The 72,089-nt window shown below is 40.1% G+C and overlaps 2 protein-coding genes across 2 annotated transcripts; one reads left to right on the top strand and one right to left on the bottom strand.

The window, feature by feature from the left end:
- Positions 1-25,233: 25,233 nt before the first annotated feature.
- On the top strand, positions 25,234-26,620 carry LOC111911638 (acylsugar acyltransferase 3). The gene has a single exon (XM_023907392.3). The coding sequence runs from the start codon at positions 25,241-25,243 to the stop codon at positions 26,528-26,530; it is 1,290 nt and encodes a 429-aa protein (XP_023763160.1). The 5' UTR covers positions 25,234-25,240; the 3' UTR covers positions 26,531-26,620.
- An 11,275-nt stretch (positions 26,621-37,895) lies between these two features.
- Positions 37,896-43,084, bottom strand: LOC111911656 (PHD finger protein At1g33420). The gene is made up of 5 exons (XM_023907407.3): positions 42,546-43,084; positions 41,084-41,210; positions 40,665-40,880; positions 39,570-40,175; positions 37,896-38,846 (listed from the first exon to the last, which is right to left on the bottom strand). Exons 1-5 carry the CDS (start codon positions 42,865-42,867, stop codon positions 38,072-38,074), a joined length of 2,046 nt encoding a protein of 681 aa, XP_023763175.1. The 5' UTR covers positions 42,868-43,084; the 3' UTR covers positions 37,896-38,071.
- Positions 43,085-72,089: the final 29,005 nt, after the last annotated feature.

The raw sequence follows: 72,089 nt of genomic DNA, 5'->3' as shown, positions 1-72,089 counted from the left end.
ATCGGAGGATTTAGGGAGGTTGTTATGAAGGAAGCCCACAAGACGCGATACTCCATTCATCCTGGTTCAGACAAGATGTATTTGGATATTAAACAACACTATTGGTGGCCTAACATGAAGGCGGAAATCGCGACCTACGTTAGTAAGTGCCTTACGTGCGCCAAAGTAAAGGTGGAATACCAGAAGCCCTCAGGATTGTTGCAGCAACCGGCAATCCTTGAGTGGAAATGGGAGGGGATTTCTATGGATTTCGTGACCAAGCTACCCAAGACGTCGGACGGACGAGACACCATATGGGTAATAATCGACCGACTGACGAAATCTGCCCATTTCCTGCCAATCAAAGAATCCTACAAGATGGAGAGATTGACGTGTTTGTACCTACGAGAAATTGTGAGACTCCATGGAGTGCCAAAGTCTATTATCTCGGATAGGGACAGTAGGTTCACATCGCGCTTTTGGCAATCACTCCACAAGGCAATGGGAACTCATCTCGACATGAGCACCGCGTATCACCCACAAACGGACGGCCAAAGTGAGCGAACCATTCAAACGCTTGAATACATGCTTCGTGCATGTGTGATAGACTTTGGGAAGTCTTGGGATACCCACCTACCTTTGATCGAGTTTTCGTATAACAACAGTTATCATTCGAGCATCAAGGTGGCTCCTTTCGAAGCACTGTACGGGCGTAAATGTAGATCACCGTTATGTTGGGCTGAAATAGGTGATACCCAGCTAGCGAGAACACATATGTCGGACAAGGCACTAACGGGACCGGAGATCATTCGCGAAACCACAGAAAAGATCGTTCAAATCAGAGCTCGATTGCAAGCATCGCGTGACCGACAAAAGAGCTACGCCGACAAACAGCGAAAGCCCTTAGAATTTCAGGTCGGCGATCGAGTACTGTTGAAAGTCTCACCCTGGAAAGGGGTTATACGTTTCAGTAAACGGGGAAAGCTGAACCCGCGATACATTGGACCTTTCGAAATCATCGCCCGAATAGGTCCGGTAGCCTACAGACTACAACTACCCGCAGAGCTAAACAGTGTACACCCCGTGTTTCATGTCTCTAACCTGAAGAAGTGCCTATCAGATGAAACCCTTGTCATTCCTCTTGACGAAATCGAAATCAATGAGAATCTCCTATTCGTTGAAGAACCAATCGAAATCATGGACAGGGAGGTGAAGCGTACTAAGCAAAGTCGCATCCCGATCTTAAAGGTAAGGTGGAACGCAAAGCGTGGGCCAGAATTCACGTGGGAACGCGAAGACCAAATAAAGCAAAAGTACCCTCACCTATTCTAACATTCTCAAATCTAGCTTTCAAACAGAATTTCGGGACGAAATTCCCTCTAACGGGGGGATGATGTCACAACTGGAAATTTTGTGTCATGTAATCTATACACTCAAGTTAATGTGAATCAAAACTTAAGAGCATGTGTGATACCTACTATTAGGACATCAAAAACTTAAATCCAATACATCATACAAGTACTACAAATGGTCATCAAACAATTGGAAACCCTAGAAGTTCTTGTTTAGGTCCACTTTGGACTAGGACTTCCTTATTGGACCCAAATGGACCAATAAGCTTCCAATTTGACTATCATGGGCATAGAACCCTAATTGGGCTCTATTTGGACCCACATTAATTTATTTCAACATTTTGGGCCATATTGGGCCTAGAATGAAATGAATTAAAAGCTTTGATCCATGAATAACCTAAACTAGCCCAACAAAAATGTAAAAATCATACTATATTCTTTTATGTTAAAACTCACCCAAACTAACTCTAATATTGGGCTTAGGGGTAAAAAGCCCAAAAATCCTTTCTTCCCTCTCCATTCTCGGCCCAAGCCCAAGGAAAAAGGGAGAGTTGACTTTGGATTGCCACCTCACTTTTATTTGTTGGGTTTCCATGCACACAACTCATATTTCCAAGCAAGTATCACTTCAAAGATCACTTCTTCTTTTCCCTCCCTCACTCTCGGCCGAAACACACACACACATACACAAAAATCTCTCAAACTCCCTCTAGAACACTCAAGAACACTTCCTCCCTCTCCACTCAAAGATCTCGAAATTTAGGAAGCTTTCAAGAGGATCCTTCCACAAACTCTTCATCTAAGGTAAGATTATGCTTGGATCTATGACTTAGGTTCTTTGTGTTATCAAAATCTTTTCCTAATCCATGCAAAAATCGTGATCTTACCTCTTAGAAGCATACCAAACTCGAGATCTTCAAGAAAAGGGTGCTAAGGCCAAAAATCACCAAGTTTTCTTCCATCTTTTCTTCAAAAAACCGAAATCACACCCTAAGGTGAGCTTCAAACCCCCTATTTTCTGTTTTTATGAGTTTTGTGGGGGGGGGGGGGGGGGGGGAATACAAGTGAAAGTGTAGATCTATATGTGTTTTGTATGCCTTGTATGATTCTATGCTTATATGTGTGTTTTTGTGTGTTTATAATGTTGGATCTAGCCATAAAACCCCTAAAAATCGAGATATACTTTATGTTAAATGATACTAGCATCAAATATATTTCTACATATAAAGTGTTCCAAGAAAAGTAGCTAAATGGCTTAGTAACATTTTCTTTGGGCTAAAAACTCAATTTTTGGACATAAAATGCTAAAAATATAAAGTTAAAGGGCCCAAATTGAAATATTTCGAAATCTGATGGGGGAGATGAGTCAAAACAGTTTCAATAAAATATTTTCTGGAAATATACTCATTTGGAAGATTAAAAACATAAATTTCAAGCTTAATGGGCTAAAAATGACATTTTCGGCCCAATAAGGCCCATTATGCGAAATTTTCTATTTTGGAGGGCCAAAACTGTGTTTTTCTGTAAAACAGTGGACTACTAGTGTTCCAAGCACTTTTCAAAGGTTTAAAATGCTTTTTAAATTTAAAAAAGGACCAAAGTTGCAAAAAATTTCCAATTTGGGCCAAAATTGTCAAAACTGCGAAAAAGAGGGGTTATAACCGAGAAAACTGCATTTTCAGGGACTTAAACTGTTTTCAATGAAAAATATGCTGAAAAATATTAATTTCAATAATTTTTGGTGTTAAAATGTCAAGAAAAACGAATTAAGGACCAAACGGAAAGTTATTTAATTAGAGGGTTGAAAAAGTAAATTTTACAAACAATGAGGAGCTGAAAACAGAAAACTTTCAAGGCTAATTCAATACACGCAACTTGATCAAATATTGGCACCGCGACTACCGACGAAATACAATACACGACAATACCAAAAAAAAATCGTTGTTAAACGAATTGGTTCGGTCTCGAACCAATAAAAATCCAAAACTACTAACGCGACGATAACTCGATTCATACAAGTAACATTTGGGAATTCAATACACACGTGAGAGTGCACATACGTCTACGCACTATCTTTGGGCCCCAAAAGTGTAAAATCTTGTTTGTTGGGCCTAGCTAGCCCAATGACCTGATCTTAAGGCCCGAAGACTTCTCCCTTACGAGGTGTTGGGTCTTACATGACCTAGCACAGCGTAAAAGGACTTTCAATGGCTTGTATACTATCGGTCCCCAAGGGTCCTTTGGTATTGCTAGTAAAGTCGGTATTTCATGCGAGGTGGGTCAGGGACCCCTCGTACCTTTTTTTTTATCCCCAACCGGTTAATGGAGTCATCGGGGTCTTCGTGTCCCCTTTCTCTTCGGATGTGGGGAAGTCAGGGCGGTTGGATAACGTGATTAGTACGGACGACGCCTACGGGATCGTTAGCATAGTTATAAACTGGTCGTTTGTGTAACGCGTGTTTATAGCAATTAATCATGCTCAAAAATAATCCAACGTCGCCTGGAATTGATAACTTCACGCGTTACAATGGGTTCATTTTAACTTCATGGAATTCAAAGAATTAGGAAAACATCGGGTTTTCCTAGGGTTTTCAATACATTCGGTTTTCAAAACGTACACAATTTTGATGAACATTTTCTTTACAACTATAGAAACAAACAAGCATACTTATGGATCTTCACAAATGTTTTCAAAAGCTCTTTTTAGAAAATATCGGATTTTCTGGTAGTTTTCAGAATGATACAAAACATTGCTTTTCAAATACCGCTTATGAACTCACCAACATTTCGCATGTTGACGTTTTTCAAAATACTTGTATTCTCAGGGAACCAGTGAATCAAAGGAAAATGTACTCAGTGATGTCTTGCAGTTTACTTATTAACGAATCGAACAATTTATTTTTGGGAATGTAATGTTTAAACAATGTACTTCATGTAAACTTTATTGGTTGTACTACATTAATGCATGGTGACGAATGTTGTTACGTTTCATATATATTCAACGTTATGGTATTCAATTAAGTCACGACAGCCCTCGGACGTTTCCGCCGTCTGGTTCGGGGGTGTGACACCTTCCTTTCCAAAACAAAGATACCAGAAACCAAAAACAAAACTGTAAGCACGAAGCTTTGTGAGTTTCCTAGAGCATGCCCCACATAATCCAGGTAATCATATAAACCATATCAGCTGTAACACCTACATAAACCTTATCAATTACACAAGCCATGCATACAACATATAAGGACGCCCTGAAAACACTCCAGGGTCTTACTCCTGGTGCCATGGGAACCCCACATGGTCTTAGCTAACCGTCATACCAACCATACATATAAGGATGCCCTGGAAACCCTCCAAGGTCTTACACCCTAGTGCCTCGGGAACCCCCCGAGGTCTTCCATTCAAGCATCACAAAGACAACTAGCATATCACATACCACATAATCAACTAGTATACCACATAACATGAAATCAACTAGCATATCATATAATGCATAATAGGCCGGCCTTAGTACCTTAGATCCATTGGTATGGTGAGGAGACTCGCCTCGAATGCAAAATCTTCCCGAAAGAAATCCTTAGTTGTTGCCCTGTCCACTTACCGAGCTTCATCAAGCTGCAAATGAGTCACAAAAGTCAGATCCATAAGCTTCTTCTTGATCTCCATCTTTGCATCTAACTCCATCTTCTTTAAAATGGGCCAAACACTCCAAAAATGGACTCTATAAGCTCAAAATGCCACCATGGATGGTATAAGACGATTTGTAGGGTTTAGAGGGGTGGAGGCTGAAGATATTAGGGTTATCTGACTAGAGTATCCCCAACGTTCATAGGGTACACCCAACGTACTCTGAGGAACATTTGCGACCCTCCTCGTCAGTACGCCCAGCGTACTCCAAGGTACACCCAGCGTACTACCTTCTTTGCTAGTGTTCCATGCATACACTTTGTGTATGCCCCGTGTACTCGGCTAAGCCTAAGAACCACGAAACTTCCGAAGGCCATAACTTCTTCGTTATAAGCCCGATTCTGACGATCCTTATATCCACGGAAAAGTGACGAGAAGCCCTACACTTCTAAAAACTCAAACCTTTCTTAAGACCTTCCGAACAAAAATCCATTTTCCACAAAAGTCGGGACTTCCACTTTACCGAAATACCCCTAGTCTCTAAAACACGAACCGAACACCGGACCACTTCTAATACATCACCTGCACCCAAATGGGCCTAGATATTTGTTGGATTAATGTCTAAGTCCATATCTATAATTGGTAAGACTTGACCCGGCCTGGCATGGTCCATTTAGGTTGCATGGCATCATGCATTTGAATAGACTATAATGAGAGAAATAACACTTAAGTTTTGTTAATATATTATCAGTTCTAATATATATTAATAAGATTATTTAATTAGTATTGACCAAGAATAAATCTAGGATTAATTAAGTGATCAAAATAAGACTAATTAAATGTATGGGTTGATTGTGTAAATCATCCATACTTATATAGTGGGCTAATGCTCCATAGATTGTCAAGTTGGGCTAAAACCCATAAGATGCTCCATGGATGCTCCATGGTGTATTTGTACCCATAGATCATGGAAATGAAAGGCCATGACAATTAGGGTTCACATGGTGTAACCCTAACTATATAATGATCTTATTCTTGGAGAAAATTGGCCACTATGGATAATAGAAAGGGCTAACCAATTTTCATGAAGTGTGAAGTTCTCTCAAGTCATTCCATGTGTATTTGGTGTTGTGTGAACCATTTGAGGTGTCATACTTGGGGCACTAGGCACTCAAGCTTCATGTAGACAATCTACATCAAAGAGGTATGTAATTCTAACTTGATATATTCATTTGAATCAATGTTATTATGCTAGTTAGGATGAATACCTTGGAAAGTTCATATTTGCATGTATAATAGAGAAAACATAGATCCAAGGTATTTAGGGTTGCATGTACACTTAGGAGTGTTAGAATGCTCAAAACCCAACAGTGGTATCAGATCCTAGGCTTGCTTTCTCTTATACTTGATGCAAATGTGTTTTTTTTAAGTTGAATCTGTCCATACCATAAAACTCGACAAGTTTATGCAAAAAAACTCGACGAGTTCATCATTTTGGGCATGAACTCGACGAGTTTTGGGTGCTGACAGCTTGTTGTTTGCTGTTTTGGCTGGAACTGGACTAGGAACATTACCCTAAGCTGTTTTTGACCTTATAAACTTGTTTTTGATGTGTTAATGTTCATGCTAATCAAATTTCAAAGGTAATTTTCAATAGATTCATGTTTTGTATTAGTTTAAAAGTTATTCTAATTATATGAAAAAGTTTGATGTGGATTATCTTTATTCATATGACTTGCTTAGATTAATAGATAAGTTAATTGATTATGTGGTTTCAATCCATTTTAATCTAAAAGTTTATTCTAAAATGTGTTTTTGTAACTAGCGCTCAAGTTATATGAAAAGTCACATTTAATTTTCATAAAACTCATAAAAGATTGGCAATGTTTAAACAAATGAAGAGTTTTGTCCTCAAGTTATGGAAGTTCAAGAGTCACTTTATTATGTAACAAAATGTGTAGCCTTAATTAATTCCATAAGTTACAAAATAAAGAAAAATTACTTTCTTTTATTAGTTTAAAGTCTTCCTTAACTTTTCTTCAAGTTATGGAACTTGAAGAGTTTTTTTAATTAAAACTACTTTAAACACATAAGTTATGGAATTAATTAGTTTTGAATAGTTTCAAAACTTGCCCTCAAGTTTTGGAATTTTAAAAGTTTTCACTTATGAATACTTTAATTCCAAGTTAGCCCTTATAATTTTAAAAGTTAAAATTCAACCCTTATACTTTATAATATTATAAGTTAATAATATTTATATTTATGTATAAGAGTAAAGTCAGTCTTACCGTTAGTAGGCCTCATTCACGAAACCGGTCTATAAAAGGGGGGGGGGGGTATAAGGTTACTGCCTATAAAATGGCAATTTAATGGGTGTCCACTCTCACCCACCGCTTCCTTGACCGGTGGAGGGTCGTTAGCCGAACGGGTAGGACAAGGACTAGAATTCTCCCTTCATTAAAAGTATTAATGATAATTACTAAGTAACTAAACCTCTTATTAATACCAAATCTTAGTTACTTAGGAAAATGTGAATTTGGTGCTAACCCATGCAATTACACTTTGCACTTTGCTTAAGTCGTTAGTGGAGCTTGTGTGGTTAACCGGCACACTAACCTGGACTTAACAAGGTAGGCAAATGGTAACTTAATATTTATCATAGTATCGGTGGAGCGTGTGTGGTTAACCGGCACATCTATTAAGGGTACCCAATATATTTGCATGGTTACTTCACACCTTATTTTGTGATCCTCGGCATCCCAGTCACAAAACCTGAAGGGCACACTCAAGATTGAAACATGCCGTTGAACAGTTCAATGAATCTCAAAAGAATCTAGGAGTTCCAAAACCAATTAAAACCTAATAATACATTACGTTTATCTTGGTGGAAATTGGTGAATCGCCATTCACCTACCTTCAAATATTTTATAGCTTGGATTATGACTTCCCTCTTCCGAGTTATAAAATAGTTTGTAGGTTCCTAGCCTTAATATCTCATATTGGGTGTTATATTAAGGACTTTTAATCAACTATCTTGAATGTCTCCCAGAAGATGTCTAGTTCAGACATCTATGATACTCCCAAATCTCTTGGAACTTCACTTCCTCCACCTCCTCCAATTATTCCCCCTAACCCACAAGCTCTTGAAAAGTCTAAGGTCACTCAAGCCCTATTGGCAAGTAAAGGTCTATGTGTGGTCACATCTTGGAGATGTAGTCACATATTGACAAGTCGGGAGAGTTGGATGTCAAAGTCTTGAGACAGTTGGTGGGTCAATCACCTTCTAAGTCACATAGTGAGTTCCTTTAGGACTCCTATGAAACAGACTATGACAAGACCCTTAATGATGTTATCTATTTGCTAAGATCAACTTCCTAAAACTTTATGGACATTGACAATGATGACACTAGAAATCCAGAAAAAAACATTCTCTTCCCAATGGAAAGGGATCGGCCATAGTCAACTCGGTTGACCAAATGGTAAAGAGAAAAGCTAAGTCTGTGATAGTCCCGCGTACCATTACCAAAGGGTCCATATGTTTATATTGCCAAATGAAGGGGCTTAGTTGCGAAGCTGCCAATTTTACCTAAGGATGTTAAAGTCAATAAGTTTGACCCTACTTTTGGTAAAGTCCACTATCTAACTCTGTTAAGTTTCTATTCTGGGATTCTTGATACATGATGTGACTGGGTCACTAGTTGATGTTGTAAGAATCAAAGAAAAGTGAAGAAACTTAAAGAAAGAATATGTTGAATCTGATCGCGTACATGGATTTCTATCGCATAGCTTGAAGATCGGATTCTTGAGCTACTTCTTAGGAGTTATGATATATTGCTTAGGTATAGATAACAACAAAGTTGTCATGCGCTTTTTCATTGTAAGGATAGTTTTTCCGCAAAGTTTTAAAATAAAAAGGAAAATTTTTGATTTTATTTATTTTAAGTATCCTTACAATGGAATTTTTGAAAAAATTGTTGCTTATAAGATTCCATTAATAGCAAGAGTGGAAATATGAAATTGATTCTTTCATTTGTGGTAATGTCTAAATTTACCAAATAAGGAAAGATCCTCATCACCCAAGTTTCAATTGGACCGAAACTTGGAATCATGCAAGTTGTATAACATGATGAATGAGAATTTTTCATCTTTGGAAAATTAAGACTAGTTCCTTGTTCACATGTACATGTGAGTCAAGTGAAGGACTAAGGGATTGAGTACACATTCTTGTGCACTGGTCAAGTCCACCACAAAAGATCGATAAGATTATTCTTCATAATTTACTAAAGCTCAGTAAATATGGTTATACTTAAAAGCTTAAGTGTAATTCTGAGACATTGGAAAACGTTCCAATGTATGGCAGAGCGAATAAGAAGAATCAAATTAGGTAGAAGGATACTAGTTTCTCAAATCTGAAAAGATGGGAGAGTACTTTAGTATCATGTTATATGATCATCTTAATGATTTAGAGGCCTTATCACAATTCATCCTCTAAGTGCATTCTGATAGCTAAGAAGAGGAGCTATGAATTGTTGAAGTGGTCAAATCAAGAAGATGAGTCATACTTCGTTCCAAAACAAGTCTTAGAGTCATACTCCAACACTGTAAGTTGAGTGAAATATCTTAAAGAAAGGTTTAAAACACTAGTCAAATGTAAGAGTAAAAGTCTTCTACTTATGTACATTTGAAATCGGTGAGTTGTGATGTTTTGGATAAAACAAAGACCAACTAAGACCAATTGTGTGAAGTGTTTGTATTGATAAAGAATCCAAACAATCTCTTGAATATTTGGCAAGATAGTCTTATATGTCAAGAGGACAGTGGGAGTCTTAAAGATCCTGAAAAGAATTTCAAGATCTAATCAAGAATAAAAACCTATAGTTTAACACTAGCACACAACGTGAGGTTTATAACCTATCGTGTTGACATATTTCTATTTATGTGCCTATTCCAGTTAAAGTTGGCTTTGCAAATGAGTTCTTGGAGTTCTCAATTAGTTGCACAACAACTTGGAAGCAATAGCAGACCTTGAGCTGCCAGGTGGCAAGAAATTAAGATTGAGTTCAGTCCATATGATTTTGGATTTCTCATTATCCTTGTATTGTGACTATGGTTTTGACAATTCACGTGGATAAGAACACATACAACATTAAATCCAAGTGTCATAAGGTTTCTCTCCGATTCATGAAAATGATGGTGAGGAAACACTTTCACTAAGTAGATTTTAGCTAGATAGAAATTGTGATATTTGCATTCTCAAAGTCGTTAATGGAGCGTGTGTGGTTTACCGGCACACTAACATAGACTTGTGAGAAGTGGCAAAGGTCTAAACAATTAAGACTATGATTACGGCATCCCTTTTCATAGTTCTAAAATTGTTTAGACACGCCTGTGAGCTATCTAAGATAAGGTGTATGATATTGATAAATTTTTATCAAAGCAATCTAGTATCAGAAATCTGAACTTTGGGAAGAAAGTCAATAAAGTATTGATTTCTAGAAGTCCAACTAATTTCTGAGTACATGTCAAAGCTAGTGGGAGCATAAGTGTTATTCTAATAATCATCATGTTAGTGGGAACATGATAATTACGATAAAGGTTGCAAGTTAGCAATGTTAATTATAGAAAACAAAAGGTTTCAATTGGGAAAAAGTTGTTTTGCTATAATTAAGGGAGAGAAAATTATACTTCATCTCAAATCTATAAGCTTAGATCGTGAGATTTTAATCGTATTTAGTCAAGGATATATATATATATATATATATATATATATATATATATATATATATATATGAATTTCATGTTGGAATGGCTCAACATAAGGAAATTCTGTATATGGGTCCATTATTTGCGTTCTAAAATTCGATTATGATTACGGCATCCCTTTTCATAATCTGAATTATGAGAACTTGGCAAACAGAAATGGAAATGTTATAGAAAAATATTGGTTTAGTCTTTATGTGAGACATCATGAATCGTGTCCCATATGCTTCAGATATAGGATCGATTACATGTGTTATATTCATCCTTTCTAAAATTTTCCAAATGCCTAGGGCATTAAGAAAGGAAAAGGTCTAGAACTGGATATGACTAAAATTATTAAGCAATTGTCGAGGACAATCTAAGGTTTACCAAAGATTGGTTGCTCAAGGACAGTTGGAAGTATAGTGTTAATTCTGGAAGGACCATGTTGACATAATCTGTAAGGAGGAAACTCTTGTTCAGAAGTGATAGTCAAAATGGAATATGGAAAGGTTTCAAAGTTAGAAATTATTCAATATGTGTAAGATTAGGAAACTTAATGCAAGAAGGATGTTTCCAAGGAGCTGATCTCCTTTGGAATGCTTTGTAATGGTTGTTGTCAAGTCTTTCTGACTTTGTGCATATGTAGTAAGGAATTGGGACTGTGAAATGAGAATCATTGGAATTATGTTCAATCGATCTCTTTCACAAAGTAAAGATCATAAACAAACATAGTATGCATACTTGGTGTATGGCATGACTAGTGTCTAGAAAACATAGTGTACATGCTTGGAGCATGGGACAACTATTGTTTTAAATTCAAGAATAAAGATGATAGCTGAAACAGTATACAATGAATAATGTGTAATCATATAAATAAAAGGTGTTTTATTTATGTTCATAGGTTTTGATACCATATTAGATTCAATTATTCTTGTGTTTCATTTTGCATGTTTTGACTTCCAGAATAAACTAGGTTATTCTTCTGGGATGACTAAGTTGTTCAAACCATCCACAGTCGGTCATATGTTGGAAGTAGATATGAATCAAGACTGTCATGGGTTGGCTTGTAGAGGTCTAAGATGTTGGACAAAGGGCTACAACACTCATGAGTGCTCATAAGTTCTGACTATTGGATTCAACCCGCGCTCATTGGAATCACTTCATGGATTTTATCACGACTGATCATGAGACGATAATATCTTATATTCTTCAAACCTAGAGATATGAGTTGTTACTATGAGTTGGTTGTACATTGATTGCATGAAAACGCATTGGTAACTCGATGTATAAAACGTGCCTTTGTGTATGATTCAACACGTAGCAGAACAAGCCATATGATTCAAAGTTTATCCATTCCTTTTACCTTCGGGATAAATGCGATATCTGTGGGCCCCTCGATGATTTGGTGATGACAAACGTAAGTGCTCGGCCGGGCCTGGACTGGTTTGATTTGTTCAATTAATCTGTCGTCATAAATCGGAAATCGGGAAACAACAAATGGACAGAGAGAATGATTATAATCCATGTCTCAGTCCATATGATATCTAGAATGGAGGAATATATGATCCCTTATCTAATGGACAAGTTATTGACAAAGGTCAGACTTGATCCGACCCGGCATGGTCCATTTGGGAGACTGTTGGATTAATGTGCCAGTCGGTTCTTGAATTCATACTTGCAATAATAGTTTTAGACTTATCCAAGTGGGAGACTGTTGGATTAATGTCTAAGTCCATAACTATAATTGGTAAGCCTTGATCCGACCCGGCATGGTCCATTTGGGTTGCATGGCATCATGCATTTGAATAGACTATAATGAGAAAAATAACACTTAAGGTTTGTTAATATATTATAAGTTCTAATATATATTAATAAGATTATTTAATTAGTATTGATCAAGATTTAATCTAGGATTAATTAAGTGATCAAAAGCAGACTAATTAAATATATGGGTTGATTGTATAAATCATCCATACTTATATAGTGGGCTAATGCTCCATGGATTGTCAAGTTGGGCTAAAACCCATAAGATGCTCCATGGATGCTCGATGGTGTATTTGTACCCATGGATCATGGAATTGAAAGGCCATGACAATTAGGGTTTACATGGTGTAACCCTAACTATATAATGATCTTATTCTTGGAGAAAATTGGCCACTATGGATAATAGAAAGGGCTAGCCGATTTTCATGAAGTGTGAAGTTGTCTCAAGTCATTCCATGTGTATTTGGTGTTGTGTGAATCATTTGAGGTGTCACACTTGGGGCACTAGGCATTCAAGCTTCATGAAGACAATCTACATCAAAGAGGTATGTAATTCTAACTTGATATATTCATTTGAATCATTGTTATTATGCTAGTTAGGATGATGTAACATCCCGAAATATCAAGAGTAAAGTAGAAGGGCTAAAAGAGTAAATTGGGAAAGAGTGACTCGGCGAGTCCATGGGTGGACTCGGCGAGTAGAGTCGCGACTGGGCCGCGTGTTAAGTAGCCGACTCGACGAGTCAGTAAGATGGACTCGACGAGTAGGCGCTGAGTGGAGAAAACCCTAATTCTCGGGGTTGAGCCACATATAAAGAACATTATGTTTTCCTCCCAGCCTCTTTATCACCCCTTGAGTCCCAGAAACCCTAAAATCGTGGAGAAGCACCATTGTTGAGCAAATTAGAGCTTGGAGAGGTGGGTATTGAAGAGACCTTAGAGAAGGAGAGGCTTGGAGCAAGGGGCTTTGCTTGGATTCAAGTTTCATTGCAGTTAGGGCGTTCTTTTGAGGTAATATCTCGTCTTTGAGTTGTTATTTCCTTGATGCATCATTTTGGGGGTATTAGAGATTATATATTTGGATGTGTTGGAGTTTAGAGGTTAGATCTGAGGTTGCTACCTCAGATCTGGAATGGAGAAGAGTTGGAATGCATGAAAGTCCTTGTGTTGAGTGTTGGATGAAGCTATCATGTCCCAAACCTTAGCCCTAATGTGCAAAATGCATAGATCTCTTTGGATTCACGTAAAGTTTGCCACTTTACGTGATGGATGAGTTGTAGAAGGCTAGATCTATGTTTTGGAGCAATTGCATGGCCTGGAATGCTTCTGAATGGTTTCATACCGGTGGTACTCGGCGAGTCACATGGGCGTACTCGACGAGTGGCTTGAAGACGAGCTGGAACTCGACGAGTTGGAAGAACAACTCGGCGAGTTGAATGAAGATGGCCTGGAACTCGGCGATTTGTATGAACAACTCGGCGAGTAGGTTGAAGATAGCCTTAGACTCGGCGAGTCTGTTCTTGGGCTCGGCGAGTCTTGTCGAAGAGTCCCAATATATTTTCTGGTCGAGTCGAGAATCGGTGAGTCCAGGGATGACTCGGTGAGTTGTGTGCGAGTGGACTCAGAGTTGTTGAACTCAACGAGTCTCGGGGTGACTCGGCGAGTTAGGTCGCGGATTGAGGGAAGTTCTGAGTAAGGGGACTCGGCGAGTCATCGGGTTGACTCGGCGAGTAGGGTCAGTCAGGGGTTGACTTTGACCTTGTCTTTGACCAAGGGTTGACTAGTGGTTTCCAGGGGCATTTTGGTAATTGTTGATTATTGTTTTGAGTTCAGTGCATTGGTGGTTGTCCAGCAGTGGAGATCATATCAGTGATCGGAGCAGCTTGGGTTATCTGTTCAGTCGGCAGTTTTGAGGTGAGTTATCCTCACTATATCAACAGGGTCTAAGGCACCAAGGCCAGCCCTTATCGGATTGAGATCCGGGTATTTATTGTTATGTTGTTGCTATGTTATGTTTGCATCCCGAGAGCTAGGATGGCATATAGAGACTTGTTGAGACCGGTACCCTGAGAGATAGGGAGATGCTATGCTAGTGACCTGTTAGGTCGGTATCCTGGTTAGGATGATGATATGCTATGTGATCTGTTTGATCTGCTTGTTGACTGTGAATTTCTATATGATTGTATGTATATGTGCACATGGTTGTTTGGACTGGAGTTGGGTTGAGGCGGGTCCTGCTGCGTGCTGTAGGCCAAGATACCCAGGGCGGACCGGTTGTCCCGAAGGCCCCGCGAGCGGTCCGGATAGGCTGTAGGCCCCAAAAGGGCGGTCCAGACGTGCTGAAGGCTCGGAGAGTGGACCAGATAGACTGAAGGCCCGGTGCGGGCGGACCAGTCATACTGTAGACTCAGAGAGAGTGGACCAAGTGGATTGAAGGCCCGGGAGCAGGCGGACCAATCACACTGTAGACTCGATGTATGTGGATAGACTCAGAGGGTGGACCAGGTGGACTGTAGGCCGGTGCGGCGGACCAGTCACACAGTAGACCCGAAGTGCATGGCTGTTCTGTGATCGGATATGTATGGCATGTTATGTGTGTATGGTATTTATGGTTGGTATTTTGGAGATATCTCACTAAGCTTTCGGGCTTACAGTTGTGGTTTCATGTTTTTTCAGGTTCTTCAGGAGACTGTGGCAAGGCGAAGGCGTGATCGTATCGCTCCTCGTGATTTTGTAGTATTGTGATTCTGGGAACACGTTAAATGTTTTGTATTGAAAACCTTTTTGTAAAGATTTAACGGAATTGAGATGTTTTTGAAAAAGTTAAAAATCGGTTGTATTTATCGGTCGTTACAAGTTGGTATCAGAGCCTTGGTTTGAGTGAATTGGAGGAACATTCGTGCGACTCTAGTCTCAAATCGAGGAAAGTTTTCAAAAGAGTATTTAAAATGGTTTTCAAAATGAGTAAGGGAGGACGCGGAGGTACGATCAGCCGGAGCCAGTAAGTAACCCCAAAATACCATGCATGTTATTTGTTTTTGAGCTTTGATAGAACAACATGCTAGTGATAGGCTAGGGATCTTCAGGATTTCATGATATGTTGCCTGATTTGTGATGCCTGTAGCCTAGGGTTCCTTATGGGATATTTTCAGTGTTCCTCTAGTGGTGAGGGTTGAGCGTTGCTATGCATGTTTCTCTAGTGCGTTGTGGTAGTACTTCATACAAATATGGGTAGGTGTGGAAGGTAGTATGGGCCCGTACTACTGAAAGCACAGGACCCATACGCGTATCAGGGAAACCATGATCTCTAGGGTTGGGTTGAGAGAGTTGGATCCGAGGATGGTGGGAAGGGTCTGAGATTTTGTGTGGTGTTTTTCAGTATGGAGATTCTGAGGCATGATGAGAGTGGATCCGGGTCAGGATCAGGAGCTGGAGAGAGAGTTCCGGGCGGATCGGTGCCGCCCGAGGTTATCGGTCAGATGAGCACGAGCGAGTTGGATGCGAGGATTCGTGAGATCCTGCGTGATGAGATTGCTGAGTTGTTCCGGGCTGAGTTGCCAGAGCTGTTTGGATCGATTAAGACCACCATGGTTGAGTATTTTGATGAGCGCTATGCGGCTCTCACAGAGACGGCTGCTGCGGCGGCTACAACGGCTGTAGCAGCGGCAGGGGGAAGAGCTAGTCGGGGTTTTCAGTATCGGGACTTCGATAATACGAAGCCTCCCACATTCGATGGAGTTCAGGACCCGATTGTTGCTATGAGGTGGTTATCAGACGTCGAGGGGTGTTTCTTCACGTGTTCATGCCCTGCTGATCAGAGGGTGAGGTGTGCTCTGAACCTGTTGAGGCTCGGGGTGAAGGATTGATGGAGATTGACCACGGGGTCATATTCAGATGCGCAGAGGGCTGCAGTATCATGGGATCAGTTCCGAGAGATGTTCGTCACTCGTTATGTTCCGCAGGTTAAGAGGGAGAGATTGGCTCAGGAGTTCCTTGAGCTGAAGCAGGATTCGGAGTCGGTGACTGAGATCACCAGGATGTTCACTGAGAGGGCGATGTTTTGCCCAGAGTTTGCTTCGGAGCAGGCTCAGATGTCTCGATATCTGAGCATGCTCAAGAGGGACATCAGGCAGTTTGTGTATGCGCAGAGGTGCGGGACATTGTTGGAGTTGCAGGAGGCCGCTAGGCGGCGTGAGTTAGAGATAGAGTTGCAGTTGCGTGAGCTGAGGCAGGCTCCGGTGCAGTCGCAGCCGACGCCGAAACGGTCCAAGCCCGTTGATGATAGAGTGGGGGATCCGAGCAGTCACACTTGTGGGAAGTGTGGGAGGGGTCACACCGGGGTTTGTAGGTCTGGTGGTGCATGCCGTAAGTGCGGAAAGGAGGGGCACTATGCGAGGGATTGTCGGCAGTCAGCGCCAGTTCGGGATTTGAGGATTTGCTATCATTGTCATCAGGTTGGGCATTTGAGGGTCAACTGTCCACGGCTTGTTGCAAGACCGGTGCAGGCTCCAGCACCGGCCACTTTGAGGATCACAGGTGGAGGTCAGAGTGGAGCAGAGCCCCCAAGGGCTCAGGGTCGTGCTTTTCAGCTGGTAGCAGAGGAGGTCAGGGCAGTGCCAGATGCAGCTGCGGGTATGTTTCTTTCTTGATGTCTTGTTATCTTGTGATTATTGTGGTGTAATGTTTATGAGCTGGTATTTTTTTTGGTTTTCGATGTGGTATTCGTCATTTTGCGGGTTGTGGTTTTGGTTATGGGTCATTGTTTGGGAATTCCGTTGGTTATCATTCATGAGGGTTATTAGTGGCAACCCGACATTGGGTTTCAGGCCGGGTAGCATCTGCTTTCTATGGAGTGGTTAGATGCAGATTGAGTTTCCTTCGAGCAGGTTGATCGGTGTGGATGTGAGACCTCGTTGAGGTTGTTTATGCTTGTGGGAAGCAGTCCGCGTGTAAGTGTTTTCTTTGTGCAAGAGTTGTTCTGGGAGGTCGATAATGGCAACCGGTGATTGATAGTTAGTGCCCAAGTGGGGGAGAATGGGAGAATTCTCCGAGAGATCGATGAGCAATTGAAAGTGCTTAGCTGCTGGGATTCAGCGAGTGTTCTATCAGCCCAGAGTATAGGCTGATAGGAGTAAGTGTCAGACATGCGGGGCGGGATTCAGACCTAGGGCATTTGATTGTGGGTGGCCTGGGAGCAGGTCGGGATCAAGTATGTATGATGGAGTTAGAGTTCGGAACCCCTTGAGGGCTAGAACGGTATGCATGGGAGGACTTCCGGGGGAGGATAGCCCGGAATGTTGAATGCTAGTTGAGCGGTCCGGATAGACTGTAGGCCGGTAGGCGTACCAGTCAGGCCGAAGGCTCGGAGAACGATCCAGCCAAACTGAGGGCACTAAGAGCGGTCCAGATTGGCTGAAGGTTCTGAGAGAGTGGTCCAGATGGGCTGAAGGCCTGGTGAGGCAGTCCAGTCATGCTGAAGACTCTGCAGGTATTGTTGGATCAATTGGAGGATATGGTTTGTGTATGTTGCAGTGTGATTGCGTTAGAAGGCCTGGCCCCGGGTAGTGATCTTGATTAGTGGAGATAGTGCAGGGGCTTGAGAGTCCCTGCGATGAGGACCTGTGTATGTGTGTTGGATGGATAGAGGATACGCTAAAAAGGGTGGTGTAGCGTTGGGCGAGCACCGTGGCACTTGTTAGAGTGGCAATAAGGCCAAGTGGATTCCTTGGAAAAGGAAGTGAGAGAGGTGTGTAACTCCGAGAAGGAGTGCAAGTTCACGAAGTGAATGCGGCAGAGCAGAATTATGATTAGAGTAATTCGAGTATGGTTTTTGAGCAGCGCGTTTGCGGCAATGGAATAGAAGCTCATCTGGTTTGGGATGTCTGCTGAGGTTGCGGAGGAATTTCCGCAGATGTAGAGCCAAGAGACTCGGAAGGGATGCAGAGAGAGAGCCTTGGGCTCTCAGTGTGATTCTGATCAGGGTATTGGATATGTATTAGAGGTTCACCCTGGGGGATGTTGGAGGATATCATCAGTGTATCAGGTTTTCCCAACCTGAGGTGCTGGAGAAGTTCAACATGTGTATGCGATTGCAAGAGGAGAACTCGTGGGAGTTGCTCTGAGATTGAGTATGGGTCTTTCTGTCGTCGCGGAATGGATAGAGTGGGATTTGGATCAGGGATTCGATGGTTCATGGCTTTCTAAGCCTTTATGGGTCGAGTGATTGTTGAGATTTGGGGCAGTGATGCGTCATGGGTAATTCGCGGTTGTTGAGGGTGATTATCAGAGGGTACAGCCGGTGCCCGGTTCGAAACGGTGGTCAGGACACCGCAAGGTAAGAGAAGGTGTGTTTGAGTTTCGATGGGTATGCCTTGAGGGACTTGGCCCGGTTAAGGCCAGGTGGCGCGTTGTGGGAGCATTGTTGGGATTGAATTGCAGTAGGCTTCGAGGACGAAGCCTAATTTAAATGGGGGAGAATTGCAACATCCCGAAATATCAAGAGTAGAGTAGACGGGCTAAAAGAGTAAATTGGGAAAGAGTGACTCGGCGAGTCCATGGGTGGACTCGGCGAGTAGAGTCGCGACTGGGCCGCGTGTTAAGTAGCCGACTCGGCGAGTCAGTAAGATGGACTCGACGAGTAGGCGCTGAGTGGAGAAAACCCTAATTCTCGGGGTTGAGCCACATATAAAGAACATTATGTTTTCCTCCCAGCCTCTTTATCACCCCTTGAGTCCCAGAAACCCTAAAATCGTGGAGAAGCACCATTGTTGAGCAAATTAGAGCTTGGAGAGGTGGGTATTGAAGAGATCTTAGAGAAGGAGAGGCTTTGAGCAAGGAGCTTTGCTTGGATTCAAGTTTCATTGCAGTTAGGGCGTTCTTTTGAGGTAATATCCCGTCTTTGAGCTGCTATTTCCTTGATGCATCATTTTGGGGGTATTAGAGATTATATATTTGGATGTGTTGGAGTTTAGAGGTTAGATCTGAGGTTGCTACCTCAGATCTGGAATGGAGAAGAGTTGGAATGCATGAAAGTCCCTGTGTTGAGTGTTGGATGAAGCTATCATGTCCCAAACCTTAGCCCTAATGTGCAAAATGCATAGATCTCTTTGGATTCACGTAAAGTTTGCCACTTTACGTGATGGATGAGTTGTAGAAGGCTAGATCTATGTTTTGGAGCAATTGCATGGCCTGGAATGCTTCTGAATGGTTTCATACAGGTGGTACTCGGCGAGTCACATGGGTGTACTCGACGAGTGGCTTGAAGACGAGCTGGAACTCAACGAGTTGGAAGAACAACTCGGCGAGTTGAATGAAGATGGCCTGGAACTCGGCGAGTTGTATGAACAACTCGGCGAGTAGGTTGAAGATGTACTCGGCGAGTCTGTTCTTGGGCTCGGCGAGTCTTGTCGAAGAGTCCCAATATATTTTCTGGTCGAGTCGAGAATCGGTGAGTCAAGGGATGACTCGGTGAGTTGTGTGCGAGTGGACTCAGAGTTGTTGAACTCGACGAGTCTCGGGGTGACTCGGCGAGTTAGGTCGCGGATTGAGGGAAGTTCTGAGTAAGGGGACTCGGCGAGTCATCGGGTTGACTCGGTGAGTAGGGTCAGTCAGGGGTTGACTTTGACCTTGTCTTTGACCAAGGGTTGACCAGTGGTTTCCAGGGGCATTTTGGTAATTGTTGATTATTTTTTTGAGTTCAGTGCATTGGTGGTTGTCCAGCAGTGGAGATCATATCAGTGATCGGAGCAGCTTGGGTTATCTATTCAGCCGGCAGTTTCGAGGTGAGTTATCCTCACTATATCAATAGGGTCTAAGGCACCAAGGTCGGCCCTTATCGGATTGAGATCTGGGTAGTTATTGTTATGTTGTTGCTATGTTATGTTTGCATCCCGAGAGCTAGGATGGCATATAGAGACTTGTTGAGACCGGTACCCTGTGAGATAGGGAGATGCTATGCTAGTGACCTGTTAGGTCGGTATCCTGGTTAGGATGATGATATGCTAAGTGATCTATTTGATCTGCTTATTGACTGTGAATTTCTATATGATTGTATGTATATGTGCACATGGTTGTTTGGACTGGAGTTGGGTTGAGGCGGGTCCTGCTGCGTGTTGTAGGCCAAGATACCCAGGGCGGACCGGTTGTCCTGAAGGCCCCGCGAGCGGTCCGGATAGGCTGTAGGCCCCAAAAGGGCGGTCCAGACGTGCTGAAGGCTCGGAGAGTGGACCAGATAGACTGAAGGCCCGGTGCGGGCGGACCAGTCATACTATAGACTCAGAGAGAGTGGACCAGGTGGATTGAAGGCCCGGGAGCGGGCGGACCAATCACACTGTAGACTCGATGTATGTGGATAGACTCAGAGGGTGGACCAGGTGGACTGTAGGCCGGTGCGGCGGACCAGTCACACAGTAGACCCGAAGTGCATGGCTGTTCTGTGATCAAATATGTTATGGCATGTTATGCGTGTATGGTATTTATGGTTGGTATTTTGGGGATATCCCACTAAGCTTTCGGGCTTACAGTTATGGTTTCATGTTTTTCAGGTTCTTCAGGAGACTATGGCAAGGCGAAGGCGTGATCGTATCGCTCCTCGTGATTTTGTAGTATTGTGATTCTGGGAACACATTAAATGTTTTGTATTGAAAACCTTTTTGTAAAGATTTAATGGAATCGAGATGTTTTTGAAAAGGTTAAAAATCGGTTGTATTTATCAGTCGTTACAGATGAATACCTTGGAAAGTTCATATTTGCATGTATAATAGAGAAAACATAGATCCAAGGTATTTAGGGTTGCATGTATACTTAGGAGTGTTAGAATGCTCAAAACCCAACAATCTTACCTTACCAAGAGCCATAATCCTTATAATGACCGACCTTCGAGCCACAGCCTCAGACTAGGAGTCAATTCGGAACAGAGCGTTACAAAATCGTAACCCCAATAGGGTTTATATATGTGACTAAGGGATTCTATGGATAAGACAGTTTCCTAAGATAAGCGCTAAACCCTTAACTTCCTCCCTAAGGCATCCAAGGCTCCTTTAATGGCCACTGAAACCCTAGAACCCTTCAAGAATTCATCCACCCTCTATGGGAGGTTCTACAATTGGTTAATGCTCAACTTTTGGACATTTTCACTTTTAATCCTTTCATTTTTAGTTATTCCAAATAATCCCAAAATTAATTCTAATTAATTTATGATTAATTTTTAATTAAAAAAAATACTATTTCTAATTAACATATTATTCTCATAATACATTCATAAATTATTTATTTTGCTTTATAATTAATTTATTACGCATATTATAAATAAATAAATTAGTCTCTATCTCCAAATAACATTCCAATCTTTTACTAGGTTTGAGGACAACCCAAAAAGACTTTGCTAATAATTCAAGATTATACTAATTTATTTATTGGCTTAGACATTTAATCCAACAATTTTGACCTTAGCTATAACCGTTAACTTTTTGACCAGTTCGAATTTAGGACAAACTTGGGTAGAGTTGACTTTTTGACTAAGGTTTGGTCTTTACTTGGTTTTGATGGGTTTTATGCATAAGAACAATCATATGTGCTCATACAAACCCTAATGCTTGCATCTAGGTTTCTCTATTGTACATGTTTTGAATCCGAGACTTGCAACTATACATCTATCATATATAATTTGAAATTAACATCATGAAAATGGATCTAAGTGTTTTACCTCTTTCAAGTAGCTTGAAATCCTTGTAGTCTTCTTGATCTTGAGCATAGAGTCACAATTGTAACTCCTCTAATGGTTCACAAACCCTGCAAGAAAGAAGGCAATATGAGAGAGGGTGAGAGATGCTAAAATCAGCCCTAGGGTTCTCTTGGAATCAAGTGTAGCCGATTTTCATAGCCTTGGGGTCTCATTTATACTGCAGGCTGCTAGGGTTTTAGTCTAAACCCTGATGGACAGCTTAGCCACCAAGCAGCCGAAGGAACCTTCTGGAATAAGGCCTGGACGAAAATATGATTGATCTCCATCATAATTTCATTCCCCCTTTAGCCCATTAGGTTTCCCATCCAAAAACTCAACTATCATACATTTGACAGTTTATGCCCCTTTATTTAATTAATCTCTTTTAGTCACCAAATTAATTCCTAATTAATTTATGACCAATACTAATTAAATAAATATGATTTCTCCTTTAATATATTATTCTTATAATATATTAATAAACCATAATCTTCTCTCTCTCCTTAAATTACCTTGTCAAGTTGCTTTGGTGAAGGCAACCCAAAAGGACCATGCACAATCGGGTCAAGTACATACCAAATATAGTTACGAGCTTAGATACTAATCCAATAGGTTTTAGGAAGCTTGGGTTGGATGCATGTTATGATGTTGAGGTAGTTTTTGGGCTTCTGTTGAGTAGTTCAGGTGAGTCATCTCACTATAATTGTGGGTTAAAGGCACCAACGCCGACCCACTAGATTGTGTTACGTAGAATGTTATAGTTGTCTTTGTGACTTGCATGTATGATTGGGTTGAAATACACCCTAAGGCTAAGGCCACTATTGTATGCATGGGTTGAAATAACCCCCAGGGTTGGGACCACTATATTATGCTTGGGTTGACATAAACCCTAGGGTTGGGCCCTTTATTGTATATATGTTCGGGTTGAAATAAACCCCAAGGGTAGACCCATTATTGTATGTTCGGGTTGAAATAAACCATAGGGTTGGGCCCATTATTACATTTTTGGGTTGAAACATACCCTAGGGCTAGCCCATGATTGTATGATGGGTTGGAATATACCCTAGGGTTTGGCCCATGATTAGTATGCTATTTTGTATTTTGGGGAACTCGCTAAACTTTTGTGGTTATGGCTTTATATTTAAAATATTTTTAGGTACATTTGGTTTCAAAAGGAAGGGTCCGAATAGATTGCACTACATCCCGTGAAGATATATTTCGCTGATGTTTGAGAATACTTTTACTCTAATCGTCTTTTGGGATAATGAATGAATGATTTTTACTTATTTAAACCGAAAATTTTACACACTATTTTTGAGACGTTACATGACAAATGCCGTCGCTATAGAGCCCATCTATCCTAACAACGTGTCTTTGGCATAGAGTTGACCTATCCCGATGACAAGTCGTCGGTAAAAGTAATGAATAAGATTTTATTTTTTTCAAAAATCAATCCCGATAGAACCTGTATCGACAACAAGTTTTCAGTATAGGGAGTACCTATTCCAACGACAATTTCCACCTATGGCGACAAGACTATATCGACGACTATGAGCCGACGATATGTTGTCGGTATAGCCTATCTCGACGAAAAGTGTCCTCGGCACATGGAAAATCCTTGTAGTGACTCGGACCTCAATACATTTACACTCACGCTCAAACAACTAAACAATCAAACGAAACAAATTAATGTTAGAGACTGTATTGAAAAACAATGAACTGAAACCCTAAGTACAAACCGTAGAAGATGAACCAAACATAATAAGAGACTAACTGATCGACAAACCAAAATGATCTTAATACTAAAAATGTATAAATGATCTAGTAGATAAAATATGAAATACTAAAAAAACTAATGTATGAAGAGGATCTGATGAACGTTGAAAAAGACAATGGAAGAACCTTTAAACCCTAACTACTCAGACATCAATTTGTACTCCCAGTATGATATTATAACCCACCGATTATTAGACTCCATCAATTAACTCCTTCAAATAGTCAAGCAACTTCACATATTACTTCCAATAACCTCCATCTTTTGTACACTGTAGGACCATCCTCCAACTTTCGCTAAAATATTCAACATCAACTATTTCAATAATACTTTCTTTAAACATGCACTAACCATACCAAGTTAGATCAAGACTTCATGTTTTCCATTTTCAACTTAAGATTGAATAATATTAAGAAATAATCACATTTCTCAACAGTAATGTTTGGTGATTCTACTAGCATACCATTCGTAGTGTTGTAACTTGGCATGCAGTCTAACCGATTGTGTTGGTCGAGTGTGTACTTTTTGTTTATGTACTTGTCCAGCTCAGTGCTTGTCCTTTTTTATATGTTATCGCAATTCAAAAAAAAATGTTAGATTTTGGCACTGTCATTAGAGAAACGTAATGACAAAGGAATTGGTTATATGCAATGCAATGTAAGTATGTTGCTCTTATCAATTACATACTGCTATTATCAGTAAAAAAGAATTGAATTGTTTTTCTATTATATGTTGAACAAATATAAGTAATTAAAACTTCTTTGTTGGGTTATTTTAACACCAAATTTGGCATGTCTACAAAGAGTTTTGGTACGTATCGGTTGAGTACCATCAATCTACAAACATCATGTTCTTTAAGTTCAATTGGCCATGTAGCTATTCCAGTACACTTGAGTCAGCATCGACTGACATCAGCAATATTAAGTCAATATAGCATCGACCCAGTAGCAGCCTCCATAGCCCCACTTAACAGAAAAATCCATATTGTTTGATCACAAGTGATTAAAAAAATCCATGTGATTAGATTTATTATCACAGATGATTAGATAAAAAGATAAATCCACTTGTTTTTTAATCACAAGGGATTATATAAACCCATGCAATTGTTTCTTTTATCAAAAGTAATATTAATTAAATCTCTGTTCGCTTTTTCTTTTGTTATGAAGTTAAAAAAACAACAAAGAACCTGCCACAGTTAAATACATCAGTTCAACTACAATGTGGTATATATAAAGTTGCATACATGTTTACATGTACATAGTACGTGCAATCTTGAACATAATAATGAACATGATGAAGGCAAAGCTCCAAACATTTGGAAGAATTAGGCAACTTCATACAATCATATCTCAAGAAACCATTAGACCATCTTCCCCAACACCTCCACACCTGAAAACTCATAATCTTTCGTTGCTTGATCAGTTTGCTCCCAACATGCACACGCCATTGGTTTTCTTCTACCGAAACTACAAAAATGGTGACAACAACATCCTAAAGCAATCCTTATCAAAGTGCTTAACACAGTACTACCCCTTCGCAGGTAGGATTCCAACTCCTTTTTTACCTTACATCAACTGCAACGACGAAGGGGTTGAGTTCCTTGAAGCTTTTATTGATAGCCCAATGGATGATTTCATTCATAAGAATGAGCAAAACGAAACCCTAGACCAACTCTTTCCTTATGGCCTCAGCTGCACTCTTCGTGCTTCTTGCCCTAAGTTGCTCGATGTCCAGCTGAACCATTTTGCTGGTGGTGGAGCAGCAGTGGCTGTGTCCATGTCGCACAGGCTTGCTGATGGAGGGACCTTTTCCAACTTCATCAACCATTGGGCCACTGTTACACGTTGTCAGACACCAGTAAATCCATCTTTCATCTCATCCTCCACAAGTAATAACATTAGGTTGCCTAAGTTCATTGTTAGGGACTTGGATAAAGTAAAGTATGCTACGAGGATATTTGTGTTTCCCAATTCAAAACTAAACGAGCTGAAGAAGAAGGTTATTGCCACTGGCAAAGCTCCAATGAAACCTTCTCGAGTTGAAGTGTTGACGTCTTTACTGTTTAAACACGCATTGAGTGCAGCGGAAACAAATTCAGGTTCTTTAAAGCCATCAAACTTGTCTCTAGCTACAAACATGAGGAACAAGTTTGTTGAAAACTATTCTGAAACAGCAGCAGGCAACTTATTCACGTTGGCGATAGCAAAGATGGAGGAATTTGGTGAAATCAGGTTGAGTGAGGTGATTTCTGAGGTAAGGAAAGCCAAAATGGGTCTTGAAGGAATGAGAAACGAGCAAGAAGTAGTTGAAAAGTTGCTAAACACATTCTCAACCTTAAAGGGTGATATTTATTATATTTCAAGCTTGTGTAGGGTTCCGTTTTTTGAAGTGGATTTTGGGTGGGGGAAGCCGATAGAAATACTATTACGAATTCCAAATGTGGATGAGAATACTATCATTTTGATTGATACTCCATCCGGAGATGGTATTACAGCACATGTGCATCTTCCAGAAGAAGAAATGGCGATTCTTCAGAATGACAAAGAGTTTGTTACTTATCTTCAAGACGTCTAAAAATGTATATGCCGTTTGCCCATGATTGTTCACTTGATTATCATCATAAATTCATGCTTTCAGTACGTTTGAAAATGGAAACCCATCAATCTGTTGAAATCCATGGTAACCAGTAAATTAGGATCACATGTTAGAGTCGCAGCTGTACCTGCATCTTGTTCACCAAAAAAAAACAGAAGCAACAGGGGAGAAAGAAAGAAGGACGAAAACAGGAGAATAAGAACAAGGACGAAAATTACTTGCTACAAAAGTAAAATCTTATTAAAACTTTAACAAATAAAATAAGTATCCTATTCTAGTATCCTAGTCTAACTTTAAAACTGGGAAATAAACTAATTTAAAAAGAAACTTCGGGAAATAAACTAATCTAAAATTGGGAAATAAACTATTTTATTGAATTAAACCAACATTCTCCTCCTGAATTTCCTTCACTCCTAGCTTCATACGCATGTCTTCAAACTTTATTTTGCCTAAGGACTACATGAACATGTCTGACCACTATGCCACCTCTTTCAACACACTCCCTAATTAAGTGATAAAGGGTATCTATATGTTTACTTGTCCTGTGGAACACCGGGTTTTTCATCAATTCAAGGGCTGACTTGTTATCAACATGAAGAACAACTAGACTAGGTAGAACTCGAGTTAAATCATGGATCATACGAGGTAGCCATAAATTCAACCTCACACGAAGATAGCGCTATTTTTTGTTGCTTTTGTGAGCACCCGTGTCACCAGATTTGCATTGAGGTAATAGGCCGTTCCAGTTGTGCTCCTCGTGTCATTAACATCCTTAGCTAGATCGTTGTCAGTGTAGCGTGTGATCACTTTCTCATTATCTCCTTTGTTGTAAATCAAGTCAAAATCTAGTGTTCCTTTTACATACCTTAGTATTTGTTTCACGGCTTGTGTGTGCACACTTGTGGGTTTTTCTATGAACCTAGTTACCATTCCCACTGCAAAGGAAATATCGGGATGGGAATGTGTGAGATGCCTCAATGCACCCACAAGGCTTCTATAATCAGTTGGATTTACTAATTAACTCCAGTTTCCCGTCTTTCTTTTATTCCAGCTTTGCTTCCATGGGATATATTTGGATGAATTATAGTCACTCATCCTAAATTTTTCAAAAAGCCTTTTTTGCATACACCTTTTGTATTAAACTAATTTCTCCTTCCTTTTTAGTCACTTCCAAATCAACGTGGTAAGCAAGCATTCACATATCACTCATCTCAAATTTTTGGTTCATTTGCTCTTTAAAACTGTTGATGTCATCTTCACAACTACATGTAACAATTAAGTGGTGAACATATACACCAATTTTTAATAAAATCGAATTTTTATTTCTTGAATAAACCGCATGTTCTTGAGCACAACTGAGAAATCCAATATTCTTCAAGCACATGTCGAGTCGAGAGTTCCATGCTCTTGGCACTTGTCGGAGGCCATAGAGAGCCTTTGACAACTTATACACTTTCTGGGCTGTTTCTTATTCATGAAGCCTTTCGGTTGTGAAACAAAAACTTATTCATCAAAGTCTCCGTTCAAGAAAGACGATTTAACATCAAGATGGTGTATTTTCATGCCCTTTTAACTAGTGAAACAAAAACTTCTTCATCGTAGTCTACGCTGGGTTTTTGCACATACATTTTTGCTACAAGTCCCGCCTTGTGTTTCACTATATTACCTTCTAAATCTCTTTTTACTTTTGTAAACCCATTTTACACCTATAGGCTGCCTACTTGGTGGCAAGTCGACAAGCTTCCAAGTTTTATTTTTCTCAATTTCTTTAATTTCACTTTTCATTTCTTTTACCCAATTTTCATATTGTTGAGCCATGGTGTATAACTCGGGTTCACCGTCGATCATGAAATAATAAGATTGCTTCACAATGAGAATATATATCATTGAACGATCTGAGTCGCATAGGAGCTTCATCAATTGAACTTGAATCTTTTGGCGATGAGGTGTATGAAGAGTCACCCGATTCATGGTAACTTAGTTGTGCGGTATATGAGATGAAGTCTCCTGTTCATCATCATTAGGATGATCATCAATGAGTTCAAAAGTACATGTAGCGTCGAACTTACTTGACTCTTCCCACTTCAATGCTCGATCTTCCTCAAATAAAACATCTCTACTGGTATAAAATTTCTCAACTTCAGGATCAAGCAACCTATATGCTTTGATGCCTAATAGGATATAACCTAGCCTGAAGCTATGAATATCCTTCTTACCTCAAACAAAATATGTACCGGACCAATCATATACCGAACCAGGTATATGCCGGAACAGGCATATGCCAGGTTATCCATTAAACCAGTCATATGCCGAACCATATGAGATAACAAACAAAGTACAAGAATACGTCACAACAATATAATATTACAAAGGAACTCACAGAAAACAGCTTGTGCAAGGATGTTTGAGTGATGTATCCTTAAACCAACGAAGTGCATCTGTTAAACGGCTAACAAGTACATACAAGCGTACCTTCGGGGTTACGTCCATTAATGTGACATGATGGCATACTTGCTCGGTATAGGAAGATGTTATATGGCTCTTCAACATCAACTATAAATATGTAATGAAGAACACTCTATAAGGTACATACACTTAACCAATCATCCTGAATAGATCATAGTCTAAATACTTTCGTTCCCTCACTCGATATATCGTCGTTATCATTATACAACCTTCCCTGACTTTACCATCAGAGTGTTGGCCTAGGATGCCCTCCCGGTCCATCAGCTTATGAGTTTGTTGTTGTCTCTAGGTTATCCATATCAACAAGGAAACAATAGTCCTTAAACCACGGAAGGCGAACCCGGGGGCGTATCAAGTGGCACCATCTGTGGGACTCTGCAACAAATAGCCAACGACGAAAACACAGTTGTTGATGTGAGTCATATCAGAAGAATGCAGACTCTCGAAGGAAACGAAAAAAAAAACACCGTAAATCACGACGGTAGTAAAAACACAAGAATATAATGCTTAAAGAGCTAGAAGAAGAAGGAGAGGAAATAAGCCAAAGACAGTTAGAAGAAGAAGAAGAAAAAAGAAATGGAGGAATTTGAGGCTTTTAAAAACTTCACAATCATGAAAAACCAACCGGAAAAAAGAAACAATTAAAAAACTCAAAAAGAAAAGGAATGGTATTTAGTGTCAATGCACACCAGTCAAACAAAAGACTCAGACGAGACAGAAACAAGAGTCAAAAGCAGCAAGCAAGGAGCAGTAAGAAAGAAAATAAGGAAAAAAAAAAGGGGGGGAAAACTCAGACCTTTCCCGTCATAAGAAAACAACAAAGAGCCACCCGAAAGAGCGAGAAGTGTCACCAGAAATGGTAGAAGCAAAACGATACAATCATCTGAAAATGGCTGAAAGGACCTAGAACACTGATGTATGACGAAACTGGAGATCCGAATGATCATGCATCCAACTTCTAGTGGGATATTAAAATGATTTTGATGGATCCAAAGTTATGGAGTCTATACTTCGGAAGAACCTTATACGGATCTGTCTGATACTATTCGATACTGGTTGGCAAGTTTACCCCCCAAAAGCATAGGATGCTTTGAAGAGTTATGTCTGAAATTTTGCAATAGCTTCATACAAAAAAAAAAGATTCTAACAACAAGAGTGTAACATCCCGGAATATCAAGAGTAAAGTTGAAGGGCTAAAAGAGTAAATTGGGAAGGGGAACTCGGCGAGTCAATGGGGGGAATCGGCGAGTAGGGTCGCGACTTTGGTCGCGTGTTAAGTGGCCGACTCGGCGAGTCAGCGGATGGACTCGGCGAGTAGGCGCTGAGTGGAGAAAACCCTAAATCCGGAGGATGAGCCCTATTTAAAGGACATTATACCCTCTCCCCAGCCTCTTTACCCCCTGTAGAAGTCTAGAAAGCCCTGAGGCGTGATTTTGAGGGATTAGAGTGCAATTGGAGCTTGGAGAAGTGTTTGTTGAAGAAATCTTGAAGGAGAAGAGACTTGAATCAAAGGGCTTTGCAAGGATCCGGATTAATCTTCTCTTGGAGCTTCCTTTTGAGGTATTATTTCATTGTTTGAGCTACTATTATCTAGATTCATCATTTTTGGAGGTGTTAGAGATCATATCCTTTGGTGTATTGGAGTTTAGAGGTTAGATCTGAGGTTGCTACCTCAGATCTGGAATGGAAAAGGGTTAAAATGCATAAAAGTCCCTGCTTTTGAGTTGTTGGTGGAGCTATCTTGTCCCAAGCCCAAACCCTAGAGTGAAAATGCCTAGATCTCCTTGGATTCACGTAAAGTTTGCCACTTTACATGATGGATGGCCTTAGGAAGGGTAAATCTATGGTTTGGATCATCTACATGGGTTGGAAAGCCTCGGTATGGATTCAGACCCGGTGATACTCGGCGAGTCACATGGGTAGACTCGGCGAGTTGCTTGAAGATAGGCTGGAACTCGGCGAGTTGGAAGAACAACTCGGCGAGTTGGATGAAGATGGCCTGGAACTCGATGAGTTGGAAGAACAACTCGGCGAGTAGGTTGAAGATAGCCTTAGACTCGACGAGTCTGTTCTTGGACTCGGCGAGTCTTGTCGAGGAGTCCTAATCTTTTCTGGTTGAGCCGAGAATCGGTGAGTCAAGGGATGACTCGTTGAGTTGTGTGCGAGTGGACTCAGAGTTGTTGGACTCGGCGAGTCTCGGGGTGACTCGGCGAGTTGGGTCGCGGATTGAAGGAAATTCTGAGCATGGGGACTCGGCGAGTCATCAGGTTGACTCGGCGAGTAGAGTCAGTCAGGGGTTGACTTTGACTTTGACCAAGGGTTGACTAGTTGTCTTCCAGGGGTATTTTGGTAATTATTGAGTTCAGTGCCTTGGTGTTGTTCAGTGGAGGAGTTCGCGTCGGAGTTGGAGCGGCGGGATCTTATCTTTTCAGCCGGCAGTTTCGAGGTGATTTATCCTCACTATATCAACAGGGTCTAAGGCACCAAGGCTGGCCCTTTATCGGATTGAGATCCGGGTATTTGTTGTTATGTTATTACCTTGATATGTTTGCATCCTGGTAGCTAGGATGGTATATGTTAGAGACCCGGTTAAGGTCGGTTCCCTGATATGTAGGGTGATGCTATGCTAGTGACTGGTTAGGTCGGTATCCTGGTTAGGATGATGGTATGTTATGCGATTTGTTTGATCGGTTTGTTGACTGTGAATTGTTATATGATTGTATGTTTATGTGCACATGGTTGTTTGGATTGGAGTTGGGTTGAGGCAGATCCTGCTTTGTGCTGTAGGCCAAGATACCCAGGGCGGACCGGTTGTCCCGAAGGCCCAGCGAGCGGTCCGGATAGGCTGTAGGCCCCAGGAGGACGGACTAGACATACCGAGGCTCGGAGAGTGGACCAGGCCGACTGAAGGCCCGGCACGGGCGGACCAGTCATACTGTAGACTCAGAGAGTGGACCGGGTGGATTGAAGGCCCGGTGCGGGCGGACAAATCACACTGTAGACTCGATGTATATGGCTAGACTTGGAGGGTGGACCAGGTGGACTGTTGGCCAGTGCGGCGGACCAGTCACACAGTAGACCCGAAGTGCATGGCTGTTCTGTGATCGGATATGTTATGGCATGTTATGCGTGTATGGTATATGTGGTTGGTATTTTGGGGATATCTCACTAAGCTTTCAGGCTTACAGTTGTGGTTTAATGTTTTTCAGGTTCTTCAGGAGACCGTGGCAAGGCAAAGGCGTGATCGTACCGCTCCTCGTGTTTTTGTCGTGATGTGATTCTGGGAATACTTTAAATAAATTGTGTTGAAAACCTTTTTGTGATAACTTTAATGGAATCGGATTGTTTTTGAAAAATTTAAATTGGTTGGAATTTTTCGGTCGTTACAAAGAGCATGCAATATTCGCTTGTCGACAAAGGGAATGGGAGTTCAATAGAGCTTACTTCAAATGATTCAACAAAATCAGTCGAAAAATGCAAACAAGAGACGATCCCATGATCATAGTCACTTTCACTTACGGGTTTCTAGAGGGGGATTTGTTTTGTAAATTGGTAGGTAGGGATTGGGTAAATGCAAAAGAAATGATAGGTAAACTCAATAGTTTCCTTAGACAAAAAACAGAAAATGCCAAAAAAAAAGGAAGAATGGAGGGAAAAGCAGCCATGAGGGGAGGAATAAGAGAAGAATGGACCAAACAACACCATGTGCTGTTCATTAATAACAACACTCATTTCTAGTCAAAATCGAAAGTACACATAGAGAGGAAGAAGCAAGTAATACGATGGATACCAGTCGTATAGATAAGAAACATATGAAGTATACACCCCCCACGGGATCAAAAAGAGAAGACAACAATGATAAAAGAGGAAGTACATCCAGGATCCAAACAAGTTTTTCAATTTCCATAAAAAGCTAGGCCACGCGACCGAAGATTATAAGAGCCTAAAAAGATAGAAAGGGAAAAGTCAAACATCTAGAAGATAAGAGGATCGAGCCCCAAGAAAGGAAGAAGGAAGAGAAGCCAACAATAAGTTAACCAAGAAGCGCAAGGCAGTTAACAATATTGAGTTTAACCTTCATGACCCGATACTGTTCGACCACCATGGTACCAAGCCATTGGTTATTGTGGAAATAGTAAGAAGGACGTTAATACATAGAATCAATGTAGATAATGGGAGCTCAGTCAACATTATCTACGAACACTATTTAAAATACCTTCCAATAGACGTCCATAACTACATACAACTGCCACGTCGGCGGTAGTGGGTTTTGCAAGTCAATATGTATGGCCAGTGGGATGAGTATCATTACCATTCACATTGAAGGATTATATGGGATCAATGCAGCAAACCATTATGTCAAAGTTCATCGTAACAACGGCACCAACAGTACATGGTCTGCTCAAATTCCCTTCCGATGAGGGAATCATAATAGTCCATACTACAATAATGGGACCCCCAAAATGCAGCCATTTCGTGCAACCCAACGTAGCCAAACCAATCATAGAAGAAGGAAGTGCATATGAGAACACCAAAGGAGTGGTCATTAATGAGAAGTACAAAGAACAAAAGATCAAAATAGGTGCAGAACTACCTAAAGGTTTACAAGAAGGTTTAACCGCTTTGTTAAAATAATATAAATACACGTTTGGATGGAAACATGAAGATATAGTGGGGATCCCCAGGTCATTGATAAAACATTGACTCAATATCAACCCCACTCATACCTCATTGTGCAAAAGAAATGCATAATGGAAAAAGAAAGAAATGAGATAGTGAACAAAGAGGTAAAAGACATGGTAGTAGCAGGAGTTATGAGGGCTACACAGTTTCCCAAAGGGATAGAAAACTTGGTGTTAGTGAAGAAACATGACGGCACCATGAAAATGTGTGTCAATTTCACAGACCTCAATATGGAATGCCCAAAGGATAGCTATCCCCTTCCATAGATAGAACAAAAGATTAAGTTGTTAGGCGGATTTAGGTGGAAATCTCTTTTAGACGCTTACAAAGGATACCACCAGGTGAAAATGGCAATAACATATGAAGATAAAACAACCTTCCACAAGGAGAAAGGAACTTTATGTTACACAAAGATGTCGTTCGGACTGAGAAACGCAGGGGCCACATACCATAGATTAGTAAATAAGGTATGTAAACAACAAACAGAAAGGAACATCAAGGTGTATGTTCATACATGGTAATCAAAAGCAAAGGTCGGGACGATTTCTAGAAAGAAAAAGAGGAGACTCTAAAACAGTTAAGACAAACCAATATGAAACTCAATCCTAAGAAATGTATGTTCCGGATGCAAAAGGGAACATTCATCGGTCATGTCATAACCACAACAGGAATAGAAGCAAATTTGGAGAAGGTAAAAGCATTATGTCAAAACCACAACAGGAATACAAGCAAATTTGGAGAAGGTAAAAGCATTACTGAAGGAACAGACATCGAAGACGGTGAAAGACATATAGAGCTTGAATGAAAAGCTAGCAGCACTAGGAAGGTTCTTGTCAAAGTCATCAAAACATACCTTGCCTTTCTTTCAAGCACTAAAGGCGCATACAGGGAAGAACAATATGGAATGGTTGGAAGAAGTCGAAGAAGCACTCCAGAAGTTAAGGCAACATCTCTTAAGTTTTCCAACGTTGGCAAGTCTGGTCGCCAATGAACTACGCATCCATACTTATCGACAAGTTAGGAAGCAATCACTACATTTCTAGTGGCCGAAAAAGATAAGAAACAGATGCTAGTCTATTTCATAAGTTAGGTGTTGCAAGGGGCTGAGTGAAATTACTCTATAATCAAATAGTTAGTATTGTCTTTAATCTTTGCAGGTAGACAACTACGCTAATACTTTCAAGCCCACTCGATTCGAGTACCGACTAACCAACCAATCAAACAAATCCTAACACAACCGGAAATGTTAGGAGGAATGACTAAATCGGCGATCGAGCTAGGAGAGCATGACATCGACTACAAACCAAGAGTTAGTATAGGTCAAACTTTGGCAGATTTCCGGAAAGAAATACTTGAAGATCAAGCTCAGACAGTGACGCATGTGAACGAAGCCCAACTGTTATCACCGAGCCAAACCCCTATAACAGACAAGGAGTCAAAGTAATGGCCACAACATACCGACGGATCCTCGATTAATGATGGTTCATGTAACGCTAGTTTCCAGGTATTTACATTGTTGGCCTTGCTTTGTATTAACTTTTCCATTTTGGTCCCAAACGCCATGTGTTGGGAATGGAAACCTAGGTGTTGGAACGTCAAGAGTAAGTTTGTGGACGCTAGGCATTCGTACGCAACAAACCCTAATTTTTAGGTTTTGCACCCTATTTAAAGGCCATTATAGCCTCAAAACGTTTCTTATCTCCATATTTCGTCCCTTATAACCCTCCTTTCAAAACCCTAAGTGAGTATGAGTGTTTTGAAGCCTTGGAGTAGTATTTTGGTATCATTTTAGTGTTCTTGGTGGAGAAGGAAGATCTTTAAAGTGTTGGTCTTGCTCTCTAGCCTTTGGATCCGGACGCTTGGCATCTTGGATCGCCTTTTGGAGGCATAAAGTTTAGATTTTGATCACTTTTTTTAGATCTTTCTTAAGCGTAGTTTTATGTTCTTTTTGTCCCAAGAAGTTGACTTTTGTGAGCTTAGAATGCTCCAAAGGTTTGTGCTATCCTTTCAAGCATTTTGGAGGGTTTAAAATCATAAAAATGCAAGCTTGGACCTTGATACTCTTCTATCCAAGAGTTTTGGAACTTTTGAGTGTGATTTAAGTTAGATTTTGGTGTTAGGCTCTTTGTAGTCATGCAAAGTCATAAAGATTGCAAATTTATGACTTTAGACGTTCTTTTAACATTGTTCTGAAGTTTGAACGTTAGGTATTAAGCCTTTAAGACATTGGTTAAGGATTTGGGATTATGTGGTTACGTCAGGCGTTTGATTTAAAACATTGGGCATTCGGACGCCATGCGTCATTTAGTGGACACCAGGCGTTCTCTTAGAAGCCCATTGGATCAATTTATGGCCTTGGGTCAGTTAGGGTTTGGGGCTTAGACTAGTTGGGTCTTGTAGGGAAACGGGAAATTGGTCTTTTGACCTTAATAAGATGAAGGATGAGTAGACCATTGGTATGGGATAAAACCTTTAGTTATTGGTTGGAGTCGTTTCTGGATTATGTTTAGTGTGAGAAGCAGTGTTCGTAGCAGATCGAGTGTTGATTCAGCTATCTTCAGTTAGAGGTAAGTTTTCCTCACTATACTTGTGGGTCGAAGGCACCAATGTCAGCCCACTGGATTATGTATTCTGGTATAGCGGGTGTTGTTACGCAGTAGGTGAGTTGTTAGATCTGCCTGTTTGTCTGACTGGTTGTTTGATTATTTGTTTGTTGAATACGTGTTATTTGTCATGTATGTGTCGGCATAGTATGGTTGGGGTTGAGGTTGTACTGCTATGTGCGGTAGCCAACAAACCCGGGAGTAAACCAGACATAAGTGTGGCCCCAAGGGCAAGCCAGACTAATGTTGTGGGCTCGGGAGCAAGTCGTACATAAGTTGTGGGCCTCGAGAGCAAGCTAAACTTATGTTGTGGGCTCGGGAGCAAGTCAGATATGAGATGTGGATCCCGAGGGCAATCCTGACTCATAGTGTGGGCTTAGGGGTAATCCACTATGTTAGTTGTGGACCCAGTATATGATACTATATGTTGTATGTTGGTATTTTGGGGGAACTCACTAAGTTTTGTGCTTACAGTTTTCAGTTTATGTTTTAGGAACTTCTAGCTCGAAAGGGAAAGGCCGGTCAGATCGCACAACATCTACCTATGATTTTCTGCGTCACGTGATTTTGGAATTTTGTACTATGATGATTTGTTACTATGATATACTCTCGTCTATTTTGATATGATTATCATATGAATGAAATGAATTTAAAAATGAAAATTTTATCTGAATTTTAGCTGAATTTTTATGATGTTACAAGTTGGTATCAGAGCCTTGGTGTGATGGTACGGGTATTCTTAGGCATGTCTGAACTCAAACTGAAGGTTTGGTAAGTTTTTCATAAAATAAATGTTTTAATAAATGATTTTCTAATAAAAAAAATGGGTGGTGCATGCAATCATCCGAACTCAAGTAATTGATTCCCAGAATACTCAAACATGTGCCTATTGTTTATGCTTTTGAGCTTCTAAATCTTTACTGATAGTGAGACATAATTTCATTGCAAGTTCAGTTTTCGTTGCATAATTTCGTATTTCTCCTTTTCATCACTTTCATGCACCCTCTAGTTGATGCTAAATTTGGCGTTTTATAATATTCATGTTATTCATTCTATTATTTTTTTTATATTGAATATTATTATTTGATCTTAATTACATTAATTAAGTCCTTCAATATTTTTGAGTAAACATATGGTATCAACGACATGATTTTTAAGGGTTTGATAAATAAAAACGTAAAACTACTTATTTTCAAATAAGATAAAAGAAAAAAAAACGTTTGACCATTTAATTGTTAAAAAGATTGAAGAAATAATTGATAAAGCAATTTTTTTTTTTTTTTGTATTTTTCTATTTCCGAGATTGAAAGTTTATTTGGTTTTATACAGCATACACATAGAGCTTAAAATTTATGTATTGAAAGGAAATTGATGCAGATGAAAATCATGAAATTAAAGAACAAATTGTGAGATAAATTAGCAATCGATTTAGAATAAAGACGTATGGTAAATATTTTAAGAAGATGAAACTTCGTTATCTTCCACAATTATCCACCCCTTAACTTAAAGTCTTAAACCCTACGAGATCTTTATCTTATTGCCTAAAAAACCATTATTTCCCATAAAAACATAAAAAAACCAAAAGAAAAGAATTAAGATCAAGGACGAGTGTTTTTATTGCAGAGGCTATAACCCAAAAGTCCCAAAATATTTACACCTTTTCAAAGCCTCCCAACACCAAAATCCCATCCAAAACTAAAACATTATTTAAAACAAAAAAAAAAAAAAATATACAAAAAAACCCCCCAAACCCCCCAAAAAAAATATATCAACCACCACCACGATTCACCGCCCTACCACCACCACCATCGCCGCCACATTTACAACAAACAAACTTCACCGGAACCGAACACATGTCATCAATCCCCACACACCTCGTGTGTTGCCACACCCCACACCCATCACACGCCAACATCCTCTCTCCATCATCATCCTTCGCCCCACACCGACAATCCAACGTCCACGTCTCCACCCCTCTCTCCATTCGGTACCGAGTCAACCCGCTCTTCCCGTTCCCAACACACTTCCCGCTAACTGTAATTGTATTAATATTATTATTATTATTGGACCCGATTAAGAGCTTGATTTGGGTGGACTCATCGACACCTCCATATCCAACAAGCTCATCGGCTTCAAACCTTCTAAGAACTAAATAAACATCTTGGAAAGCTTTCGAGGATTCGGTTTTTAAGTCATGGATTGTTGCGTTAGAGGAAAGGATTAAATGTTCGGGAGGTGGGTTAATTGTGGTTGGTTCTTCCGTGAGTTGGAGTTTGCAGTTTAGGATTAGGGAATGCGGGTTTGAGTTTGGGAATTGGTGTTCGGGGTGGTAGTTTTTTACAAATTGTTTGCAGTCGAGGATTTTTTGAGCGGAGGAGGTTTGGTTTTGGTTTGTTATGTGATTTGGGGTTGTTTGTTGAGGAGGACGGAGTAATGATTCGTATAAGAATCTTAGATCTCGTAATAAATGATCTTCCGAAGGGCAATTTGGGAATTTTGGATTGTTGGTCATCGAGATTGAATTCACGCTTCCCGGTTCCAACCTACATTGATTACTTTCTTGTTTTAGTATTGTACTTTCGAAATCAACAAAAATTATAACATAAATAAACGAAGGAATAATGACAGAAAAGCCCTTATGTTTGACAGATATATACGAATTTGTCCTTTTGAGGATTTTAGGTTTATTAAAACCGAATGCTTGCAACTTTTTTTCAGTTTTACCCTTTTGTGTATTTTTGGTATATTAAAAACCTTAGGGTGCGTTTGGTTGTGGAAAGCTGTTTTAATTTTCCAAGAAAATGTTCAGAAGATAAAGTTTAGTTTTCATTTCAGTTTTCAATAAAAAATTTAGAAAACATGTTTGGTTGGAATTGGTGGAATTTTCATTTTCTATCTTAGAAATTTTAGAAAATTTTGGAAAACTGTAAAAATCACTTTTCTAATTTACATACAATTTGGAAAACAGAAAATGTTCATTTTCTTGGAAAATTTTTGAAAATGTTCGGTTTTACCTTTTTTTAAAAGCCCTTAAGTTTGGTTTTTCAATTCATTAGAGCCCTTATGTTAGACACAAATGTTCGCTTTTACCATGTAAATTTACAAAAAAGGTAATTTAAAAAAAAAAAAAAAAAGTTGCAAGTATCCGGTTTTAGTAACCTAAAATCCGCATAATTCTTCGTAACTTAAGGGCTTTTATGTCATTATCCCATAAACGAAAGTAGGATACTATAATAAACAAACTTAAAACAAAATTTAGAACTAACCGATATTCGATAGAACCGGAATCCGGATTCAAACGCGCGTTAACCACCATCCCATCCGCCGCTTGTTTCCCTTTCAACTCCTTAAGACAATAATCCAAAAGCTCAGGCCGACCCACCCGACAGACCGCACCACGTAGGGACCGCCAACTAACCCAGGCGGACCCACTAACCGCGCGTAAAACCCTAAACATTGCCTCCTCAACACGCAATATATCACCCATACTCCACGCACACAACACCCTCGAATCACTCAATTTAGCCTTCTTTGAAGAGCAAAAATCATCCTTGTTAGCATCGTGTATTAGGGTTGTTAGGTATTGGAAAAGGTCTCGAAAAGTTAGGAGTTTGTGATCGGATAAGGATTGGTAGAAGGAAATCGAATCTTGGAGATGTGTTCTTGGTTTACGGGGTTGGTGTGATAAGGTGGATAAGGGTGTGTTTGCTAGGGTTTCGATAGCAGTGTTGTAGGCTTCGAGGGTAATTCCGTAACTTCCCGCACCGAATTTGTAACCCCAGTCTCCGTACCATGGATGACCCTTGATTATTGAGTGGAGTAGTCGGAAGTCTAAACCGTATTTTTTTGATACGTCCATGACACTCACTTGTCTGTGTCATTGAAATACAAAGTAATTTTGTTAGAATTGGGTTAAAAAACAGAAAAGTAAAATGTATTTCACCATTTAATAAACTTAACAGCTTAACCATTTTCTTATGATTAAACAAACCATTATACCTATTTAAACTGTTTAAAAGTATCATTTTTCAGTCACTTTGTTTTCTAAAAGTTTAAAACTAGGAAAAAGAAAACAAGAGTGATTAAGCAAACCACTATACCAAATAACGACTGTTTAAAAGTACCATTTTTCAGTCACTGTGTGTTCAAAAAAACTTTACAATTAAAAAAAAGAGCTTTACAGCATTTTCCCTACTAAACAATTGCAAAATTCAATAAACTTGTTATTCATTCTATTATTGATTTTGACTTTGAAAAATCCTTGTATTCAACTTCAATTCTTATTGCTTTATGCAACTGAAAAACCCAAAAATGGAAGAAAAAAATAACAAAAACACAACTAAAATGGAGAGATTCCTAACCTGACTCCAAGAACTTTACAAAGTCGATCCCAAAAGTCCATGATATGAGTGCCTGAAAGGACCCTTGACCCACCTTCTCTCCCATTGACTCTAAGAAGATGCCCATAACCATTTACATGAACTACACCATGTAAAAGATGATTGGTATCATCCAATTGGTTATACATCCAATCCTCTATATCTTCGGTAGTCATCACATGGTTGCATGTCTTACACCTACAAAACCTCAAAATCAATACACATACACTTTGATGAATGATACATACACAAGTATTTTAAACTATGGATTACATATAGCACTAATTGGATACTTGGGATACATGGTTTTTATTTATGATTTCGGTTTCTTTGTGTAGAATTCTCATGAGATAACAAGAAAAACAAACAGAGACACATACACACACACACAGAGATCAGACCTTGAGTCAGATAAATGTAGGGAAGCACCACAACCAGCACATGACTTGTTGTAACCACCAATGGAAGCCCCATCACCCTTTATTATGAAATGGTATCTCTTTCCACATACAGGGTTCCCGCTCCACCCTTCATATACATATAACAATCCAGTTATACCAAGTCTTTGTATATATTAAGTGAATTATTCTTTATAACACAATATCTCTTTCAAGCCTAATCGCCAAAATACAACATAAATGAAATAAACACAATGAATAAAACACAGATTCATCTTATCTGAGAGAAGGTGTCATGTGTCATGAAAGGAGTGATCTGATATTTAGTAGTAATAGTTTAAAGTAGATAAAAAAAAATTAATCGGATTCATGTAATGTTTGAGCATGTAAAACCTAATAAAACAAGAATGAGCTAACAAATTTCGTATTGAAACCGGATCAAAGCAAAATGACTTGGAGTTATCGACAAACCGTTGCCTAAACACTACGAATAAACAAAAATCAAACGAGATCGGAGAGAATTTGGAACAAATAAGCACAGATACAGAAAAATTTGCCGCCGGAAAATCGATGATGCCTAAACGAAACGCCGGTGATTCTCGAACAGATACCATGTCGATGATCGGAAAAGCAATCACCAATCAATCAGTATCGATCTTCAGACCCTTGACTAGATCTAGTACTTAAATTTAATTAATCATTCAAGGAGGGAGATGGAAATACGATCTGGGAATTTCAAGGAGAATACGCTAATGGAAACGTAAAGATGGAGATAGATAGAAAATGGAAAAAGAGGTAAAGACAAGGTGAAAGTACGACTCTCAAGCACATCAAGAAACACTCAATACGACGTCGGTATGACATAAATATAATATATTAAATATTTATGAATAAAACAAAATAAACACAATAATATAATACCAAGTTTATTAAATAAAAATAAAAATATATCTTATCTAAAAAAATCAAGTGATTTGAAATAAAATTTGTTTCAACTTTTTTAGCTAAAAGTACGTGACTAAAAAGACACGTACCAAACAAGAAGACCCACGAATGTCGTTAATGTCACCAAGTAATGTGTCAGCATCAATCATATCTACCCGGATGACAAACCCCCCACATGACCATGACTTTTAAATTATTATTATAATAATACAACTGTTTATTTTATTATTTTATTAATAAAATAATTATTTTTATTATTAGTTTATCTTTGACAAAATTGATGATTAGCACTAATTAAGCTTTCAGCAGCCATACAATCGAAATTATCATCATTAATTAATCACCAATTTTCCCGCCAAGCCAGCTGGCAATATTAAAGACGCATTGAGAATACGAGAAATTTGAGATCTAATTTGATTTTGGATATTTCGAGAACGCAACAACCAACCAAAAGCAAGAAAACATGCAAAAGATGACCGAGTCAAACTGAATCGGATTCGGTCGAGTTGAGTTAACTCACCAACAACTCGGCACTGATCGCAATAAACCGACCTAGATCTGATCACGTCTTCCTCCACCACATCGAGGCAAACAGACGCATCGCCACCGCCCACGGCGGAGCTCGTCTGTTCCCCAACCCGGAACAGGATCTGCCACGTCAGCAGATGCGGTAGGAGAGACGACGGCGGGGGTAGGAGCGCGTGCCGTAGCAAAAACTCACGGACGCTGGTACGGAAAGGGGCCGTCGGCGTCAAATCGCCGGAGGGGAAAGTTAGAAAATCGTTGAGGTCGGCGGTTACTCTTCTTTTCATCCTCTTTAATGGACGGCCGTTGACGACCATTATTTGAAACGTCAGATCCCGGCGAGTGAAAAAGGAATCAAAAACGTCGTACACTGGAATGAAGAAGAAATTGTTGGAAAGAGAAAAGGGAATTTGTGAAAAGGAAAAGAGGCGTAAATTAGGGCTTGAAGTATTGGTTGATTTAATGGAGTCGTGCGAGAGGGGGAATAAAATCGAAGGAGTAGAGTCGGTTTCGGAGGTGGAGAGAGTCAAGTGCTATGAAAACGATTCTTTAAAGGGATTTTGAATTTATCCGTTTGACGATTTATGGCAACTTCATTAATCTAATCAATTAGATTTAAATCAAATTTCAACTTACACCTTAATCATTAAGTTTCAATACTATTTAAAATATTCATTTTTATGGGAAATTGAGTGATCTAACTATTAATTATTGTGATTTACTTTTTTAAATTACATGTTTGAAATTTTTTTAAAATTAATCATCTTCTTCTCTAGAATTAGATCATTCCGGGATTAATGTATTTGGTATGACCCATGCCGATTGGGATTAGGTTGTGGATATATATCATTACAAAAGTTATTATGGAATGCATACATGAATATCATCATATTTCAAACTAAGTGGGCAAATAAGATATCGGATTTGATTCTGATGGGTTTGAGCTTTTGTGGTTTTTAACTAATCTGAAACAAGAAGAATAGGTCCGAAAGATTAATGTGCCCAAATTATATAGTTTTTAGTGTTAGTAAGGACCAAAGTATTAGATAATTAGTTTTTTTACTGTCTTGTGTTATTCTACAATGAAAATTAGTAGTTCGAACACACAGAACAGAACACACTGAACATGTTGGAAATGCAACAAACTACATCGGAATCCGAAGAACAAGTCTAGAATGTTCAACACAGTGTGTTCCAGATAACCAGTTACATACCATAATTATTTTGAAATTAAATTTTCTTTGTTTTTTTCCAGCATGACGATGTATTTATACTTCTCTCAATATTTTGCAAACCCACAATTGTTGTGAATATTCTTACTAAACCAAGAGCCTAACTGCCATACGAGGCTATGTTCCGAAAGAAGTGTTTTTGTAGGTAGTTTGATATTTTTTGTCACGGTACAAAAAATCATTTGCTTTTACATTACGTATTTTGAAGAATTTATAACAAACCCTCCAAGCCCAATACAGGAAATGGTTTTTAAGATTGATGAGTACGAGTTGATGTTTGGGAAGAGGGAATTATGCATTATCACGAGCTTTTGGTTTGGTGAATATTTTGCAACCTCAAATTCCGGTCACGCCTTCGGATTACGTGTGTTTCCTAGGGATCTATTTGCACATAGTATTATTATTTAAAACATATTTAAATTTATGTAATTATTAGTTTTTATAGTAGATTTAAGAGTTTCAAACATTGTGCCATTATTTTCGAAATAAATACAATTTATTTTTCAAATACCATGATCAATAAATCATAACTAAACACAAAAATGAATGCACTATAAATAACCAACCTTTAATCTATTTATTTAAAGAAAAAAAACCAAAAAAGTTACTCTGAAATTAGAGTCTGGAATTTCTCCTGTATTTTGAACTTCTTTGAACTTCACTCTGAAACACATTGTTTCGAACAAAGCGGTCATTTCACCAAAAAAAAAAAAGTTTTTTTATCAAAAGAAAATTATTTATATTGGTTAGGTTACTCAATTTCCTCATTCTATTATAAGGATAAATTAGTAAAAATGTATTTAAATAAAAACCTTAAAAAGAAAGTAAACTATAGAAAGTAATATCAATAAAGGTTTTTCTAGCCCAACGGTATCAGGTGTTATTTGTCTTCTTGAGATTGAGAGTCTAAAATACCTAATGGGACATAAGTGGAATTAGAAGTAATTTATAATTAGATTAGATTTTTCGTTACAAAATAAAATAGAAACTAATATCATCTTTTAATTTTTTATATAAATTGCCAAAAAAATAAGCGGTTACATGATCGTCAATGTAGAGAAATTAGTGCTTTGCCCCTCCTCCCTCTCTCGTTGGTGCCTCCTAGCACGGATAAAACGAATGCCTCTTCATATCCTTATTTGTTGCATCCTTCCACCGCAAAACCTACCACAATCCCCCATCCATCCTTCATTAATGCCTCCTACCACCACCGGCGAGAACCATCATCCTCATGAAAATATCTTTATGCCTAAGAGTCATTATAGAATGATATTTTGTTAATGACATATGATCTTATAGTGACAAACTTTATAGAAATCTAATATTAATTGATTAATTATTAGATGAATATGATTATTAATAAATATAATCAACACTTGTAGTTAATTCAAAAATTATTATTTTATGAAAATAATATTTTACCAACATATAGGGAATTATTGGTTTTAGGTAATAATAATAAAATGGAACATTTAACTATTTATATTCATATATTATGAATATATAATTCATGTACAGATGGACACTTTGAGTAATCCTCTAATTGACATATGGAACTAGTTAGTTAGTATTTTAAGTGAAGTCAAAACCAACTTTGACTAGTTTGTAGTCAAATTCGTAGGTCCATCTTTATTGGAAGAAGGTTGATTGTCGGTTCATCTCTTTCGCCCATACTTGTCCTTAGAGGCCATGCTTTGACTTGTTAGATGGTATGGTCCCTTCCTACACATGTCATGGTATATAAAGAAGAGTATGTGACAAAAACTAGCTAATTGTTTCACACTCTTGTCTTTTCTCTCCAATTTTCGATAACAAACGTTCCCTCCCTCTCCACTTTGTCTTGCAATTTGGTGTAAGATTTAAAGTTTCATAAAGTGCTTCTATTTAATGCTAATTTAGTATAAGTCTTAATAGCTTAAGAACAACTTATATACAAGTGAAGACTAGCATGTTTTAGTGGTTGATCCTTTCTTGGTGGATACATTATATATAGCCTCTTTTTTGGAGCTTCATGTCATCTTCATTAACTTTCAATCTCCCATGAGAATCAAAGACTTCAAATGCTGTAATATTTTGCTTTCTATGTTTAATTTAATATTTTCATGATTGCAAATGATCGTTGGTGGGTTAAAATGGTTTTAAGTTTATTATAATTTTAAAGCTTTTGTTGTCGTTATTAGCGTTTGTGAGAAAACAATTTTGAATAAAACCCAACATGTCATCATACTTAGATTTGTCAAGTAAGTCTTCATCATATTTATGTATTTTTAATTTGTAATTTCACTTCTTTTGCACTCATATTGGGATGTATCCTTATAAATAGAGATAATTAAATTAATTTTTCTGTTATGCTTCTAATTGGTTCCTTGGTGATGTTTCTGATATGTTATCTAGTTTGTGGTGGGCAAAGAAAGTAAGTTCTGGAAACACAATGGAATGCACATATGATGCTTGATTATTTGTCTCAATATAATAAGTAAGTTTTAAGTTGTGAATGTATAACTTTTTGTGTATATTTTTTGTATTAAACTATGAAAATTATATTAATGTGTGATTTTTATTTATTGAATGTGAATTATGAATGTATGAATTTTTGTGAATGTTTACATTTTTTGTATAGTATAAATGTTACGAATATTTACTAATTTCATACTTGGTTTGCCTTAAACTGTAAAGAAGGTATGAATGGTTTATTTTTTAAACTATGGATGGTTTATTAAGTTGTGAACATTGTTTAAACTTAAACATAAAAATGATGATTTTGACCTTCCTTTCCAAAAAACAAGACTTTTACCTCATTGTATCATATATGTTACTATGAAAGTTTAAGATTAGTTACTGATAACGTGCCTCCTAGCCACGTTAGAAGATCTAATGATGCCAATGCCAAATCTCCTAGAACATGTAACAACCCAATTTTCGAAAAAAAAAAATAAACTTTTGTTTTCATAACATCAACCATAGTAAATATAAAAATCCCAATACATATCCATGTTATTTTGAAAATTCAATGTACAATGGACCAAATGGAAAACACCAAAGAATGCAAGTCTCGTCATCAAGTCGGACCCTTGACCTTATCAATGGAAGTACCTGAATGCCTCGTCATCAAGTCGGGCCCATGCACAAGCTTAGTGATTTCCCAATCACACAAAACATATAATCACATATTGTCATGCTCATACATATACATACAATTTGCCATGGACTCCCTCCATGGTCTTCAACGGAATGCCATGGCTACCCCATGATCTTATATCCTAATGTCATGGGCTCCCCCCATGGTCTTGACAAGTGTCATGAGCTCACCCCCATGGTCTTCACATAAGTCTCTACGTAAATCAAATAACATACCATTTCCCATAATATACAACCATATCATGTCAAATAATGGGTCGGCCTTGGTGCCTTTGACCCATGAGTGTGGAGAGAATACTCACCTCAAATACTAACAGTAGCTGAATAGGTCCCCGTCTCCGAGTATCAGCTCCACTCAATCCCTAAACATAAGCAACTCCTTAGATTTAACACAAAACTTCAAACCCTGAAACATCCCAAAAATATGATCCAAAAATTTTAATTCATAAATCAAACCATAGTGACCCAATCATCTCATAAAATCATACGTGAAAATATCAAACATCATATCAAAACACTGTATCAAAAATCACATGTCCAAATATCAGATTAAATCATCCCATGCTAAACATTGTGGTGTGTGCGATGCAGTCATCCCGAGCTCTTCCCCTTACTATCGGACGTACCTGAAACCAAAACTGAAAACTGTAAGCATGAAGCTTAGTGAGTCTCGCTAAACTACCACATACCATACACATGTCATACAACTAGGAGATATGGGCCCCGCCCACACTTAAGGAGATACGGGCCTCGCCCACACTCCACTATCTAGGAGATACGAGCCTCGCCCACACTCTATGAGATATAGGCCCCACCCATACTCAGCTAACTAGGAGATACGGGCCCCGCCTACACTCCGCTGACTATGAGATACATGTTGGGTTTTAAGCATTATAACACTCCTATGATGCACATGCAACCCTAGATGCTTTGGATCTATTTTTTTCTCTAATTATATATGTATTTTCAATTGTCCAAAGCATACATCCTAACTAGCATACAATATAGAATATACAACATAAAACTCAAGTTAGATGAATACCTCTTGATGTAGTTTATAGTTCTTGGCATTAGAAAGCTTTAGCACCTCAAGTGTGATGCCTCTAATGTGTCACAAACACCAAATGCAAGAGGATGCTTCAGAGAATAGGCTAGTTAGCTCGAAATCGATTATCACTCTCTTAGAATGAATGAGCAACCGATTTTAGCTCTAGGGGTTGCTTTTATAATGTTACAAAGGCTAGGGTTTTATCCATGCAAACCCTAATGCACTATGACCCGTCATATTACTTAGGCTCCATAGGTTAAACCTCCATGGACTATCATATTGGTTTAGCCCATCCTAAACAACCATGGATCATTGGCCCACACTATAAGAATCATTGATTTACTTAATCAGTCCCCGTATATTTAATCAGTCTCTTTTTATCACTAAATTAATTCCAAATTAATTCTTGATCAATACTAATTAAATAATATGATTTCTCAATTAACATATTATACTTATAATATATTAATAAATCATAAATAACCTTATTCTCAAAAGTCTATCCTATCAAACTGCACTGGTGAAGGCAACCCAAAAGGACCATGCTACTATCGGGTCAAGTACATCCCAATTATAGTTATGGGCTTAGACACCTAATCCAACAGTCTCCCACTTGGATAAGTCTAATAATTATAGCTACCAATGCATCTTCGAAATTCGATTAGAAATCGTAGCTTTCAAAAGCCGTTGTCGAACTCTGACCTAGTCAGTGACGCGTCCTTTAGATAAAGGATCGTATAATCGTCTGTTCTTCAAGATATCATGCACACAAATACATGGAACATAGTCATACTTATTGTCCTGCAGTTTGTTTCCCGATTTCCAATTTGTCTGACATAGAACATAATTAAACACATCAATTTAGTTATGACCAAGCCCGACACATAAGTCAAAACAAATCATCGAGGGGCCCAAGATATCGCTTTTAATCCTCTTAGGAAAAAAGGAACAGATAAACTTTGACATTGTATGCTTGTACTGACTACTCGTTAAATCATGCACAAAGATACTTTTCATAACATCAAGTTACAGATGCGTTTTCAAATCATCAATGCACAACCAACTCGTAGCCAACAACTCAGATATCTTGGTTTGAAGATTATATGATATTATCGTCTCACAATCTCTTGTGATGAATTCCATGAAGTGATTCAGGTGAGTGTGGGTTTAATCCAATACTCAAATCTTATTTCAGGAGTACTCATGAACGTTGTAGCATACTTTTGCAATGTCTAACACCTTATCCATTTTACAAGCCAATTCATAACAGTCTAGCCTCATAACCTACTTCCAAAGTATGATCGACTGTGGATATTTTGAATAATCTTATTATTCTGGAAGTTAAAACATGCAAAAGTGAAACAATAGTAAATAATTGACACAAGACAATAACTTTACTTATAAATAAAACTCCTTTTATTCAATCATCAAATGTCCATTATAGTTTAGCTATTACAAGTTTCCATATATTTATCTAATCACTAAAACTAATATCGCCCGTTATCCCAATTCCCCTTGCATGCTGCAAGTGCCTAACCCTACTTAGTCCCTTCGTGAGGAGATCTGTTGGGTTTTCCTATGATGATACCCTCTTCACAACGGGGTGTCCTTCTTCTACTTGATGTCTTATGAAGTGGTACTTTCTGTCGATATGCCTAGATCTACCATGATCTATTGGTTCCTTGGTTAAGGCAACCGCCCCTTCATTATCGCAGAAAATCTCCACAGGCTCCTTTATGGATGGCACAACTCCAAGGTCTCCGGTGAAGTTCTTCAACCACATCGCCTCTTTCAATGCTTCTCTCGCTGCAATGTACTCTGATTCACATGTTGAATCAGCTACAGTCTCATATCGGAGCTTTTCCATGTTACTGCTCCTCCATTAAGGGTAAACACCCAACCCGACTGAGAGTATAAATTATCTCTGTCAGTCTGAAAACCGGCGTCACAATACCCTGTCACTCTCAAGTCATCACTCCCACCGAGAGTAAGAACGCAGTCCTCCACAGGTACTTAAGAATGTTCTTTACTACAGTCCAGTGAGCTTTACCAGGATTCCCTTGATATCTACTGACCATGCTCAAAGCAAAGGTCACATCAGGGCGAGTACAAGTCATAGCATACATGATCGAGCCAACTGTGGAAGCATATGGTACTCGACTCATTTCTACTATCTTAGCCTCTATACTCGGACTCTGAGTCTTACTTAGTTTGGTATTGTTTTGGATAGGTAAGTCGCCTGTCTTGGAGTTCTCCATGCTGAAATGCTTCAACACCTTGTCCAAGTAGGTACTTTGACTAAGTCCTATTAGTATTTTACTATTGTTTCTCAATATCCTTATCCCTAGAATATAGGCAGCTTCTCCAAGGTCCTTCATAGCGAAACACTTCCCAAGCCAAGACTTAATTTCCTACAAGGTTGGAATGTCATTTCCTATGAGAAGTATGTCAACTACATACAATACCAAAAAGCTAACTATACTCCCACTAGCTTTGACATATACACAAGACTCATCCTCGCTTCTCGAAAATCCAAACTCTTTGACTTTCTCATCGAAACAAAGATTTTGTTTGCAAGATGCTTGTTTCAACCCATAGATGGATTTCTCAAGCTTACACACTCTATTAGGGTACTTTGCATCGACAAAACCCTCTAGCTGACTCATGTAAACATCTTCAGCCAACTTTCCATTAAGGAAAGTGGTTTTGACATCGATTTTCCATATTTCATAGTCATGAAATGCAGCTATGGCAAGCATAACCCTTATAGATTTAAGATTTAATCTTTGCTACTAGTGAGAAGGTCTTATCATAGTCAACTCCCTGAGTTTGAATAAAGCCCTTCGCAAACCAGTAGCGGCCTTATATGTGTGCACTTTCCTATCCATACCGGTCTTCTTCTTGAAGATCCATTGGCACCCGACTGTCTTACGATCCGGTACATTGTCAACCAAGTTCCAAACTTGATTGTCATACATGGGCTGAATCTCACTGTCATTGCCTCTTTCTGATTAGCAGTCTCGAGGCCTGCTATAGCCTCCTTGTAGTTGTTAGGTTCGTCCAGATTTATCAATGTACTATCACTAATAAATGTATCACCTTCAGCTGCTATATAAAAACCATATAACATAGGTGGAACACCAACTCTACTGGAACGTCTCAGAGGTACGGACTGGTCAATCGGTTCAACAGGAGTTTCCTCCTCGGGTTGAGTGCTAGTGTTTGAGGTTCCTTCATCACTTAACTCTTGAAGCTCTTCAAGGTCAATTTGCCTCCCACTATCCTCTTGGCATATGAGTTCTCTCTCTCGGAAAACCCCTCTCCTCACAACGAAGACAACATTGTCACTCGGTCTATAAAAGAGATATCCAAAGGACTTTTGCGGGTAGCCGATGAAAATACATCGCTCACTACGAGGTTCGAGCTTGTCGTGAGTCTCGCGTCTCACGAAAGCCTCATAACCACAAACTTTGATGTGATCCAACGAGGGAACCTTCCCTGTCCACACCTCGTGAAGCATTTTGGCAACCTTCTTAGTATGTGTCACACCCCCGAACCAAACGGCGGAAACGTTCGGGGGTTGTTGTGACTCAATTGAATACCATCACAATGAATATACATGAAACATAACATCATACAATACCAAGCATTGGAATATTACAACTGGTAGTGTTTACATTCATCACATTGCTCCATAATATTACATGCCCAAAAGTAAATTGTTCGATACTAATTAAACAACAGCAAAACGTCATAGAGTACAATTCTTCCTTCACTTTATCGGTTACCTGAGAATACAAGTATTTTGAAAAACGTCAACATATGAAATGTTGGTGAGCTCATAAGTAATGTTTGAAATCCAATGTTTTGTATTGTTTTGAAAACCACCAGAAAATCCGATATTTTTTGAAAATAGTATAGTATAAAAGGTGTGAAGATCCGTAAGTATGCTTGTTTGTTTCTATAAATGTAAGAGTACGATTTGTAAAACTCGGTATGTAGTTCGTGGGTGTATTAATTGAAAACCCTAGGAAAACCCGACGTTTTCCTAATACTTTGCATTAAATAATTTATGTGTTGTTATTTCGTTACGACAGGTGTATTCGTTGAGCTCCGGAGTCATTAGATTAATTGTGGATTGTGAATTGTTGTAAACGTACATTAATGAAAATGACCAGTTGACAACCGTACAAACGATTCCCTTAGGCGTTGCTCGCACTATTCACTTAACCCAACCACCCGGACTCATGTAGCCCCACAACCGAGGGGAAAAAGGGGTGCAAAACCCCTATATTTCCCTACGTCGTTCAAGGCTATCGTGAATGCGAAGGGCCCTTAGCCCGACTCGCATTGGTGAATTCTCGACTTTGCTAGCAGTACCGAAGGACCCTTGGGGACCAGCAGCACGTTTGCCATTGAAAGTCCTTTTACACGGAATTCAGTCGTATTTGACCCAACTACATGTAAGCAAATTTCCTTCGGGCCTAAAGATCATGTCATTGGGCTAGCTAGGCCCAACAAGCATGATTTGAAACTTTTGGGCCCAAGGACGGTGTATCGACGTCTGGTGTATTCCCGCGTGTGTATTGAGTTTCCGAGATTTCCATGTGTGTATTGAAGTATCGTCGCGTTAGTAGTTTCAGGTTTGTTATTGATTCGAGACCGAATCAATTCGTTTGATAACGATTTTTGGTGTTGAAGGTGAATTGTGTTTCGCCGATAGTCGAGGTACTAGTATTTCATCGTGTCGGGTTCATTGTTTAAGACATTAGTCTTTTACATTTTTCAGACCCTTCTTTTTGGATGAATTTACACTTTTGGACCCCTTATATATAATAATTTATATTTTAGTCCTTAAGCCATTTTTCTTGACACTTTAGTATCAAAACTTGTAGAAAAGTATTTTTCAGCTCAAAGCTTATTGAAAAAAAGTTTTAGTCTCTCAAAATGAAACTTTTTCGGCTGGAACCCTCAATTTCGCAAATTTTACACTTTTGGTCCAAAATAGAGAATCTTTGCATCTTTGGTCCCTTTTAAATATGAAAAGCATTTTTAACCTTTGAAATGGACTTGGGGCACTAGTAGTCCCCTGTTTTACAGAAAAATGCATTTTCAGCCCCTCAACTTTGAAATTTTTGCATATTGGGCCTTATTGGGCCGAAAAGTTCATTTTTAGCCAATTAAGCTTAAAAATTTACATTTTGATCATTCCAAAGTGTAAATTTCTGGAAAATATAAATCTGTTTTGACACATATCAACCTTCAGAATCTGTATTTTTACATTTTGAGCCCTTAAATTTCATATTTTTAGCATTTTGAGTCCAAAAATGTGATTTTTAGCCCAAGATGTTCATCTAAACCAACTTGGTTATTTTTATAGTGATGACTTATGTATAATGATATGTTTTAGCACTTGTTTCATGCATCATAATGCAAATCTCTATTTTTAGGTCCTTTTGACTAGTTTCAACACCATAAACACATAAAAGTATGTAAATAAACATAGAAATCATACAAGGCATACACATAATGATAGATCTACACATTTGCTTGCATTCTCCCCCCACAAAACTTATAAAAACCGAAAATAAGGGGGTATGAAGCTCACCTTGGGTGTGGTTTCGGTTTTGGAGAAAAGATGGAAGAAAAATGAGGTGATTTTCGGCCCTATCACACTTTGATGAAGATCTCGGCCTTGAGGTCGTTCTAGGATGCAAGATCGTGATTTCTTATGAGTTAAGAGGAGATGTTTGATAGATCAAAGAACCTAGGTCATAGTTTAAGTATAACGTTACCTTGGATGGTGATTTTTGTGGAAAACCTCCTTGAATGCCCTTGAATCTTCGAAATTTAGTGAAGAGGGTGAAGGTGTTTTTGGAGAGTGTTTGATATGTGAAAGGTGATGAAAGTGTGTGTGTGTGTGTGTGTTGGAATCGGCCGAGACAAGAAGAAAGAGGAGAGAAAGGGTTGAGTTGACATACATAGATGCATGTTGGTCCATGCATGGAAATATGTGGGACATAAGTAAGGTGGCATGAAGAAGTCAACCCCTTTCTTCTTGGATTTGGGCCTTGGGCCGAGAATTTGGAAAGGAAAAAGGTTTTTGGGCTTTATTGCCCCTAAGCCCATATAGAGGTTAAGTTGGATGATTTTTGAACCCAAAATAAATATAATATGATTTTTACACTTTGTTGGGCTAGTTTAGGTTAATCATGGTTCATAATTTTTAATTTATTTCATTCTAGGCCCAATATGGCCCAAAATGTTGAAATAAATGGATGTGGGTCCAATTAGATCCCATTTAAAGGTTCTAATCCCATGATAGTCAAATTGGAGGCTTATTGGCCCAATGAGTCCAATAAGGAAGTCCTAGTCCAAAATGGACCTAACAAGAACTTCTAGGGTTTCCAATTGCTTGTTGACCATTTGTATCACTTGTATGGTGTATTTGTTTGAAAATTAGATGTCATAGAGTAAGCATCATACATGCTCTTTAAGTTTTTGATTCTTCATTATACTTGAGTGTAGAGATTACATGACACAAAATTTCTAGTTGTGACAGTATGGACTCGATTAAGGATATAGGCAAAAATCTCTAAGGCATACCCCCAGAATGAGATAGGTAATGAAGCTCGACTCATCATGGGATGAACCATATCCAACAAGGTTCGATTGTGCCTCTCAGCCACACCATTCAGCTGTGGTGTCCTAGGTGACGTCAATTGTGAAACAATTCCACATTCCTTAAGATAGTCTAGGAACTCGATACTAAGATACTAACCACCTAGATTGGATTGGAGCATCTTTATCTTCCTGCCCAATTGATTCTACACTTCTTACTTAAACTCTTTGAACTTTTCAAAGGTTTCTGACTTATGCTTGATTAAGTAGATATAGCCATATTTGTTGTAATCATGGGTAAAAGTCACATAGAAGCAGTTAGCATCCCTTGTGGCGGTTCTGAAGGGTCCACACACATCAATGTGTATGAAATCCAACAAACCTTCACCCCTTTCACAAGTACCAGTGAAGGGTGACTTGGTCATCTTTCCAAGAAAACAAGATTCACAAGTGTCATCCGACTTCAAGTCGAATGAATCCAAAAGTCCATCCTTTTGGAGTTGGGCTATGCGCTTCTTGTTGACATGTCCAAGACGACAATGCCACAAGCATGCCTTGTCCAAAATATTGGACGAATCAATATTCAACACATTATTTCCTATGTTATCTACAACCATCACAGTTTCATATATATACCATTACAAGGTAACGCTTCAAAATAAAATGTACCATTAAGCATTAATACTACCAATTTTATTATTAAAAGAAAAGGTAAAACCTTGTTTATACAAACTGTGAAAAGAAATAATATTTCTCGCCATTTCCGACGAGTAACAACAATTATTCAATTCTAAATTTAACCCACTACTAATCAATAAAGAATAAACTCCAATCTTGGTGACATGCGACATTTTCCTATTTCCCATAATTAAGTTTATCTTCTCGTGCTCCACATCTCTACTTCCTTTTAGTCCCTGCAAATCAGAACAAATGTGAAATCCACAACCTATATCAAGGAACCAAGATTTAGCATGTGATGAGTTATTAGAAAGAATAGTGTAAAAACCTGCGAAGGTGGGCTTTATTTGCCCATCCTTAATGTCCTGCAAGTATTTGGGGCAGCTTCGTTTCTAGTGCCTTTTTTCATGACAATGGAAGCACTCTGCTTCCTTTGGATTGGTAAAGGGATTACAAGAACCAGCTTTGGTCCCACTGGAAGAGGATCCATCAAGAGACTTTCCCTTGTGGCTCTTAGAAGGATCCTTCCTCTTCTTCCCTTTCCCATGTCCAATTGCCAGAACAGGGGCAACAGCAGTAGGAGTATTTACAACCGACTTGCCTTTCAAGTTGCTTTCTGTAGTTCTTAGAAGGCCTTGAAGCTTGCTAAGAGTGACCTCCTCCTTGTTCATATGATAGGCCATATGAAACTGATCATAACAAGAAGGCAATGAATGTAGGATGATGTCAATAGCCAACTCTTCATCGAAGTTCACATTTAACTTCAGCAAGCGGTCCACATATCTCTACATCTTTTGCAAGTGGGTCATGAAGGACTCTCCATCCTTCATTTTGGTTGTGATCATGGAGGCAATGATCTCATACCTCTCCTGCCGAGCACTTTGATGGTACCTTTCCATCAAATCTTGGTGCATTTCAAAGGGCCAGAGGTCCTCATTGGACTTTTGAAGCTCAGCAGTCATGGTATCAATCATAATACACAACACCTTTGTCGTGTACCTCTCATGAACCCTGTATTCCTCGATTTGTTCGGGAGTAGCAGTTTGTTCATCAATCTCCTTCAGCTCTTTATCCAGGACATATTCTTTGTCCTCGTAGCGAAGGGCCATATGAATGTTTCCGTTCCAATCGTTAAAGTTTGACCTATCGAAGATAGTTCTCCCAACCAAATTCATGAGGGAGAATGAGCTAGTAGGGTTGGAGTCTGAAGCATTGTTTAGGATAAACATCTAAAAAGAAAGAAGAACAAAGTTTAGATTAGATGAGAATCCTTAATATCACACCCAAATGAAATATTAAAGTTAGGACCCAACACAATATTTTACAATTCAGAAGAGGGATGTCGTGATCCAATTGCAAAATATTTGAAGGTAGGTAGATGACAATTTACCAATTTCCACCGTGAAAACAAAATTGATTATTAAGTTTTAATTCGATTGAAATTCCTAGATTCTTTTGAGATTCATTGAACTTTTTAATGGCATGTTTAAATCTCGATTGTGCCCTTCAAGTTTGTGACTAGGATGTCGAGGATCACAAACAAGGTGTGAATAACCATGCCAATGTACTTAGTACTCTTAATGTTACATATCACCTAATCAATGTGCTGGTTAACCACACACGCTCCATTGATCTATGATTAACATCAAGCTACCCTTTGCCACCCTTGTTAGTCCCAGATTAGTGTGCTGGTTAACCACACACGCTCTACTAACAACTTAGCAAGTTGCAAAGTGCAATTTCATGGAATAGCACCATTTTCACATTTTTCCTAAAGTAACTAAGATTGGGAATTTAATTAAAGTTTAGTTACTTTATAATTATCATTATACTTATAACGAGAATTAATGTCCTATCCTACCCGTTCGGCTAACGACCCTCCACCAATCAAGGAAGCGGTGGGTGAGAGTGGACACCCATTAAACCACCATTTTATAGGCAGTAACATTATACCCCCTTATAGATCGGCTTCGTGAATGATGCCTACTAACGGTAAGACTGACTTGTCTTATATATATATATATATATATATATATATATATATATATATATATATATTAATTTATATTATTATAATAGTATAAGGGTTTAATTTTAAACTTTTAAAATTCTAAGGTTTGGAATTAAATGTGTCATTAGTGAGACTTTACAAATTCCAAAACTTGAGGGCAAGTTTTGTAACTCTTCAAAACTTTTGGTTTCCATAACTTATGAAAACTTCAGAGTTTTAATGTTAATGAATGAGACTCTTCATATAACTTGAGGACAAGTTACAAAACTCACTTCAAGAACAACTTAGATCAATTTTAACTAACAACATTATCATATAATTTCACTATTGATCTAATCTAACTCATAGCAAGGCAATTCATATTAAATAATACAAATAATTATCTTATTATCTTAAAATTTGACAATTGTCCTTTAATTGGATGACGATCATCATTACCAAATCAGAAAAATATGATTTTTATGATTACAAAACAGTTTGTGGTAATGATCTTAATCTAATTTTGGCCAAAAACTCGAAATTCTGCAACCAGAAGCCTCTACTCGACGAGTGCATGAACTGGACTCGTCGAGTTGCCCTTTTAGTGAGTGAATTCGTCGAGTCAGGCATTGGACTCGACGAGTTCATCAGTTAGAGGCCATAAAATTAATGTTTTCAGCTTTGAGAAATAACCAAGCATCAAATATAATAGAAACCAATCCTAGGCTTTGATACCACTGTTGGGTTTTAAGCACTATAACACTTATATGGTGCACATGCAACCCTAGATTCTTTGGATCTATCTTTTCTCTAATTATGCATGCATTTTCAATTTTCCAAAGCATACATCCTAACTAGCATACAATAGAGGATATAAAACATAAAATTCAAGTTAGATGAATACCTCTTGATGTAGTTTATAGTTCTTGGCCTTAGAAAGCTTTAGCACCTCAAATGTGATGCCTATAATGTGTCACAAACACCAAATGCAAGAGATGGCTTGAGAGAATAAGCTAGTTAGCTCCAAATCGATTATCACTCTCTTAGAATGAATGGCCAACCAATTTTAGCTCCAGGGGGTTGCTTTTATAGTGTTACAAAGGCTAGGGTTTCATCCATGCAAACCTTAATGCACCATGACCCTTTATATTATTTAGGCTCCATGGATTAAACCTCCATGGACTATCATATTGGTTTAGCCCATCCTAAACAACCATGGATCATTGGCCCACACTATAAAAATCATTGATTTACTTAATCACTCCCCGTATATTTAATAAGTTTCTTTTGATCACTAAGTTAATTCCAATTAATTCTTGATCAATACTAATTAAATAATATTATTTCTCAATTTATATATTATACTTATAATACATTAATAAATCACAAATAACATTATTCTCAAAAGTCCATCCTATCAAACTGCACTGGTGAAGGCAACCCAAAAGGACCATGCTACTATCGGGTCAAGTACATCCCAATTATAGTTATGGGATTAGACACCTAATCCAACAATACAGGCCTCGCCCACACTCACATTCCTAACAACACATACAGGCAACACACATACAACAAGTACAACAATCCAACAATTTGACTGATATCTATACTCAGGTAATAATGGGATACAGGCCCTACCCACACTTCATGTTCCTATCAAGAACATACAAACTAAACGGTTCGGCATTGGTGCCTTCAACCCGTTCAAACCAGGAGGAACTTACCGCGCTCTGCTGAAGTCCTGCAGATAATTCTCATGCTACTGGCTGACAAATTCTTGAACTGTCAACATCGAAATAAACCCAATTAACCAGTTGGGTTTCAATGCATTACCATAAACCCACACTTGGGTTTCAACCTTCATCTTCTCCTAACCTAAAAAACCGTAAACCTAATCCATCTTGGTGATTTTGGATCCATTTTAGTGTTTTGGTGGCTAGAAGAAGAAGAAGGAAGGAAGTGCTCTAGTGGTGGTGTAGGCAGTGAATCATCATCATCATCCTTTCCTGCTTTTGGACCCTTGTAAGTATCAAAGGCTCCAAATTTATTTCCTATCATGGATAGATCTTGATTTTTGTCCATTTTATTGGTGTTATTGCATGCTTGAGTAGAGTAAATCCGTAAAGTTGGAAAGTTTATGGATTTTAAGAGTCCCCAGATCGTAATATTGTCCATATCTGAAATATGGTATGGATTTGAGGCATGCATGCAATATTGAAGCTCATTTCTTCACTTTTGGCCTAGAATATGGATGGATCATAATTGTGACATCCCCTAATTTCTCGGCCAAAAAAGACCGATTTAATTTATGCTTTTTAAAATCAAATCAGAGAAATCTTTATAAAAGATGTTGCGGAATTGGTCCCCAAAACAAAATATGATAAAAGTTTGTCAAAACCTTTCTTTAACAAATATATCATTTCCTTTTATAACAAAACCTCGGGATGTCATCTTCCGATACAGATCAAAAGCATAAACAAGACATTATAAGCCTTACAACAACTATTTATAACTACTGGCCTATAATCCAAATCACTCATCATCATCATCCGACTATGCTCGGGGTCCTATACCTATAATATAAATAGTTAAGTGGGTCAGGCTTGGAAGCCTGGTGAGCATATAGGGTTTTCAACTCACAATACATAATTTAATATGCTTAAACATCAATCAATCAACTGAATTACCCCAACCCCATTATCTTATTTATTTCTTAAGGGTTTACCCTAAGAATCAACTATCACTCCTTCCTAAGGATTCATCCTAAGGAATAGACACAAAGTCACCTCGTCACCAGGGTTTATACAACGGGCACTAAGTCCATAGCTGCCAAGGTTTATTCAACTTGTGCTAAGTCCATAGCTCTCATTTATCGACAGTATTATTTACAGGTATTCCTCCTGCAATACATGTCAATGGGTTTTTAGAGTACAACAAATGAACATATAGTTCATTACACCTACAGGTTGCGGGCCTGCTAGTGTTCCAAATAGTCCATGGTTGTCATCCATACTTTGCTGAATGACGGGGGCCCACGTTTGGGTAAGGGCTTTTCTCATATTGCACCACTCACGCCACACGTTTGGGTAAGGGCTTCACCCCTCACTATCAACTCATGATCTCATTTCACCACTCGCTCTCAACTCATGATCTTTATCACTGATCATCTCATCTATCCAACTCACCTTTCATCACACCCACTATTTCATCTACCCATGTTTTACGCAACATTTTTCGTAGATAAAAATACATATACATTTTAAATTATTTAAAAACATGTACAAATCATTCCTTTAGCACCCATCTCAAATAAACAAACAATATATATTTTCACACAGCACGTATTTTATGTAAAATACTTCATATCTATGTGTAAGGTGAAAGTAACTACACACTCACCTGATTTAATGAAAATCAGGCAGCATTTTGATTCCTAAAACGATCGTTTCTATTAAAACCAGGAGTTTTATTGAGAAACCGGGCTATATGAGGGTCGGGCTTCGAAACCGAAAAGATAAATTTTCTGGGCTTCATGGGCACTTCGTGGCGTATTCCGGGAGTTATAATCGATATCGGGGCTTTGGGGAATGTTAAGATGAAGAAAATATGGAAAAAGGGGTTAAAAGTGGCAAAACTCCAAAATTACCCGAGAAGGCTCGCATACACCTTCTATTTATAGGGTCCGAAGGTCGGCTAGGGAGGTGGGGTCCGCAGGCAAGGGTGCGCAGGTGCTGACACATAGGTTGCGCGTGCGAGGGCCTCGCTGGAGGCTTCTGATTGGACCGCTTCAGACAGCTCCTCGGTTCGAACACGTTGTTGATGACACATCGAGATCGGACACGGGGCAGCCTCTTATTGGACCGAACCTTCAGTGCGAGGAGGGTGCGACATGCCTCGCCAGCTGGCCTCCGGTGACACCGCAGTTCAGACACGTGGCAAGCATGCAACGAGGGTGACGTGGCATTTCCGGGTGAAGCTTATCTATGCAAAATTTCTCGGTTTTCACGCCAAAACTTCTAAAATCCATAACTTTCGCATACGAGCTCCGTTTTTGACGTTCTTTATATGCACGCGTAGGTAAAATTACGCTATACAACTTTCATTTAGACTTTGTCGGCTAACTTTGACTTTAATTTTTATATTATTATTTTTAATAGACCGGGACAGGAAATCCGTTAAAATTTCATAACTTCTTCATCCGACGTCCGTTTTCGTCAGACTTTTTACCGTTATGCTACTAATGACGAGACCTTCAATTCTCATTTAGGTCGTGTCGGCTAAAGATCACTCAATCTAAAATTCGAGTTTTTAGCTATTTACTGCTAAGCTGAAACTTCGAAAAATCATAACTTCCTCATACGAAGTCAAATTCGGGTGTTCTTTTTATACATACTCTCGGTTTAACGAGGACTATGAGTTTTGTTTAGATTACTAAGGCTAAAAAGTGGTTTATCAAAAACTCACTTTTTATGACATTCGGCACCGTGCCCGTTTATCGTGAAACTTCGACATGTCATAACTTCTTCGTTATAACTCGGATTTCGGCATTCTTTATATATCCGTAATCCCTGTCACGCCCACTACAAGTTTCTTAATATATTGGCTTTATCTAAAATTTAATTTTTGATGCTCATTTTTATTCTTAATTAATTAAATCCTAATACTTAAGCATAAAACACATAATTCACATAATTCCTTTTCATTTATTCTAAATGATTTACAAAGGTTAACCTAGACCATTATGTCAATATCAATGCTTAGCCTAGAAACATGGGCGTTACAATAATTGGTGCATGCATGGCCATAAAGGAAACATTTTTATGGACCTTAGGGGTCTTGTTTAACTTCTGGATGAAGTAGACTCGAGGAATTAATGGAATAAGGACTTAAAATGGAGACCTTTAGTTACAGACAATGCTCATGATGTGAGTTGTAAGATCTCACGACGTGAGATTTGAAGCACCCCGTCTTCTGTTAGAATCCTCGAAGCTCACAATGTGAGAATGGGTGCTCACATCGTGATGTCAATTCATGTGGTTTCTTTGCCTGAGTTGACTAGATTGGGTCGATTCGAGTGGGAATTGTACTGGGTACGCTGTCACGACATGACCAATGCCTGGCCACGACTTGAGGTTGGATATGGTCTTTAAGGGCCGTTGACTTTGACTTTGACCAAGGTTGACCAATTTTGACTTAAGGATATTTTGGGTATTTCGAATTATTTTTGAGATTTGGTGTAACAGCTCGGATTTCCAGGTATCCTTTATTGTTTTGATTTTTGGTGTTTTGAGAGGGGACTCGGCGAGTTGGAGCTCAGACTCGCCGAGTAGGATCGCGATTCTGGACGCGGGATTCGCCCGGACTCGGCGAGTCCAGGATATGGACTCGGCGAGTCCGCGCTGTTTAATGAAACCCTAATTTCTCGGGTTTGGGACCTATTTAAAGGGCCTTATGGCCGTCATTTGTGCTCACCAGTCCCTTGAGTGAAACCCTATCGAGTGTGAGTGTTTGGAGCAAAGTAGGAGGCCATTAGTGATCTTGGGGGTGTTATTTTGCAAGGAAAAGGAAAATCAGCTAAGGGGAAAGCAAGAGGAGCCATCTTCTGAGGGTTTGGAGTCCAGAACATCACTATTGTGGTAATACCTTCGATCTATCCTCTTCTATGTTGATGTTTGCATTGATTTAGGGTTATTGAACCCTTTTGTGGCTAGATCTAGTGCTCCCTTGGTCCCTTAAGCGATTTAGACCATAGATCTGGACCCTTGGAGGTCCAGAGTGTCCCTTTGCCCAAGCTTTTTGGGAATCAATGGAGGTTTTGGATTGGAATCCTTATGCCTTAGGTCAAATTGCTATTTATGAGCCATGGGGTGTGTTATGGACACCAAGTTAGGGGCTTTACGTGATGAATCAGTCTAGGAAGGCCAGATCTATGAATTGTTGGAGCAGATCTGACCTTGGGAGCAAGTTGGTGTGGTTGCATGGCATGGAATCGCCGAGTCCGACGAATAGACTCGGCGAGTAGCTTGAAGATTACCCTTAGATCGGCCAGTGAGTGGTCCAGTCGAGTCATGGGTTGACTCGGTGAGTCACGGCGAGTTAGGAAGGGTGGTCAGTGGACTGAGTCGAACTGGGACCCGCCGAGTTGTTCTTGGAACTCGGCGAGTTGAGTCGGGGTGGCCCCGCGATTCTGCCAGGTGGAACTCGTCGAGTCAGGGGGAGTACTCGACGTGTAAAAAGGGAATCCTAGAGAGTTGGTGAAAACGTCTAGACTCGCCGAGTTGCCCTTGTGCACTCGCCGAGTCCGGTCAAAGTTGACCGTTGACCGTTGACCAGAGTTGACCTGTGTTGACTTCTTAGGGATAGTCAACCTTAGAGATAAAAAGAGTTAATTAGAGTCATGTGATGTTATATGAGGATTAGAGCTCGGAGGATCGAGCACGAGGGATTTCCAGGATTCGTGAGATACCGAGATACGCGAGGTGAGTCTTCTCACTATACTTTACCTTGAGTAGGTAATCAGAGCTATGTGTTAGTGTATGTATGTTATGTGTATGCTATGTGTTGTACTGCATTATTTCTATGTGATTTATGCTGTGCATATTTACAGAGTTGGAACCGGAAGGTTCCTAGGGCTAGAACCTGAGGGTTCACAGAGTTTGGGTGCACGGACCCATAGAGTTATAGCCTCGAGTGGCTAATATGTGTTTTATGTGTGGTATTTTGGGGAACTCACTAAGCTTCGTGCTTACAGTGTTAGTGTTGTTGTTTCAGGTACTAGCGATGACCGTGGGAAGGCGCCGACTTGATCCGTACACACTCAGGGGACTTTTGATATGTATTTATGTGATCTTGGGATTTGTATGACACGAATTGGAACTTTAAACTTAATGTTTTATGAAATTAAATGAGAAATTTTTTTATATTTGCGAAAAATTATTTTGAAAATTTACGGTGTTACAAGTTGGTATCAGAGCCTTGGTTTGAGGGATTCGAGTACACCTTCGGGCGTATTTGAACTCAAACTGAGGATTTGAGATGTATTTTCGAAAAGAGTAAAAGATTTTTGAAAAACGCAGAGCAAGAGATGTGTGTACGATCAGTCAGCGCCCGAACGGTGATTTCCCAAAATACCTTTATATTATGTGATATTGATATTGATATGATGTATCTGCATGCTAGAGTAGGCGAGGTATTACTATTAGGATTAGAGTGGCCTGATTTGTGATGCCTTAGCCTAGGGAGAGGTGAGCTGCTACGAGATGTTTGAGAGTGAGTAGGTAGCAGTGAGGGGCTTATGAGAGATCTATTAGAGAGTGGTTTACGCATGATAGAGTACTTGGGACTTGGGATCCGAAGAGGAGGACTTGGAGTGTGTTCTGGTGCGGTGCGGACAGTAGTATTGGGACCGTACTACTGGAAGCACCGGAGCGGGATGCAGCCCAAGTAGGAATCTTTGGAATGCCAAGAATCAAGGAGGAAAGGGTTGACGAGTGTGAGTATGCTCGTGTGGATTCTAATTTATCGTATGTTGTATTTCAGAGGTAGATCATGATGAGGACACGTTTGATGCCCGAGAGCAGTGGTACCAGTGAGGAGGAGATCCGCCGGATCATTCAGGAGGAGGTGGCTGCGGCCATCAGAGCAGAGATACCGGAGATGTTTGGGTCTATAAAGACCACATTGATTGAGACGTTTGATGAGCGTTATGCCGCTCTTTCTGAGGCTGCTGCTGCAGCGGCTACCGCAGCGATTGCTGCTGCGAGGCCGCAGGGTGGTGATGCGTTGCTGTTCCGCGAGTTCAGCAACACAAAACCACCAGAGTTTGATGGTACTCAGGATCCGGTGGCAGCTATGAGGTGGATATATGATATTGAGGGGTGTTTCTTCACTTGCTCGTCTCCTGAGCATTTGAAGGTTCGGTTCGCGCTGAACCAGCTTCGCTTGGGAGCGAAGGACTGGTGGAAGTTTGTGACGGCGCATTATACGCCTGCTGAGCTTTCGGCAGTGACCTGGGAGAGGTTCACCACCATGTTCCGGGATGAGTACGTTCCCCAGGTGGAGAGGGAGCGTTTAGCACAGGAGTTTCTAACCCTCAAGCAGGGTAGTGAGTCAGTTACAGCGATCACGAGGATGTTCCATGAGAGGGTGATGTTCTGCCCTGAGCACGTGTCCACTGAGCAGGCATGTATGAGCCGCTACTTGAGCATTCTGAGGCGGGATATTCGGGAGTTCACTGCGAAATCCTCGTACCGGACATTTGCTGAGCTTCAGGCAAATGCCCGGAAGAGGGAGATTGAGCTTGAGACTCAGGCCAGGGAGGAGGCGGAGTCTCAGGGGAGGGATCGGCGACCGGCACAGTCTCAGCCGACAGCCAAGCGGGCCAAGCCCGCTGATCCCAAACCAGGGAGCCAGAAGGGCCGCACTTGCGGGAAGTGCGGCAAGGGTCATGACGGAGTTTGCCGAGCGGGGTCTTGCTACAAATGTGGTAAGGAGGGGCACATGGCCAAGGACTGCCCCAAGGGGTTTGCGGTGTGTTTTCACTGCAACCAGACCGGACACCGGAAGGCCGAGTGTCCGCAATTGCGCGGAGCATCTCAGGGATCTGCTCCTGCCGCCATCAGAGCTACAGAGAGTCGGCCTGTGAAGGCCGAGCCGCCGAGAGCTCGAGGGAGAGCCTTCCAGCTGACTGCGGAGGAGGTCCGCGCTGCGCCCGATGTTGTGGCTGGTATGTTTCCTTTCATGTATTTATTTTGATGTTGAGATATTATGCTTATATTATGTTATGCGTAGGTACTTTCCTTGTGAACTCTGTACCTGCTTTAGTGTTATTTGACTCGGGTGCGAGTCGGTCTTTTGTATCTTTGGCCTTTAGTCAGCATATTAGTGTTAGTCGTGAGGCATTGAGTCGACCTCTGAGAGTTTCCATAGCTGACGATAGAGTGATTTGTGCCACGGAGGTTCTCCGGGGATGTGTATTAGAGATTTTCGGGGTTGAGTTTCCGATTGATCTGATTCCTATTGTGATGGGTGATGTCTGTGTCATTGTGGGCATGGACTGGTTGAGCCGATTCGGCACAGTCATCGACTGCGAGCGTCAGCTGGTGGCTATACGAGACCGTAGTGGGGGAGTTCTTTCAGTGTACGGCGAGGGTACATGTTCGGGATCAGCCTTTTGTTCGGCTGCTAGGGCGAGGCAGTGTCTACAGCAGGGCTGTAAGAGTTTTGTGGCGTATGTAATGGATACGTGAGCGACTCCCGTGAGACCGAGTTCAGTTGAGGAGGTACCGGTGGTGCGTGAGTTTCCAGATGTTTTTCCCGAGGAGTTGCCGGGAGTGCCTCCTGTGAGGCAAGTGGAGTTTGGTATTGATTTGGTTCCAGGGGCCGCACCTATTGCTAAGGTGCCTTATCGTCTTGCACCTCCAGAGATGCAGGAGTTATCCTCGCAGCTTCAGGAGTTGCTGGGGAAGGGATTTATTTGGCCGAGCAGCTCGCCGTGGGGAGCACCTATTCTGTTCGTCAAGAAGAAGGATGGTTCACACCGGATGTGCATTGACTACCGGGAGTTGAACAAGCTGGCGGTCAAGAACCGTCATCTGTTGCCGAGGATCGATGATTTATTCGATCAGTTGCAGGGAGCATCTTGGTTCTCCAAGATTGACTTGAGGTCGGGATATCATCAGGTGAGAGTGCGGGATGAGGACGTCCAGAAGACAGCGTTCAGGACGCGTTATGGGCATTATGAGTTTGTGGTGATGCCTTTTGGGCTCACCAATGCCCCGGTTGTGTTCATGGATCTCATGAACAGGGTATGCAGGCCGATGTTGGATCGGTCGGTGATTGCATTTATCGATGATATTCTGGTATATTCGAGATCTAGAAAGCAGCATGAGGAGCATTTGAGGGAGGTCCTTGGGGTTTTGAGATCGGAGAAACTTTATGCAAAGTTCTCCAAGTGTAATTTCTGGTTGCGGGAGGTTCAGTTCCTTGGACATCTCGTTAATCAGAATGGGATATTGGTCGATCCGGCCAAGGTTGAGGCAGTGATGAGTTGGGAGGTGCCAAAGTCACCCTCTGAGATCAGGAGTTTCCTTGGATTGGCGGGGTATTATCGGAGATTTATCAAGGATTTCTCCAAGATCGCAGTGCCACTCACCAGATTGACCCGAAAGGGTGTTGCATTCTCATGGGGTCCCGAGCAGCAGACCTCCTTTGAGACCCTTCGCCAAAGGTTGTGCGAAGCCCCGGTATTAGCTCTCCCGGAAGGGATGGAGGATTTTGTAGTATATTGTGATGCATCGATTATGGGGCTGGGTGCGGTGTTGATGCAGAGAGGACATGTGATAGCTTATGCATCGAGACAGCTGAAGCCTCATGAGACGAGATATCCCACGCACGATCTAGAGTTGGGGGCAGTAGTGTTCGCCCTCAAGATTTGTCGTCGCTACTTATATGGGGTTCGGTGTACGATATACATGGACCATAAGAGTTTGAAGTACTTGATGGATCAGCCCAACCTAAATATGCGGCAGAGGAGGTGGTTAGATGTGGTCAAGGATTATGATTGTGAGATCCTGTACCACCCGGGTAAGGCCAATGTGGTGGCTGATGCGTTGAGCCGCAGGGCGGAGAGCACTCCACTGCGAGATGTATGTTTGAGATTGACCGTGATAGCTCCGGTATTGGATGCCATTCGTGGGGCACAGGCCGAGGCTGTGCGACCGGAGATGCAGAAGAGGGAACGGGTCGTTGGTTTGGTTTCAGAGTTCGTTACGGATGGTCAAGGGCTTATGACTTTTCAGGGTCGGATTTGGGTACCGTTTGTGGGCGGTACGCGTACTACTTTGATGGAAGAGGCTCATCGGTCGAAATTTTCGATTCATCCGGGGGCTACGAAGATGTATTTGGATTTGAGGAGAGAGTATTGGTGGCCCTGTATGAAGAGGGACGTCGCCTGGTTTGTTGAGAGGTGCTTGACCTGCCGCAGGGTTAAGGCCGAGCACCAGAGACCGCATGGCAAGTTGCAGTCATTGGAGGTTCCCGAGTGGAAGTGGGAACAGATCGCTATGGATTTCATCACCAAATTGCCGAGAACTGCCAGAGGAGTTGATGCAATTTGGGTGATTGTGGATAGGTTGACGAAGAGCGCTCACTTCCTTGCTATCAGTGAGAGTTCTTCAGCGGAGAAGTTGGCAGAGATATATGTGAGAGAGGTGGTATCTCGGCATGGGGTGCCGATCTCGATCGTTTCGGACCGTGATGTGCGTTTCACTTCCAGATTCTGGAAGAAATTTCATGAGGAGTTGGGTACTAGATTGCATTTTAGTACCGCATATCACCCCCAGACAGACGGTCAGAGTGAGCGGACGATTCAGACGCTTGAGGACATGCTTCGAGTATGTGTGTTGGATTTCGGGGGTAGCTGGGATGCGTATTTACCCTTGGCAGAGTTTTCCTACAACAACAGCCATCATTCGAGAATTGGTATGCCACCCTTTGAGCTGTTGTATGGTAGGAGGTGTCGGACCCCCATTTGCTGGGGAGAGGTTGGGCAGAGAGTGATCGGCAGTACAGAGATCGTGCTTCAGACGACAGAGCAGATTCAGCAGGTCAGACAGAGGTTATTGACCGCCCATAGCCGACAGAAGAGTTATGCAGACAGACGCCGGTCCGAGCTTGAGTTTCAGGTCGGCGACTTCGTTCTCCTGAAGGTCTCTCCTTGGAAAGGAGTGATTCGATTCAGGAAGAGGGGCAAGCTGGGGCCCCGGTATATTGGGTCATTTCGTGTGATTGCGAGGGTAGGCCGGGTAGCCTTTCGTTTGGAATTGCCAGCAGAGTTGGGGCAAATCCACGACACTTTTCATGTGTCGCAATTGAGAAAGTGTATAGCTGATGAGTCGGCAGTGGTTCCATTAGAGGATATTCAGGTGGATGCGAGCCTGAATTATGCCGAGAGACCAGTAGCCATCAGAGATCAGAAGATCAAGGTTCTGAGGAACAAGGAGGTACCTCTGGTGTTGGTTTAGTGGCAACACCGGAAGGGATCGGAGATGACCTGGGAGCCGGAGCGCGAGATGCGGGAGCAGCATCCGGAGCTATTTTCAGAGCGAGACTTCGAGGACGATGTTTAGTTCTAGTGGGGGAGAGTTGTAACAGCTCGGATTTCTAGGTATCCTTTATTGTTTTGATTTTTGGTGTTTTGAGAGGGGACTCGACGAGTTGGAGCTCAGACTCGCCGAGTAGGATCGCGATTCTGGACACGGGATTCGCCCGGACTCAGCGAGTCCAGGATATGGACTCGGCGAGTCCGCGCTGTTTAATGAAACCCTAATTTCTCGGGTTTGGGACCTATTTAAAGGGCCTTATGGCCGTCATTTGTGCTCACCAGTCCCTTGAGTGAAACCCTATCGAGTGTGAGCATTTGGAGCAAAGTAGGAGGCCATTAGTGATCTTGGGGGTGTTATTTTGCAAGGAAAAGGAAAATCAGCTAAGGGGAAAGCAAGATGAGCCATCTTCTGAGGGTTTGGAGTCCAGAGCATCACTATTGTGGTAATACCTTCGAGCTATCCTCTTCTATGTTGATGTTTGCATTGATTTAGGGTTATTGAACCCTTTTGTGGCTAGATCTAGTGCTCCCTTGGTCCCTTAAGCGATTTAGACCATAGATCTGGACCCTTGGAGGTCCAGAGTGTCCCTTTGCCCAAGCTTTTTGGGAATCAATGGAGGTTTTGGATTGGAATCCTTATGCCTTAGGTCAAATTGCTATTTATGAGCCATGGGGTGTGTTATGGACACCAAGTTAGGGGCTTTACGTGATGAATCAGTCTAGGAAGGCCAGATCTATGAATTGTTGGAGCAGATCTGACCTTGGGAGCAAGTTGGTGTGGTTGCATGGCATGGACTCGCCGAGTCCGACGAATAGACTCGGCGAGTAGCTTGAAGATTGCCCTTAGATCGGCCAGTGAGTGGTCCAGTCGAGTCATGGGTTGACTCAGTGAGTCAGGGCGAGTTAGGAAGGGTGGTCTGTGGACTGAGTCGAACTGGGACTCGCCGAGTTGTTCTTGGAACTCGGCGAGTTGAGTCGGGGTGGCCCCGCGATTCTGCCAGGTGGAACTCGTCGAGTCAGGGGGAATACTCGACGTGTAAAAAGGGAATCCTAGAGAGTTGGTGAAAACGTCTAGACTCACCGAGTTGCCCTTGTGCACTCGCCGAGTCCGGTCAAAGTTGACCGTTGACCAGAGTTGACCTGTGTTGACTTCTTAAGGATAGTCAACCTTAGAGATAAAAAGAGTTAATTAGAGTCATGTGATGTTATAGGAGGATTAAAGCTCGGAGGATCGAGCATGAGGGATTTCCAAGATTCGTGAGATACCGAGATACGCGAGGTGAGTCTTCTCACTATACTTTACCTTGAGTAGGTAATCAGAGCTATGTGTTAGTGTATGTATGTTATGTGTATGCTATGTGTTGTACTGCATTATTTCTATGTGATTTATGCTGTGCATATTTACAGAGTTGGAACCGGAAGGTTCCTAGGGCTAGAACCTGAGGGTTCACAGAGTTTGGGTGCACGGACCCATAGAGTTATAGCCTCGAGTGGCTAATATGTGTTTTATGTGTGGTATTTTGGGGAACTCACTAAGCTTCGTGCTTACAGTGTTAGTGTTGTTGTTTCAGGTACTAGCGATGACCGTGGGAAGGTGCCGGCTTGATCCGTACACACTCAAGGGACTTTCGATATGTATTTATGTGATCTTGGGATTTGTATGACACGAATTGGAACTTTAAACTTAATGTTTTATGAAATTAAATGAGAAATGTTTTTATATTTGCGAAAAATTATTTTGAAAATTTACGGTGTTACATTTGGTCATTCTGATGATTAGGTATCGGTTTGAGCTGAGATTCAGAGTCAGGATTTGTTATGTTGTAGTGATCTGTTAGATTTGTATCCTGGTATATAGTATGTTGCTATGTTGTAGTGATTTGTTAGATCCGTATCCTGATATATAGGATGTTGCTATGTATAGTGATCTATTAGATATTCATGTTATCTGTTTACTGGCTATATGTTTATCAGTTGTATATGTCGACGTAATGTAGTTGGGTTGAGATTGTACTGCTTTGTGTTGCCATTTAACAAATTTGGTAATGTTTATCTCAACATGTTGTGTGTGGTTGGGTTAAGGAGGACCAATGCAGGCTGAAGGCCAAGAGGCCCATGGCGTCCCTTTGACAATCGTCAAAACTCAGGTTAGGATTCATCTAGAACATTTTCGTTTCCATGCACGCACATAACTTGGCTTTGGAAGCAACAAGTTGAGCTAGATCGCGACTTAATAGATCCCTCGGAACAAGTAGTGTAACATAACTTGTATTAAGTAGTCACATTGATATGTGAATACTCCAACTAGGTTGTAAAGTGACAAAGTTCAATCTCAAAACTAAACATGAAACCATGTTCGGAAGATTAAAGCTCACGGGTATGTAGAATACCGTAATTTCTTAATCGGAAAATATGACATATTAACTAGTTTGATAACTTATCAAAACCAATTTAATTAAATCATAATGAAACATCCCAAAAATACAGTCCAAAAATTTTCATTTTAATTCATTAATAAAAACCATAAGTATCAAAAAGTCATAAATCGTGTATCTAAAAATGTCATAATATCTGTCAATATATCAAAATAATCTATCAAAACATCAGAGTAAATCCTCCCAGTCTAAAGTTGTGGTGTGTGTCATGCAGTCATCCCGAGCTCTTCCCCTTACTAGCGGAAGTACCTAAAACCAAAACTGAAAACTATAAGAATGAAGCTTAGTGTGTCT

This window comes from Lactuca sativa, chromosome 3, assembly GCF_002870075.4.
Source record: "Lactuca sativa cultivar Salinas chromosome 3, Lsat_Salinas_v11, whole genome shotgun sequence".
Taxonomy (NCBI): Eukaryota; Viridiplantae; Streptophyta; class Magnoliopsida; order Asterales; family Asteraceae; genus Lactuca; species Lactuca sativa.
This window is presented reverse-complemented; position numbering and strand designations above follow the sequence as displayed.

Coding starts and splice junctions, on each gene's coding strand:
- LOC111911638 (XM_023907392.3), top strand. CDS start 25,241: ATGAACATGATGAAGGCAAAGCTCCAAACATTTGGAAGAATTAGGCAA.
- LOC111911656 (XM_023907407.3), bottom strand. CDS start 42,867: ATGGTCGTCAACGGCCGTCCATTAAAGAGGATGAAAAGAAGAGTAACC. Junction 41,211..42,545: donor CGATCAGTGCCGAGTTGTTG/GTGAGTTAACTC, acceptor ATGTATATGAAG/GGTGGAGCGGGAACCCTGTA. Junction 40,176..40,664: donor TGTAAAGTTCTTGGAGTCAG/GTTAGGAATCTC, acceptor TCAATGACACAG/ACAAGTGAGTGTCATGGACG.